The sequence below is a fragment of the Triticum aestivum genome, chromosome 3A (assembly GCF_018294505.1).
Source record: "Triticum aestivum cultivar Chinese Spring chromosome 3A, IWGSC CS RefSeq v2.1, whole genome shotgun sequence".
Taxonomy (NCBI): domain Eukaryota; kingdom Viridiplantae; phylum Streptophyta; class Magnoliopsida; order Poales; family Poaceae; genus Triticum; species Triticum aestivum.
In genome coordinates this window covers 363,370,589-363,442,677 of record NC_057800.1, presented here as the reverse complement: position 1 = coordinate 363,442,677, position 72,089 = coordinate 363,370,589, and positions in this window count along the sequence as shown.

The window sequence follows — 72,089 nt, the reverse complement described above, 5'->3', positions numbered from 1 at the left end:
TGATGATCCACTGCGAGGTGAGCTATCTCCAGCTAAAGAAGGCACCAACGGAAAGATAGGCGAGTCCACGATCGAACAAGGCAATTAGCTCGAAGTCTGCGTAATTCGCATCTCGTGTGGGCACTTGGCGGATTACAATCTTTTGCAGAACAAGGTGCATCCAATTGACTTCGTAATCTAGATGACTTGTACCGCGACCGTAAAACTCTATATAATCCAACGTAGGAAGGATAATCTCATGGGAGGTGTGGAAGTTCACAAGAACCAACTTTTTCTGGTCTTGTCTAACGGAACCCATCTAGTGGGAGCTCATGCCGACTCAGTACATACGTGCCAAGAAGTTTCGGGTGATGGTGATTGGATCGAAGTCGAGGGAAATGATGTATGGCGACCCACTACATACCTGCAAAGAAGTTTTGGCTAATGGAGGTTGGATTGAAGTTGAGGGGCATCATGTATGCCCCCGTATCATGGTGAGAAAATCTTCCAAGACCAGATAGTAACAAGCAGGGTGTCTTGAAAACCGTAGGCCTCACTTCAATGACAACCGTGTGCATGTCCCTCGAGCATGCAGCCAGCCGCAGGGCGCTCAACATATCCATACATGAACAACAGAGGTCGAGGATGTCAATGGGGAGATTGCTCCAATCGTGGCTCATATGGATGTTGCGCGGTTTGCGTTCGGCCATGGTGGAGTTTGGAAGGTGGGGTTTTTGGGGGCTTGATTTACTGGGGAGAAGGCTCTCGGTGCTGGAGCGGCTAGCGAGGGAATAGTAGCACTGGGGGGAGGTGAGCGAGGCAAGGGTACGTGGGGGCATAGTGAGATGATGAAGAGTGACCTCAGGATCTCCGGCGAGACAGAGATGGAGATGGAGTGGTGCTAGGGGAGAGGGAGACGAGGCGAGGCATGCTATACAGCGGAAGTAACAGTGACTGCACAGTGCACAAGGTGAGGCTGACATTGGTAACCCGGACACGCCGCCTGGACTGGTGTCACCTCGGGCGTAGGGTCTTGTCACTTCATTGTGAGGACCGGATGAATAATATTTTGACCATCAAGTGTACCACAGTTGTACTACTACTAGTATTAGGAGTAGTAGGAACATGAGTAGTACTCCCGTGATAGCATGCCTCTGGGTTCACTTCATCCTCCAGGTATCATCCATATTGCGAGCAGAACCAAATTCCCGTGCATGCAGAAGCACGAAGAAGGCTTGTTCTTTTTTGAGGATAACCACATACTTATTCCTTAACTAGAGAATGTTGTGTCCCCCACGCACGCGCCAATATCCATCTGAACCAGCTACGACACATTTTTTATCCATTTGCATAGGTCCCACCTGTCAGGAGGGGTGCAGAAATAAAAAGGAATCGTAAAATGTCTCGCCACGGTGATTCGAAAGAGTGACCTCAACTAGCCAGTGGCACATACACGGACAGGTACCACTCCCCATTCTACCCGCATAGCCTTTTTGTTTAGTCTACCTAGGCATCTAATCAACTGCCTGCAGGCCACTTCTCCCATTTACTTCTCCATCAGGAACAATTTTCCTCTGCTTCTTCACCTCTCCTTCATCTTCATATGCATCCAAACCAGACTGCATTCACATTGTTTTAACCTCTTCACATCTTCCTGGAGTAATTCTAAAGCCCGTTTAAATAACCATCTTCTTCAGTTAGACTAGCCATCTAATCCTAATTCTCTAAACCATAGCCCTCCGGTCCAGCGGTTCCAAATGGCGAAAGAGATCGAGATGCAGGTTTTTAGCGTCCAACATGTCCTCTTTGAAGGCTCGTTGAGCATAGTTGCCACAGTTACCGACCACCCAAGGGTTGTTCAGAAGTGGATCAACAATGTATCCAATTCCTTCCAAAAGGTGGAGATGAAGGTCATCGGTCTCGACGTAGAGTACACGGAACGTGCCACTGGGAAGATCCAACGCACTGTCGTCCTTCAGTTGTGCCTCGAAGATGATGTTTTGGTGTACCACATCATACATGCGCCCTCCATACCAGGTGAGATTCATGATTTCTTGTCTCAGGAGGACATATTCTTCTGTGGGGCAGCCATCGCAGGGGACAAACAGAAGTTGGAGCCGTACAACCTTGATTTGAAAAGCATCGCTGACGTACAAACCAAAATAAAAATTCCTGTAGAAGATTGTGATAAACCGACACCATCCCTATTCCACGTAGCAATTTTTTTGCTCGGAACAAATCTTTAGAAGGGTGACGAGACGCTGGCATTAAGGTCGTCTAGATGGGAGAATTATCCCTTGACGTACGAGCGGATAAAATATGTTGCCCTCGATGCCCGTGTGAGTTTTGAGATAGCCGCAAGGTCCAGAGAGTTTGTTGCGAAGTCGTCTCTCACAGAAAATGAGAACAAGAAGAAGAAGAAGAAGAAGAAGAAGAAGAAGAAGAAGAAGAAGAAGAAGAAGACAAAGAACAAGAAGAATAAGATGCACTAGCAGTAGGGCATTATGGATGGATGAACTATTTCCTCTCATGTAAAAAAAATTATTCCCTCTATGTGTATATTGATATAGATGGACTATTTTGATGGTCTGCATGTCTTTGGAACAAGTAGTAGCGTGGGTCCGCTTGACTATAAGGAACTATTTATCCACCTAGCTTTCTCTACTACTCCTTCTAGTGATCGGTATGAAATGCATGTGTCCGTAGACATAACAACTTGCCCATGGAAGTTCAACTACGATGACCATCATGTTTCATCCACTGTCACTCGCGATTCACACGATGCCGCTCCAACCCATGGCACCACATCCCCCGATGTGCGCCTCACCCCTCTCGGCCGCACCGCCCCTCTGCCTTTGTGTGCATGACATGTGGGCCACCTGAAATGCGGCGAGCATCAAGTTTCTACCACAACCACACGTGATTCCCACGACGCCACTTGAACCCATGACACCACACGTCCCCCGACCTATGGCTCACCCCTCTCGGCCCCACTGCCCCTCTTCCTTCGGGAGCATTACATGTGGAGTAGAGACATATCGATTCCACATGTTATTGACTCAAAGGCAGGTGTAGTAAGGCGCTAAAGCTCAGTCCCGAGGGCCCCGAGAGGGAAATGTAACTCCTGCGCCAGGCCTTGTGGTGCTACTGCTGCACGAACTCGTGCCAAACTCGAGAATTGTTTCTTTACTATACATGCACGCAACGATTTAATGGACATTATAATCTCAACATGTGATGGGGAGCTCTAAATTTGAATTTGAAACTTATAAACAAAAAAATTCAAAACAAATAAACTGGGAGAGAGGGACTATACCGTAGGATGTGTCCCATACGATACAAGTCCTCTGGTTTGTCACCGCGAAGATGCGGTTAGAAAGGAGCACGACGTCTTTGTACTCGTACAAGAACAAATCGGCCGCAGACACCTTTGACCGCAATGTGCAAGGTTCGAGCTATCTTCTTCAATCTCACCGTGGTTCCATCATCCCAATTTAGGCGGTGGCCCATTGCATGGCTTATCCCAATGTTGGACAAAGGTTCTATGGGAAAGGTGTCACCGTTGTAAATGTTGTGCAAATTGATGTTGGTATCCTCCCGTACATATGCAAGACAATATCCACTCGCACTGAGCCTAACTTGTGAAACAGTGGGCAGGGGGAGAATTAGGAAATGGACACGGAAGTAGTCTTTAGAATGCATTTACTACGTGATCAAACTCATTTTACCTGCTCATTGGACAAAATCCGAGTGCCCCTCAACGTCGGCATGTCAAGGGGCGTCAACTTGCAACTATGGCCATGCTACGTTGGAGAGACCCCCAAGGAAACATCCTCGTGCGTTGCACGGAACATCAAGATGCATTTGTATGAGAAGTTTATCTTGTGAGTGAAAAGGATGAACGAGGGAAGGCCTTATTTGCAAATGTGGAGAGGGGTGTAGGTATCTTTTTGCAAAATTGCCATCGTTTTCTTCCTATCCATCAGATATAAATCGGACGGCCTATATTGCAGGATGGAGGGCACACCATCATCACCAACTCTATTTTTTATAAGATATAAGAGACTACTAGACTAGCAAGATGCCCGTGCGTTGCATGGAACATCAAGATGCATTTGTATGAGTAGTTTATCTTGTGGGAGAAAAGAATGAATGACGGAAGGCCTTATATGCAAATGTGGAGAGGGGTGTGGGTATCTTTTTGCAAAATTGCCATAGTTTCCTTCCTATCCGTCAGATATAATTCGGACGGCCTATACTGCAGGATGGCAGGCACACCATCATCAACAACTTTGTTTTTTATAAGAGTAGAGTAGAGATAGAGATATAGAGACTAATACAACCAATGTGCTGGCCCTGCGTTGCAATGGATCCAAAGTAGTAGAATAATACTTGTTCATGGGCTTGAAATATAAACACTCTAGTTTTGATATACATATATCAGTAAAAATAAATCATGCTTCACTCAAAATATATTCCTTGGGCTGTTTTGATGAGGCGAGGGACGGGTGTGGTGTAACGCCCCAAGACCGGAGCTTTCAGATGCCTTCCATGTCAGGTGTTTCGTTTTGGTTCGTTGCATCCTGTGCATTGCATCATGTCATCATACCATCATATCTTTAATTTTTTTTCAACTCAACTAAGTAAACCGTATGGATCTTCGATCCGTTTAAATTGAGGGAACTCACATGGTGGTTTCTCTTTAAACATACCCTCCCGATATTTAGGAAGATATTATAAAATATTCCTTTATTTTGGAATTACCTTTAACACACTAGCATATAATCACATGTCTTTTCTGCATCAAGTTTGGCCCCAAACTTTGCCCATAATTTATTTCATCATTTTCCGGAGCTCTACCAAAATTCTCAACATTTTTGGAAACTCCTAGAACCTCGTCCTAGTTCAAACCCATTTGACTTAAATTCAAATGAGTTTGAATTCTTATCGTTCGATCTGGACTTTTCTAATTTTCTCGGACCAAATATATTTTTGTGAGTCCAAGAAAATTAACCACATGCCCAAATTCTTCCTCTAACCTTCTCTTCCTCTTTTTCCTTTCTCTTTTTCTCTATTAATGTAAAGAGAAGGATATAGGAGAGAGAAGAGCCTAGCTGGGCCTCCCAGCCCAGCTGCAACTTGCCCAAACAACCAGCTCGCTGCTTCTCTTGGGCCTTACAACATCTCGCGCCGGCCCATCTAAACCTAACCCTAGGCCCGAGCGACCTAGCACTCCCGCATCGCTCTCTCCCTCTCCATCGTCTCCACCCCGCCGCCAGAGAGACCCGCTCGATCCCCTCGCCCTCTCCCCATCGAACCCTTACTCTCGCTCGTCTCTTTCTTTCCCTGCGCCCGATCCCCCATCTCCCTTCTCTGCCTCCTTCCTCTTCCACCGCGCCAAGCGTCCCCTTCTCCTTCCCAAGACTGCCGCTGGCGCCCTAGCAGGCTGCTGCCGTCTGTCTCCTCCGCCTGGTGCCTGCGCAGCCGCGCGTCTAGAGGCCGCCGCCCGCTCCTCCCTCGATCCCACCGGAATCCAGCGCCGGCGTCGTCCCCTCCCTCAAGCACGTCGTCGCCTCCCTCCTTCCTCTCATGCAGCGCGTCCCCGACCACCTAGGCCGAAGCCCCCGCTGCTGCGCCTGGGACAGGAGGTCCCCCATGGAGGCCGCCCCTTGCTCGTCTCGCGCCGCTTCTCCATGCCCCGTCGGCCTCCTCTACATAGCGCCTCCCGACGCCACCCCACCTCCATCGCCTTGCTGCTGCTGCTGCTAGACCACCATGGGCCACCTTCCCATGTTTCTTCTTCGGCCTTCAGTGCATCGAACACCCCACTGGTGCCTCTGTGAACGTTGTCAAGTTTGGCCACCACCAAGACCCTCTAATCCTGTACCCGGAGCCCAAGTTTGAAGACTGCGTGGATGTGCATCTCACTTGTGCCACTTTGGATCATCAAGACCATTTTGGGATTCGCCAAGTACCGCTACGCCCAAAGACCACAGATCCGTGAAGTTTCACTACCGTCGCCGTGGATCCGACAAGTACCCCGGCAACGTGTACCACTACCGTCGACCTTCGAAGGACATGGTTTTGCCGAGTACCCCTTCGTGTTGTAAGGACCGTCAAGTCCTTCGACGACAAGTGCATGACCACACGGATTGTGCCAAGTACCCCTTCGAGCTATCAAGACCGCAAGCGCCAAATTACTCGACAACCCTCGAAGCCTTCAGATTCGACAAGTCCGATGACGCTCTTGTATAACTACGTTGCCGAGTCCGGGACCGGCAAGACCAACGACGCGGAAATGCTAAGTACCTCTACCGCCTTTTTTCGGAATCCCAAGAACGCCAAGTACCTCGACACCCGGTGCCTAGAACGACTATCGACGCCGAAGACCCATGAACAAAAACCGTCAAGTTCGTCTACCGTCGACGTGCACTTCGCCAAGTACCACACCGTTTTGGAAGACCAGTGAACATCAAGTTCTTTGCCATGAACGGTTACAATGTTGTGGGACCGGCAAGTACCCTCTCTGGATCGCCAAGTTTAGCTACCGATGACACATACCACTACCGTCGTCGTGTACCCCACTACTTCCACTACCAACGTCCCGAGAACGTCTACTTCCTCTACTTGGCACCGAACGAGAACCGTCCCGTTTGCACACCTCGAAGGTATAACCCGAGATGACGTCCGTGAAACGAATGCTTGCGATGTTTGAGATGCTCATGTTCGAATTGTGTCCGAGTTTTCATTGCACATTCTTCCTCGGTTGCCATGCCGTCGACCCATGGGAAAACCCGGTATCCGGGATCACCCCACCATCCTCGCATGATCTGTTCATCCACATTTTCTCTTGCACCGACATCTCAATGAGTTGTCGGATCACCCGGAATGTTGTCGTGGCACCATTTCCGTTGTAGTTGCCGTGGCACCCTTTTTGTTCCGCCATGACGACCAAATGCTTCTTAATGCTCTTGTCAAACTTTTAATAAAAAATTGCATAAACTTGCTCATGTCATTCGCATCATGATAACAACTTTTAAAATGGTTAAAATTGTTGTTTGCATTAAATTACTAATGCATATGGGGTCTTACCAAAATTGTTGCTTGTTGTTTCGGCCCCATTTAAACTTGCCTAAATGTTTAGTTTACTTATGCTTCACCTCTTGCCATGTTAATCAACATTTAATTTTGTTGGGTACTTAAAAGAGATCGAACTAAATAACTTGTTGTGGTGTTTCATCAATATGCAACTCGTTGCATATTGATCTCCACTTAATTCGTAGAATTGCTTGTGCACTTTGCCATGCCATGCCTCATTAAACCGGACATGCATCATACTTGATTGCGCATCGTGCCATGATCATGTGATGGTTGTTTTACTATGTTGTTTGCTTTCTTTCCGGTGTTGCTTCTTCGGGTTAGTTCCAATAACGTCGTGTTTGTGAGGATCCGTTTGACTACGCCCGTTTGTCTTCTTCATGGACTCGTTCTTCTTCCTTGCGGGATCTCAGGCAAAATGATCATACCCTCGAAATCACTTCTATCTTTGCTTGCTAGTTTCTCGATCTTTTGCTATGCCTATGCTACGATACCTACCACTTGCTTATCATGCCTCCCATGTTGTTAAACCAAGCCTCTAACCCACCTTGTCCTAGCAAACCGTTGTTTGGCTATGTTACCACTTTGCTCAGCCCCTCTTATAGCGTTGTTAGTAGCAGGTGAAGATTGAAGTTTGTTCCCTGTTGGAACATGGAGATGTTGTTCCTTGTTGGAACATGTTTACTTGTTGGGATATCACAATATATCTTATTTAATTAATGCATCTATATACTTGGTAAAGGGTGGAAGGCTCGGCCTTATGCCTGGTGTTTTGTTCCACTCTTGCCACCCTAGTTTCCGTCATATCGGTGTTATGTTCCCGGATTTTGCGTTCCTCATGCGGTTGGGTTATAATGGGAACCCCTTGACAGTTCGCCTTGAATAAAACTCCTCCAGCAATGCCCAACATTGGTTTTACCATTTGCGACCTAGCCTTTTTCCCTTGGGTTTCGCGGACCCAAGGGTCATCTTTATTTTAACCCCCCGGGCCAGTGCTTCTCTAAGTGTTGGTCCGAAACGGGCAGCCTGCGGGGACACCTCGGGGAAACTCGAGGGTTGGTTTTACTCGTAGCTTGACCTATCTGAGTGTGCCGTGAGAACGAGATATGTGCAACTCCTATCGGGATTTGTCAGCACATTCGGGCGGTGTTGCTGGACTTGTTTTACCATTGTCGAGGATGTCTTGTAACCGGGATTCCGAGCCTGATCGGGTCTTTCCGCTAGAAGGAATATCCTTCGTTGACCGTGAGAGCTTGTGATGGGCTAAGTTGGGACACCCCTACAGGGATTTGAACTTTCGAAAGCCGTGCCCGCGGTTATGGGCAGATGGGAATTTGTTAATGTCCGGTTGTAGAAAACCTGAATTTGACCTTAATTAAAATACATCAACCGCGTGTGTTACCATGATGGTCTCTTCTCGGCGGGGTCCGGGAAGTGAACACGGTGTTGGAGTTATGCTTGACGTAGGTTGTTCTAGGATCACTTCTTGATCATAGTTTCTCGATCGTGCTTTGTCTTCTCTGCTCGCTCTCATTTGCGTATGTTAGCCACCATATATGCCAGTCGCTTGCTGCAGCTCCACATCATACCTTTACCTTACCCATAAGCTTAAATAGTCTTGATCGCAAGGGTGTGAGATTGCTGAGTCCCCATGACTCATAGATACTTCCAAAACCAGCTTGCAGGTTTCGAGGTTACCGTGCAGATGACGCAACCAAGCTCAAGGAGGAGCTCTTTGAAGATCTTGTCCTTTGTGTTGTTTCGTTCTAGTTGATCAGTAGTGGAGCCCAGTTGGGGTTGATCGGGGACCTTGTCGCACTTGGGGTTCTTCTTCTATTTTGGTTTCGTAGTCGGACCTTGATTGCATTTGGATGATGTAATGCTTTATTCATGTATTGTGTGAAGTGGCGATTGTAAGCCAACTATGTATTCTTTTCTCTTATGTATTACATGGGTTGTGTGAAGATTGCCTCACTTGCGACATCGCTTTCAATGCGGTTATGCCTCTAAGTCGTGCTTCGACACGTTGGAGATATAGCCGCATCGAGGGCGTTACAAGTTGGTAATCAGAGCCTTCCCCGACCTTAGGAGCCCCCACTGCTTGATCGTTTTTAGCAGCCGTTGTTGAGTCTAGAAAAATGTTTTGAGTAATTCAGGAATTATATATCGGAGAGTTTATGAATTCTTTTTACTCCCCCGTCCCTTCATCGCTCTGGTAAGGTATCCTGGCGTAGAGTTTTGACTCTTCTCTTCTCAAATTTCACTAATTTTTTTTAGGATCACGCGGGTATCTTGGAATCATTCCGATCGATTTGTGACGAGAACATTGTTCTTGGTGCCTCCTGTCATTTAGGGGATGCGGAAGTGTCCCGGGGAGTTGAGCTCCGAGGTGTTGTCGTCACAATTTTATCGTTGCAGTTCTGGAATACCTGAGTTTAGTTTCGCCGACATCAAAAATCTTTTTTATGCAGTTGTTGGTGAGATAACCTCGACGCCACCCTGTACTGGGGCGGGAGTTCGGGAGTATTGCCATAACTCGTATAACGGATGCTTTTCGAAGGTTGAGGTAAATGATTTCCGAAGGTTTCTTGGTTATGTGTTGAAGGATGGATACAGCTGGATGTAGGATTTGCTAGATTTGGGTTAGATATTATGCTTCCCCTGTATCCCCAACACCTGATTGCATAACCGGAAAGTTTCGGGAGTTTATAAGTGGGAATTCAAGTAGCTCTTAGGATATCTTTCCGACAGATGTATGATATGAAATTGGGGTTCGACGTCTAGTGGTCCGCCTATTCACGGTTGGTTTTACAGTGGTCTCGTTGTGTCTTAAAGAGTCCTTGGCTATGCCGACTCGGGGACGCTTCGTATGTCATGTGCACTGCCTTGTACATGATGGTGCTGTACGATCGAGCCTGTGTAGGCCCCACCATGAAAACTTCAGACGAAATCTCAATCATATGTTTGTTCCGGCTTATTCTGCAAGCCAATCCTTTGTTTTTGTTTGGAGTTGTGCTATTCGAGTTGCTTCAATGTCAAGTGTTGATTCCATACCTTCCCCAAATGGTGTTCTCATACTCCGATGTGAATACTAATCCTTCTCGATAATCGAGATTGTTATGCCAATCTTGTTCTACCGGTGTGTCTCTCTTCAAGTGGATCCGATCACTTCAACATTCACAAGATCAATTATCAGTTCTTCTCAATGTTGTTTGTTTCATCCATCTCCAAGTTGCCTTTGTTTTTCCCGCCCTCCCTCCCTTGTTTTTCTTTAAGGACTCAGATTTCTTAATCGAGTATCCATCTTATTGATGTGAAGCCTCTCCATTCTTTTCCTTCAATGTTCTTATCCGGTGATTCTCATGAAGATTCTAACGGAGCTTCAAGTTCGTAATTCTTCATTCTTTTCATCTCCAGTGGTTTCAAGTCAAGCTTTGTTGATCATATCCTTTCCTCGTTTCAATGCTTTCTCATGCTGGTGCAATTCTTAATCATTCACCTCTCGCTATTCAATTATTCCGGAGTGCTAAAGATATCTTGAAGATTCGTGTTTCCACTCTGCATTCGTTCAAGCTCTTTCGAGATGAGTATCTCATTCAAGCCATTTTAATTCAACCGGTGCAATCTCTCTCTTAAATCGTTTAAATGGTGTTTCTCTTGAGTGGGCCCTAACCCACAGGTCATTTTCCCAGGATCTTAACTCACTCTTCTAATCTTTCTGGAGTTATTCTCAAATCTTCTAAAGTTTGACGTAAGTAACGCCCCAAGACCGGAGCTTTCAGATGCCTTCCATGTTTCCGAGTGTTGTCGGGTGTTTCGTTTTGGTTCGTTGCATCCTGTGCATTGCATCATGTCATCATGCCATCATATCTTTAATTTTTTTTCAACTCAACTAAGTAAACCGTATGGATCTTCGATCCGTTTAAATTGAGGGAACTCACATGGTGGTTTCTCTTTAAACATACCCTCCCGATATTTAGGGAGATATTATAAAATATTCCTTTATTTTGGAATTACCTTTAACACACTAGCATATAATCACATGTCTTTTGTGCGTCAAGTTTGGCCCCAAACTTTGCCCATAATTTATTTCATCATTTTCCGGAGCTCTACCAAAATTCTCAACATTTTTGGATACTCCTAGAACCTCGTCTAAGTTCAAACCCATTTGAATTAAATTCAAATGAATTTGAATTCTTATCGTTCGATCTGGACTTTTCTAATTTTCTCGGACCAAGCATATTTTTGTGAGTCCAAGAAAAGTAACCACATGCCCAAATTCTACATCTAACCTTCTATTCTCTCTTTTTCCTTTCTCTTTTTCTCTGTTAATGTAAAGAGAAGGATATAAGAGAGAGAAGAGCCTAGCTGGGCCTCCCAGCCCAGCTGCAACTTACCCAAACAACCAGCTCGCTGCTTCTCTTGGGCCTTACAACATCTCGCGCTGGCCCATCTAAACCTAACCCTAGGCCCGAGCGACCTAGCACTCCCGCATCGCTCTCTCCCTCTCCATCGTCTCCACCCCGCCGCCAGAGAGACCCGCTCGATCCCCTCGCCCTCTCCCCATAGAACCATTCCTCTCGCTCGTCTCTTTCTTTCCCTGCGCCCGATCCCCCATCTCCCTTCTCTGCCTCCTTCCTCCTCCACTGCGCCAAGCGTCCCCTTCTCCTTCCCAAGACTGCCGCTGGCGCCCCAGCAGGCTGCTGCCGTCCATCTCCTCCGCCTGGTGCCTGCGCAGCCGCGCGTCCAGAGGCCGCCGCCCGCTCCTCCCTCGATCCCACCGGAATCCAGCGCCGGCCTCGTCCCCTCCCTCAAGCACGTCGTCGCCTCCCTCCTTCCTCTCCTGCAGCGCGTCCCCGACCACCTAGGCTGAAGCCCCCGCTGCTGCGCTTGGGACAGGAGGTCCCCCATGGAGGCCGCCCCTTGCTCGTCTCGCGCCGCTTCTCCATGCCTCGTCGGCCTCCTCTGCATAGCGCCTCCCGACGCCACCCCACCTCCATCGCCCTTGCTGCTGCTGCTGCTATACCACCATGGCCACCTTCCCATGTTTCTTCTTCGGCCTTCAGTGCATTGAACACCCCACTGGTGCCTCTGTGAACGTTGTCAAGTTTGGCCACCACCAAGACCATCTAATCATGTACCCGGAGCCCAAGTTCGAAGACTGCATGGATGTGCATCTCACTTGTGCCACTTTGGATCATCAAGACCGTTTTGGGATTCGCCAAGTACCGCTACGCCCGAAGACCACGGATCCGTGAAGTTCCACTACCGTCGCCGTGGATCCGACAAGTACCCAGGCAACGTGTACCACTACCGTCGACCTTCGAAGGACATGGTTTTGCCAAGTACCCCTTCGAGTTGTAAAGACCGTCAAGTCCTTCGATGACAAGTGCATGACCACACGGATTGTGCCAAGTACCCCTTCGAGCTATCAAGACCGCAAGCGCCAAATTACTCGACAACCCTCGAAGCCTTCAGATTCGACAAGTCCGATGACGCTCTTGTATAACTACGTTGCCGAGTCCGGGACCGGCAAGACCAACGACGCGGAAATGCTAAGTACCTCTACCGCCTTTTTTCGGAATCCCAAGAACGCCAAGTACCTCGACACCCGGTGCCTAGAACGACTATCGACGCCGAAGACCCATGAACAAAAACCGTCAAGTTCGTCTACCGTCGACGTGCACTTCGCCAAGTACCACACCGTTTTGGAAGACCAGTGAACATCAAGTTCTTTGCCATGAACGGTTACAATGTTGTGGGACCGGCAAGTACCCTCTCTGGATCGCCAAGTTTAGCTACCGATGACACATACCACTACCGTCGTCGTGTACCCCACTACTTCCACTACCAACGTCCCGAGAACGTCTACTTCCTCTACTTGGCACCGAACGAGAACCGTCCCGTTTGCACACCTCGAAGGTATAACCCGAGATGACGTCCGTGAAACGAATGCTTGCGATGTTTGAGATGCTCATGTTCGAATTGTGTCCGAGTTTTCATTGCACATTCTTCCTCGGTTGCCATGCCGTCGACCCATGGGAAAACCCGGTATCCGGGATCACCCCACCATCCTCGCATGATCTGTTCATCCACATTTTCTCTTGCACCGACATCTCAATGAGTTGTCGGATCACCCGGAATGTTGTCGTGGCACCATTTCCGTTGTAGTTTCCGTGGCACCCTTTTTGTTCCGCCATGACGACCAAATGCTTCTTAATGCTCTTGTCAAACTTTTAATAAAAAATTGCATAAACTTGCTCATGTCATTCGCATCATGATAACAACTTTTAAAATGGTTAAAATTGTTGTTTGCATTAAATTACTAATGCATATGGGGTTCTACCGAAATTGTTGCTTGTTGTTTCGGCCCCATTTAAACTTGCCTAAATGTTTAGTTTACTTATGCTTCACCTCTTGCCATGTTAATCAACATTTAATTTTGTTGGGTACTTAAACGAGATCGAACTAAATAACTTGTTGTGGTGTTTCGTCAATATGCAACTCGTTGCATATTGATCTCCACTTAGTTTGTATAATTGCTTGTGCACTTTGCCATGCCATGCCTCATTAAACCGGACATGCATCATACTTGATTGCGCATCGTGCCATGATTATGTGATGGTTGTTTTACTATGTTGTTTGCTTTCTTTCCGGTGTTGCTTCTTCGGGTTAGTTCCGATAACGTCGTGTTTGTGAGGATCCGTTTGACTACGCCCGTTTGTCTTCTTCACGGACTTGTTCTTCTTCCTTGCTGGATCTCAGGCAAGATGATCATACCCTCGAAATCACTTCTATCTTTGCTTGCTAGTTGCTCGCTCTTTTGCTATGCCTATGCTATGATACCTACCACTTGCTTATCATGCCTCCCATGTTGTTAAACCAAGCCTCTAATCCACCTTGTCCTAGCAAACCGTTGTTTGGCTATGTTACCGCTTTGCTCATCCCCTCTTATAGCGTTGTTAGTTGGACGTGAAGATTGAAGTTTGTTCCCTGTTGGAACATGGAGATGTTGTTCCTTGTTGGAACATGTTTACTTGTTGGGATATCACAATATATCTTATTTAATTAATGCATCTATATACTTGGTAAAGGGTGGAAGGCTCGGCCTTATGCCTGGTGTTTTGTTCCACTCTTGCTGCCCTAATTTCCGTCATATCGGTGTTATGTTCCCGGATTTTGCGTTCGTCACGCGGTTGGGTTATAATGGGAACCCCTTGACAGTTCGCCTTGAATAAAACTCCTCCAGCAATGCCCAACATTGGTTTTACCATTCGCCACCTAGCCTTTTTCCCTTGGGTTTCGCGGACCCAAGGGTCATCTTTATTTTAACCCCCCCCGCCCCCAGGCCAGTGCTTCTCTAAGTGTTGGTCTGAAACGGGCAGCCTGCGGGGCCACCTCGGGGAAACTCGAGGGCTGGTTTTACTCGTAGCTTGACCTATCTAAGTGTGCCCTGAGAACGAGATATGTGCAGCTCCTATCGGGATTTGTCGGCACATTCGGGCGGTGTTGCTGGACTTGTTTTACCATTGTCGATGATGTCTTGTAACCGGGATTCCGAGCCTGATCGGGTCTTCCCGCTTGAAGGAATATCCTTCGTTGACCGTGAGAGCTTGTGATGGGCTAAGTTGGGACATCCCTACAGGGATTTGAACTTTCGAAAGCCGTGCCCGCGGTTATGGGCAGATGGGAATTTGTTAATGTCCGGTTGTAGAAAACCTGAAGTTCACCTTAATTAAAATACATCAACCGCGTGTGTTACCGTGATGGTCTCTTCTCGGCGGGGTCCGGGAAGTGAACACGGTGTTGGAGTTATGCTTGACGTAGGTTGTTCTAGGATCACTTCTTGATCATAGTTTCTCGATCGTGCTTTGCCTTCTCTTCTCGCTCTCATTTGCGTATGTTAGCCACCATATATGCTAGTCACTTGCTGCAGCTCCACATCATACCTTTACCTTACCCATAAGCTTAAATAGTCTTGATCGCGAGGGTGTGAGATTGCTAAGTCCCCGTGACTCACAGATACTTCCAAAACCAGCTTGCAGGTTTCGAGGTTACCGTGCAGATGACGCAACCAAGCTCAAGGAGGAGCTCTTTGAAGATCTTGTCCTTTGGGTTGGTTCGTTCTAGTTGATCAGTAGTGGAGCCCAGTTGGGGTTGATCGGGGACCTTGTCGCACTTGGGGTTCTTCTTCTATTTTGGTTTCGTAGTCGGACCTTGATTGCATTTGGATTATGTAATGCTTTATTCATGTATTGTGTGAAGTGGCGATTGTAAGCCAACTATGTATTCTTTTCTCTTATGTATTACATGGGTTGTGTGAAGATTACCTCACTTGCGACATTGCTTTCAATGCGGTTATGCCTCTAAGTCGTGCTTCGACACGTGGGAGATATAGCCGCATCGAGGGCGTTACATGTGGCTTGTTTGAAGATAACAGGTTTAAAAAAATTGGAGCTATTTTTTTTACATTTTGTATCGTGGCATGGCATCCGGTGCACCTAAGCGTCTGAAAAAAATTGAGTTTGGGTCGGTGGCACACCCTGCGGCAAGATGCCCGTGTGGGCTTCTTTTATAACTAGCAAGATGCCCGTGCATTGCAGGGAACATCAAGATGCATTTTTTTTTACAAAACACCTGTTGTGATTGACCCTTGCAGGAGTAATCCCATGTGTAAAAAACTAATGATATCTCGAGCATTTTATCGAAAAAATGGTATCTTTGGAACAAGTTTTCTCTACTACTGCTCCTTGCAGTGATGACAACTTGTCCATGGAAGTTGAACCACTGTGACCATCACATTTCTTGTTTCTACCACTGCCACACCGACACGCGATTCCCACGATGCCGATCCCACCCACGGCCCGAAGTCCCCCGACGTGTGCCTCATCCCTCTTGGCCCCACCGCTCCTCTGCCTTCATGCGCATGACATGCGGGCCAGCTGAACTGCGGCGACCATCAACTTTCTACCACAGCCACACCCGATTGGACGCGGTCTGCCTGCTCCGCTCATGTGCTCTGATCCGTAATACCGCACCACCGAATTTGCATCCAGAGGCTATGAAACATTTCGTCTTGGGCATCAATCCTCAGCTGGAGTACTCCTATACTACAGGTAGTACCCGCCGGTGTGGCCATCTACGCCTCGTAACGCCCCGACGCCTAGCTGTGGCACCCTCGCCACGGCCATGCCACCACCGGCCGATTCATCTCGAACGAGTGAGTCGCGAGCCACGCCACCACCATGAGAATGACATGTCGGCCAGCTGCATTTAAGGTCCACATGTCATTGACTCATAGGCCGGTGCACTAAGCCACTAAAGCTCGATCTTGTGGGCCCCGAGACGGAAATTTAACTCCCGCGAAAGGCCTTGTGGTGCTCCCGTAGTACGAGCTCATGCCAAACCCGGAATTTGCTTCTTACTACTACCAATGTGCCGGCCCGTGCGTTGCAATGGATCCAAAGTATATCTATTTAGTGGAGTGCACTCTGAACACATTATCTATTTATTTTTCTCTAACCTTTCATAGCCATGCAACCAAGCCACATAAGCTTCATGGGTGCCCCACATCATATTATTTATACTATGTTGACTGAAAAAAGATAAATCACCCAAAATAAGATCTTCCTGTTTTTTGTTCCTACGATGTTGTGCCGTGCACGTACCTAGTTGTATAGTGGTAGTACTAGTTTTAGTAGAAACTTCGTACTAGTAGGAGTAGTAGTACGGAATGCTCTTACTCTATCAACGAGCCCCATCTGACACCAAATTTCTTGGCTTTCGTGCTACAGCTAGATGTTCCCCTCGTTTTTGTTTTCCAACCCGACGGCGGGCGGGGTGGGGTTTGCCAATAGTCGGTTTGCTCAAAGGCGGTCCCACATGAATGTGAAAATGCTAGGCAACACGCCTTCCCTAGCTATGTGGCATGCTGGACGGGCCGTGGAGTACTCCCGATTCCCAGACGTGTGGGGGTGCGAAGTGAACGCGATAGGCCTTTTCCTTTTACTAGCAATGTGCCCGTGCATTGCGACGGATCCAAAGCAGTAGAATAGTAGTACTTGTTCACAAACTTGGAAGAAATCACTCTTGTTTTGATATACATATATACCACTAAAAATATATTACTTTTCACTCAAAATATATTTCTCAGGCTGTTTTGATGAGGTGAGGGAGGGTTGTGGTTGCTTTCAAGATAATAAGGGGTTTTCTGCAAATTGGAGCAAAGAAGTGGGCTATTGTTGCGAAAATGCCACAACTAACCTCAGAACCGTTAGATGCAGATCTAATGGTCACAAACGACGGATGGCAGACACACAACCATCACCAACTGAGTCTTTTATAGGAGTAGGAGTAGAGAAACATGTATAAATTGTGACATTTGGTTCTGCTCCTTGGCACGAACGATAGATAGAAATAACGATTGGAAACGCTAGGGCGGGGCTATTTCCGCCAGATAAGCAGGGTACATAGTAGCTAGGTTGGCGCATCGTTGGTTTGGTCACATGCAGTCCAACATATTCTAGTGTTTCTAAGAAGATGCCCGTGCATTGCACGAAGTTGATGGAAAAGGTAAGCACAACTTATAAATTGACGGATGGAGTACTAGTTACAATGATGCATATAATTAAGCAAAGGGATCGCACATGTCGGTATTGACTGGAACGAGAATGCAATAGCACAATAAGAATTAAGGCCACGATGATGCGATCGTAGTGGTGGTTACAGGAGGCAAGAAGAAAGATGCATCCATCAACGTACGACCTCCTCCTCCTCAACTTAGTGCACCAGGCCACCGACCAGCGGCTAAGGAGCGGCGACTTTTATGGCGAGGTCAAGGTGCTTCTCAGCAAAGGCATCCAAGGCTTCCAGCCGGTTGAGGAAGGCCAACGTCATAGCGTCCTCACTGGCCTGGTAGATACCTATGTACACGATTTGCTCGTACACGTGGATGTGTAGGTCGACTATTTTTTGCCGGGCGAGGCGCCTCGCGGTGAGCGCGACCTCCAGGTGGACATTCTTCGTGGCATCAGCGGACAGTCACAGGGGCACCAGTGCTTGAAAGAGGTCCCGGCCATGGAGGCCGATTAGGGTGGCAGGCAATGACGAGCCTGGGTGCGTGGGCTGGAGGAGTACGGTGATGTCGCCCACGAGCTTCTTGAGGACGCTGAACTTGTTGGTGGTGGCAACAATCATCTAGTCCAACTGAGAGTCATAGTTGGCGTCGATGGAGGCCATCCACTAGCTGGTCGCCAACACCGTCTGTAGAGGATCCTCGGTGCCATGCCGCAGGCCGGCATCGTGGACCATCTGGCACAGCCGCTGGCCGCTCGCGCGCATCGCTTAGTGTAGGTGCTTAGGCAAATGCTTAGGTGCGTATGATGTGGTAGATGCATTGGGATGGAGGTGAGTGCAAACTGCGTTGCATTCACACCGTGCAACCTCATTTCTCTGTCCTCCTCCCGTTACTTCCCTCATGCATTCACAGTGCTAATTGAAGGAGGATGCATCATTGGTCGCTCAACATTTCAGGAACCGCTGCCTCCTCCCTCGTCTGCATTAAAGCCATATCGGGAATTGCGCCGCCCGCTGCAAATCGAATAGTACTGCGCCACCCGCTGCACGCCTGGCTGAACATGCCTCCTCACCTCCATTAAACCCCTCCATTAAACTCTCATGCAAACCGAGAGACCTACTCCGGCCACTCGTCCGTTCATGAGCAGGCCAGAATTAAACGCAACGTTGGCCGAGCTCGTCCTGTCCGCCCTCAGTTTAAACAACGCCAGACGCCGGCCAAGCTCCTACCGTCCGCCCTCTATTTAAATGAGGCCAGACAGACAATAGGAAAGAATCGCAGTCCTCCGCAGCTCCCCCATCTCCGCCTTCATCATTTTCTCCACTCTTCCGATGGATTCCGAGGAGCCGTTCTCGCCGAGCCCTCCGGATACGGGCGAGGCCGCTCGGTGCTTCACCAACCTCGCTTGGCCTACCGGAGCCAGTTGCCGCCCCAAGCCGGTGCATGGTTCAGCAACTCGCCGCTCCAGTTCAGCTCGATGAGGAGTGGCGAGTTGCTCCACGTCAGCATGTCGGCGAGCACACGGTACGGGCATCATCGCTGCCGCATCGTACCGCGCCACCAGTGTCTGCGGTGGCCGCGCTTCCCATGTCTATGGGTGCGCCTCCCGTTCCTGCTGCAGCGCCATGCAGGACAGAGACAGAAGCCGGGTGCATGGAGAGCGATGAGTCGGTGGCCAGCTTCTCCTTGTCCGCCGCCATCATCAATATGTAGAACATGGGAGGCCGCCGCCACTTGGGTCCCCTGAAGGCCACCACCGAGGCGACGACTGCGCATTCAGGTGATTTCTTTGCTGCTTCGTCTCTTTCGAGGACCTACGTCGACCCTGCAAGTGTCTGCCAGACATGAGGAAGACAAAGGGTTCCGTGGGCGGCCATTTAGATTAGGTACTCCCTCTCCGGATGGCGGGAAATATTTCTTCTAAGAATGGATAAATTGGATGTATCTAACTAAACTAAGTATATGTACATCAATTTCTAGGACAAGTATTTTCGGACGGAGGGAGTATTAATTGTACCAAGAGAGCCAGATTAGCACTGCTTAGTTCATGTAAATGTAATGAAATCCATCATGTTTATATGAAGATCCGCCTTTTTTATACGAAATCCTTCATACTTATATGAAATCATTCCGTGTTTGCATCAATTTCATATGGTTGGTTAGAGTTGTGAAAATGTATGCCGCTGGCGTTTGATGTCGCCCTCCGCGTAAGTAAGCGAGAGGAAATTTGCCGGCTGCCGTTGGAGATGCTCTTATGCTGGAAATAATAGAGTCACATCCAATCCATATGAGTTTACGTGTATGATTCTCCCACTATAAAAAGTTAATTGCACGTACAGTGTACACGTGACTTGCAGGGTGGCTGCAACTTCGTACAAAAAGTTAAAAAGAAACAAGTCCGTCCTTAATCTTGTATTCTAAGTACTATGTGGGTTCCACTGTCAGTACAGTAGCGAAAGAAGTATATATTAAATAAGTAAAATATAATATAAAATTCTAAAGTTAAAGACATAATTCGAACTCAGGTCATTGCGTTGCAAGCATCCGGCGCTAACCAGTCCAGCACATTTTTGTTGTGGACCATGCTGGAGATATATCTCCATGTCTACTCTTATACTCCCCCCGTTCCTAAATATTTGTCTTTTTCAGATTTCAAATGGACTATCACATACATATGTGTATGTAGACATATTTTAGAGTGTAGATTCACTCATTTTGCTCCGTATGTAGTCACTTGTTGAAATATCTAAAAAGACAAATATTTAGGAACGAAGGGAGTAGAAAACGGAGTTGGCGATGATGGTGTGCATGCCATCCTAAAATATAGGTTGTCAGATTTATATATAACGGATAGGAAGGAAATTATGGCCATTTTGCAAAAATATACCCACACCCCTCTCCATGTTTGCAAATAAGGCCTTCCCTCATTCATCCTTTTCTCTTACAAGATAAACTACTCATACAAATGCATCTTGATGTTTCGTGCAATGCACGGGCATCTAGCTAGTTTCTTTTAAAATAGTTATTGTGATAATTGGGTTGAAGTCATATATTTTATGCTTGCCCCGAATGATTTCAGATTCACTAGTAGTAACAAAGAAAAGGTTGCCTTGTTAATTAACATAAAAAGGGGTGAAAATTATCACATGAGGCCGGTTAAAACAAGGCACACTGGGTTCAGCATCATCGTCAGTATAGCTGTGCACGCACGAGAAGTCTACATATCGAGGGGGCTACGGAGAGAAAGACGTATTGAGTGTGTCTGAGCGAGGCACAGAGACACAATGTTTGAGAGAGAAACCAATTGAAAGATTAAGATCAGATCGAGTTGTCACCCTTCCGTTGTCATTGTTGGGGTGGGGTGGGGAGGGGGGAGGGAGAGAAAGACATATCGAGAGTGTGCACGGTAGGCACAGAGGCACAACTAGCGAGTGCGCGTGTTTGAGAGAGAAACAGTAGATAGATTACTATCAAGATCGAGGTGCCACCCTACTCCTTCGGTGTCGGGTAGTGTGTGTGTGTGTGTTTGAGAGAGAAGCCAGTCGATAGATTAGTATCAAGATCAAGGTGTCACCCTACTCCTTCGGTGTCGGGAAGTGTGTGTGTAGCGCCCAAGATGCGATTCTATCCCAATCATGTGATGAACTCATGATTGGGTCACAACCGCATTTCGAGCGCATAACAAGGTGGATATCATTACAACATACCATGTACTGAATAGGTGAGAATACAAGATAAAGGCTTAGACTCGCCACAAGCTACAACATGAATACATCACTACATCTATACAGAGCAATCATCATACAGAAAGAGCAGGATCCGACTTTCGATGAAATCAAACAAAAAATAAGAATGACATCCACCCTGCTAATCCCAGGCTCCCCAACCCGGAACCTATTCCCTTGATCAAAGAATAAGAAGAACTCCAAAAGCAATCAAGCATCGCTCTCACGTGAGACCATCGCATTACCTGTACCTGCAACTGTTGTTGTAGTAATCTATGAGCCACGAGGACTCAGCAATCCCATTACCATGGGTATCAAGACTAGCAAATCTTAATTGGTACGGAAAGGATAAGTGGTGAGGCTGGAGCAAACGACTAAGCATTGTATGGTGGCTACTTACGAGTACTAGAATAAGATGAGAAACTACGCAACGGTCGCAAACTAGTAATGATAAATAAGTGATCCTGAACTACTTACATTCAAACATAACCCCACCGTGTTATCTTCCCGTACCTTGTCGAAAAGAGACAGCCATGGTTACACACACGGTTGGTGTATTATAATTAGAATCTAGTGTCAAGTTCTCTACAAGCAGATATTAAAAACTCGCATCTGCCACCACTACAAAAAAATACACTTCCGTGATGTTACGTGTTTGTCCAGTAGGTCGCGTTTTTTGTCATGCATGTACATCCATGACAAATTTATGACAAAATCAAGATAGTCATACCTGTGCTGTCGTAGAAGTGTTCTATGGCATTACAAAATTATCATCACGGAAGTGTCCACTTCCATGATGATAAATCGCGTGTCACAGAAGTGCTTTCGTCAAGGGTGACCGACACGTGGCATCCACCGTAACGGAATGCCGTTAAGCTATTGGGTCGGGTTTTGGATCCGATAACCCGTTAACAGCCCTGACCAATGGGAAATTTCCACGTGTAAAATTCTTATTGGCCGGATGAAACACGTGTCAGCTTGTTAGTGGGTCAGATAGGCGCCTATGATACGTCGACATGTGGCACGGCCAAACAGAGGACCATTCCTGTGAAAAGGCCGGCCCGTTTGACTGGTCAAAAGGTGGCGAGCCGGCCCATGTAAAGCCTTTTAACGACATGTTCGCATATAGCCCATTTACATCCCGCTAACCCAAGGCCCGTTACGCCCTATCCGAATTAGGCCTAGTAGCGTCATATGGGCCACCCAATATGATTCCAGCCCGTTTTCACTTCTGGCCCATGTATGGCCCATGACGTCTTTTGGCCCATATGAGGCCCGATGTAACTCTTGGCCTATTAACGGCCCGTGGTGAAACTGGCCCGTAATGAACAGTGTATCACTTTACACCCATTAACGACCCGTGGTGAAACTGGCCCGTAATGAACAGTGTATCACTTTATACCCATTAACGGCACATTATTCTGTTGGGCCATTTCCAGCCCATGTTATATTTCGGCCTTCTCAGAGCCCATTTATTCTGGGGCTCATTTCCAGCATTCGTTTACTTACGGCCTGTTACTGTCATTTTCTGCTTGTGGGCCAAATTCAGCCCGTGGTTACAGTCGGCCCGTTTGTGGTCCGTTAATATGTTGGGCCGTTTTCATAGCGTCATCAAATACGGCCTATTAACGATGGCCCGTTATGGTCGGCCCATGAATGGACGATTCCAACTCTAGCCTATTTACGGCCATAATGCGGCCTGTTATTGGCCCATGTTTGGCCATCGATCATACTGCCCGTATAAGGCCCATTGATGATACGGCCCGTAGAAGGCCCATTGTTTCTATGGCCCATAGAAGACCCATTGTTTCTACGGCCCGTAGAAGGCCCATTATTTCTACGGCCCGTAGAAGGCCCACTATTTCTACGGCCCATAGGAGGCCCAGTGTCACTGTAGTAAATATTAGCCCATGGTTATTGTGGCCTAGTTTTAAAAATAGGTTATTGCAGCCACTAGCAAACCGCGGAAAAAGAACTGCAATGACTAGAAGCAAACAAATAAACAAGACAACAAGGAAATAAATAAGCAAGCAACTTAGGCTAGGCTATCACGGCTATCACACATAGTACATCCACTGGGCATCAAAGTTCGCCACCAGTGCAAATAAACACGCTGACAAAAGAATATACAAAACCAAGAGCACTTCAGAAGGCACTAGGACTGGCCAGGTCGGGCCCCCACAAACAGCTGAAGAAGCTGAGTAGACCTCAGTTGTGTCAATGATAGATGCATCAACACTAGATTTAAGGCATGATGGTGCGCACGGCAGTCCTCTGACATCTTCATTGCATCTTTGACTTCAAGTCGGAGCTGAGCTGAAGCAAGCCTTTCTGCTTTAAGTTGAGACTGAAGAAGTCAAACTGATTGAGGTAGCGACTGCAGAGAGGTTGTCTCACACCTGCTGGTGAGTAGGTTCAACTCACTGTCTTCATCAAGACAGGACCTTGGGGTCATCTCGCTGTCCTCAAGATAGTTTGGCTCACTATCTTCCCTAAAGTTCTGCCTGGTGTAAGAGATACGAGTCTGAAAGAGAAACAAGGAGACATGTAACAGGTTTCACAATTATATAAGAAAATAAATGGATCTGCTCTACATAAGGAACATGTTTTTACAACTATAATTTGAAACTGGTAGTTGTTGCAAACATCCAATCAGATGTAAACAGCAAAGCAAACAACAGTGGAGGAAATGATGCCTATCCAAATCTATGCTAGAACAAAGTTTGAAGGCTTGAGGAGGATGAACTTACATTACATGTTAACACGGGCTGGACAAAGCCCTTCTCCATGTTGATGGAAGGATAATTCAATAAATTCCCCAAAGAAAATTCTTTATAAGCGTTGCCATTATTCTACATTTTTCAAAGAGTAAATATAGATCAAATAATATTGGAAGAAACAGAGGATAATGAAGCTCAGGTGCCGACTGATGATACATAATCAAATAGCAATTAATTAAGTACAATGTTACAAGGCAAAAGGGAGAGACGTGTTGACAAGAGCAATGCAGAGCCCATTATTGTTTTGAGATCGTATGATCCTTTGAGCAAGAAGATTCATCTGAAATTAGTTTTCATACAAGAGAGAAGGTAAGGCACAAGAAGAAATTTAGGAGTTCAAATTTTGAATTGATATCATAGACAATACCTGACGCTGGGCTCCTAGCAGTTCTAGTAGGGGTTTGGCCACTGGAGTAGGGGTAAAATGTGGTACAGTTAGGCCTGGGTTTTCTGTGGCTGCTGATCTATCTGATTTAACAAGTATCACTATCTTTTCCAAATACCTAGATGGTACTCCTTGACGACCTGCACTCACCCTCTTCCTTTTGGACACCTATTACGAAAGAACAACATTTGACTGGAAAAACATAGTGTGACGACACATGGAATAGGTACAAAAAATGGATAGGTATGTCATATACTCATATATGATGCTTAAACTAAGCAGATGGTGTAACAAAGTAGAAGTAATGCAAGAGGTCAGAAGAAAAATATGTGCGACCAATACAACTTTGCAAAGTTAGAGCAAGCACCTTGATGGGTGAATAAGATAGGCCATCCTCCACCATGCCAAGTTTGTTAGGCAGTGGATCATTCCGCAATATTCCTCTTGTGCGCCCATTCTCATATTCATTTTGATAATGTTCAATATCTTACATGCATGAAAACACAAAAACAAGTGAGATTTTGTTTGTAATGCAGAAGTGATTCTAATCCAATACTGCCTCCCTGTAAACCCCTTTGTGCTATCTCTGCAATTCTTTTAAAAGATGCCATGCATGCGGTAATTTATTGTGTGCATTAATATAATGTGGCCTACTACTCAAAATATGAGAGCTCCAGAAGTGATGACACTTCGCAGATGATAGCTTCAACATATAGTAAAGAAGAACAATTCGACCTGACCTGACAGATTCAAAATATACTAAGGGAGAACAACTCGACCTGACCAGTCGACCGCAAGAGAAGAGTATCATCTTAAAGAAGAGCAGAAGAGCAATCAGATATTACAAGTCTTTTAATACAATGTCGGTTGGCCACCCATGATGAACCAGAGCGCACAGAGAAATACTATTCTTTCCGGTCTCTCCATATGTGGCTCACATGCATTTCAAAACTAAAGTAGGAACATTTAGCTAACCAGTTAAACATCTCTCAGTTTTACTAATATCAGCAATAATATCAGATATGAATTTGTACAACTAAGCTTGTTTAGCTCGATGGGTGGAGCAGTGCTATTACGACACGAACCACGTAGGCTGATTGTGGTCATCATAAATTGGGGAAAACATAAGCATGATGAGTACAGTGTTGACCGTGGCAGTGGGATGGCAGATCTAAAGCTGCAAACCGCGCAAAGGGTAGTTAGAAACCGATGTTTGCTTTGAAATAACAACTAAGATTTGGTATGGACAAGAAAGTACGGTCAACAAGTGACAAAGAAATGCAATTATGCTGTCTCTCTATATGTCGCGTCATGCATTTGGAAACTCAAGTGGGACCTTTAGCTAACCAATAAATGTGTCGGTTAACTAATATCAGTATCATATCACAATCATATTTGAACAAGTAAGCTTTCAAATTCTGAGTGTTGTGTTGTTTAGCTTGAAGGGTGGAGTAATGCTAGTATGACAGAAAGCACCTACACAGATCATAGTAGAGTAGATAAAAGGGGAAAACCCTAAGCATCAAGAGAAAAATCAGGAAAGTGGAACTAGCGGGACCAGTGGGTGGCGCACATGCTTTTCGAAACGAATATAGGAACATTAGGTGACCAATTAAACGTTCTCTGTTTTAGTGATATGAGCATCATATCAGATTCATATTTCAACACGTAAGCTTTGGGTTGAGGTCTCGAGGAGCAGTGCTAGCATGACACGAAGCACCTACGATGATGGTAGTGAATATAAAGGGGGGAAACCATAAGCTTTACGAGTATAGTGCCCGTGCCATGGCGGATCTGAAGGTGCAAACTGGACAAAGCTACTTCGCAACCAATGTTTGCTTTCAACTAGCCACTACGATTTGGTATGGACAAGAAAAGTACAGTAAACAAATTACGATCTATTTTCCGGTGAGATCAATAACTTAAGCACATATGGAAGAGTACCACCTCTCTTGCGACGCCGTGTAGGCCTATGTTGAGGGTGCTGCAGGTGCGATGGCTGTCGGCGGCGGGGAAGAAGACTTTAGACGGCAGACGGCTGGGTCGGGGGATATATCCTGTTGCCGTGGACGATGCGATCATAGGAGCGGCAACGACAAGGTGGACGACGACGCTGATGAAGCGAGAGGAGGCGATGAAAGGATGCTGGTCCAGCTCCGTGGATGAGAGACGTCCATTTCTTGGAGTGGACGACGGGGTAGGGGTAGCGGCTCCGGCAAGGTGGAGGATGGGGTGGCGGACGGAGGAGGCTGGCCGTAGTGCGGAGGTTGTCGTGCCACCGACGGTGTATGAATGGGGAAATGGAGGGGAGGGTGGGGGATCTCAAACTTTGGGACGCGCTTCTCTGAAATGGGGGAAAGTTATGAACTTATCCCCCATTTAAAATTTCGGACATCGCGTCGGTTGGGGATAGGACGGTAATCTCACATCTCCCAAATATTTTCCGGTAACTATTTCGGGCGAGGAGAGGGTGTTTTTCCACCCACGGTTGGCGCCCACGGTGTATGAACGGGGCTGACACGTAGGGCGGTTGTGTCACGTCTGATGGAAGTTACACATCTGCCCCTATTTAAAATATTAGCCTACATCGATTTCGGGCGAGGAGAGGGTGTTTTGCCGCCCACGGTTGGCGCCCATGGTGTATGAACGGGGCTGACAGGTAGGGTGGTTGTGTCACGTCTGATGTAAGTTACACATCTGCCCCTATTTAAAATATAAGCCTACATCAATTTCGGACGAGGAGAGTTTGTTTTGCCGCCCACCGTGTATGAATGGGGAAATGAAGGAAGATACACATGTCTTTCGGACGAGCTTGAATCAAATGTGTTTTGCCGCCCACGTTTGGCGCCCACCATGTCTGAATGGGCTCAGAGGCCGTCGTGTCATGTCTGATTGAAGTTACTAGTCTACCCCTATTGACAGCAGTTTAAATCTTGTCGATATGGATGTCAAGTGTCAGGGGTAGACGGTAATTTCCATCTCGCAAACACTTGCTTCGAGCATCCCACAAATTATAGTGGGTGTTTAGCCGCTTCGTTCAAAACTTGGGGGAATTAACATTCACATTTGCCCTGGGACCTAGCAAGCTAAATTCAAATCCAATTTGTATTCGATTACGAATATCCACAAATAATTATATGTTTTGTTATTTATTTCTTCAAAACCACAACAAAGATTTATTCCACCTTTATATATGATTATGATTTAGAAATGTCGTGATCTTCGAATTCAGTAGGTTGTAGGTTGGATACACTCTGAGTCAAACAGTTATTCCATCCAATACAATATGCTCACACGATAAACAATTCACCTTATGTCAATCATACAAGTTCTGAGGATTACCTCGCCTAAAAAATTCGGATAATTACAACACATGGACAACATAGGGGGTCTTGCAACATAATCCATTCAGAGACATGACACAACATGCAAGTACAATAATCTAATGAAAATTTCAACTGGTATCTAAAGAAGAACCGGGATTATCTTGGGCTTCAGATAGCAGAAACAGCAGGACCTCCTCCGTCTTCAAATGCAACATTCTTACTTCCTCCAGTTCTTGGGTTGCTTGCATGATGTGTGCCGCTAATTCCGTAATTTCCAGCCTCAAGATAAATATTACCTCATTCATGGCAGCCACACCATCTCTTTCTGCCTCTAGTAGAGCCTCAAGCACTATAATATCTGTGCTTAGACTGCTCTCCGACGGTGTTGCCTCTGAACTGCTACCATCTGGTAACATGGATGGCGCACTGCTTCCACAAATAGATTCTGGAGTTGTACATTGTGTCCTAGTGTGAGCGACATCCTGAAAGGTTTCCGCTGGACATCAGTAAGAGATAGTTATCGTATGATCCAGGTAGTAAGCTTACATGGTGAACAACGGACGAATTATTGCCGAGCATGGAAAACTATATTTAAATGGTTCGAAGCAGCATCAGCCGAAAAGAAATTAAAATGGTAAGATGAAACTAGGGATGTAAGTGGCAAATAAACGAAATCCGCCAGTCCCATCTAGTTAGTTTTTGCTACCTCCCTAGTTCATTTTCCTCAAAAAAAAACTCTTCTGAACTATCATACACCTAGTGGACTTTAATCGGGATTAAACCGGACCCAGTTGTCATCCCTAGTTGAAAGGGAGTGTACAACCGCTATATTTAAGTTGCCAAGGCATCTAAGCAGTTGAAATAATCTAAGAAAGCACTTAACAGTGTGGCCTCATATAAACTACAAAGACAGTCTTGTGATGAAGTTGAGAGGAAAAGTTAAGGACTCATATGAAATAGGCATGCATTTCTTTACGATAGTACATCAGGCAGTGCTGACATATTGGCCAATTCAGGTATAGCGTAACAACAAATAAGCATGCGAATCAAGCAATACAGCAAAGCAGACAACTGAACTATTTGTAATTCAGTAGGATTTCAGGTTGAGGGCACAAGCCAAGAAAGCAGCCCACTCACATTACATTTCACATGTACTAAAACACACTAGCTTACCATATGTTGCTGTGAAGCCTAGCTGCTGTTGCAATGTTCTTTGAAGATATCGTCAGCATCCCGTGGTTGCAAATCTAGTTGTTGTAGTTTATTCTGCACCATCTATTTAGGTAAAATTAATTTTAATCGCATGCACTGGTCCGAATTGATCATCAATGGTTCATCTAAACTAATGAAAGAAGGGTGTGTGCATACATGACAATACTCCCTCCGATTCTTTTTACTTTGTGTATAACTTTTTCTCAGTTTTCTCGTATTAGTCTCCGCATTGCCCTCCTTGGTATGCGGGTCAAGAGTTATGCGCAGAGTAAATAGAATCAGAGGGAGTATATCTGCTTCCCTCTATTTTTATGCTTGTTCGAGGTGCCAGCCCCAAAAGAACAAATATTTTGCTTGATGGGGTTGGCAGCTCCATAATTAATAGAAGCATCAAATTACTCATGCAACTTGGGAAGGTCAAGAACACACACACAAGTAATGAACAGAGGCTCGGAGCAATGATGTAATATCTAGCATCAGAAAATGTAGGGTAAAACGAACAAAAAGCAGTGGAACCACATGCTAGTTTGCTGATGTGTAATTAAGCATAGAGAACATTAAGCAGTCTGATGGAACCAACAGGTGGCATCAGAACAAAACTGAAGCATATTAACTATATGTGCACTGGTATGTAATTTAGCACATGTAACATGTTCACTGCCAGAAGTATGGCCCTACAGGTGCAAGTAGAATAACGCGTCTCATGAAAAACTGAATGATGCCCTGAAGAAATTCAATGGTGCAGTGCTTATGCTAGGAAAGTGAACGTAGGCGCCGGCCGTTGGATAATAGTACCTGATTCTTGGCGGTGTATGGGTATCGTTGTCATACTTGATAGCTAAGGATCGTCGATGGTGCTCGTGTTGCGGTTGAGTTTGGGCCGGCTGTCGGTGTCGCTGAAGCGGCTCCGGTGCTACGGTTGCGGCGCCTGTCGACATACAAGAAAGGTCATCTGTGGTAAGTGAACAGTTGCACGATAAAGAGAAAAACTGAAGGAGTACCAATCGAAATAACCTGATGAGGCTGCAGCGTCGGTAAAGCAGGGCCGGTGGAGTTGAATATGGCGTCCGTGGAGCGGGTCCGGTGTAGTGGACGAAGGCTTCGGCGGGCGCGTTGTATAGTGCTTTCGGTGAGGCGGATCTGTTGCGGTGGACGAGGGCTTGTATGAAGGGCCAGCGAAGGGGCGGACGAGGGAGTCAGTGAAGGGCCTACGCTGTGGTGGACGAGGGCGCCGGTTAAGCAGATCTGGTGCGGTGGACCATGATGGCGGTCAAGGAGATCTGGAGCGGTCGACAAGCTAGTCGCTGAAGCGGCTCCAGTGAAGTGGTGAGTTGGCAGTTGGGGGTTCCAAGGTGCGGAAGGTAGATCCGGCGGGGTGTGAGGTCCACCGCCGCGGCGGAGGACTAGATTCGGCGGCTTGCCGTGGTTTGGGGGTGGGTCGGGGACGGGAAGGGGAGGGGCTCTGGGGAAGAATGTTGGGGGCAAAGAGGGGAAAACAATGGAGTTACCAAAGCAGCCCTTTTCCTTTCATGTGGCAGGGGTAAAACAGGAATATCGCAGGGCTAAACTTTCGGGCGCGTGATATTTCGATGTGAGCGGGAAGTTTGAAATCTTTTGGCGCCTAAAATTATAAGTATTCTGCTCTCGTACGGCCGACTATGATATCATGGCCGACAATTTGTCTGTTTTGCACGCAAAAAATGTGCAAGTTTTGAAAATCAATGTCTCCAACTCGAAACTTAGATTGTCCATTCAATTCAAATATGGATCATTGAGCTACTACAAGCAAATACCATCATACGGTCCAATTCAAATGAAATTCCAAATGTGTTTATCCTAAATATGATGACAAAAGCAAAAATGTGTATGTGTATGAATAAAGTGGATGATTATAAAGTTTGAACATGCCCGTATGTGTATATCTCTAGGTTTGATATATGAATTTGAAATCACGAAATCCCGGCTTAAAAAATGTACATCCGTTTAAATGAATTACAAAAGCTAATGCTGGAGTTGAATTCCAAAATTCCAATCTTAGGTTTGTAATTGTGGTACATCAAGGTATATCACGCATGTTCAAAAGTATCGTTATCTCATAGTACAAACTGTGAAACAAATTGATCAACCATGAGTGCACAATATCTCAATTACGCTAAAGTCCCTCAAATATAGACACCTCACTCTTTATCTGAAGTCAACCCCCCAACCACACACACACACACACACACACACACACACACACAGAAGTCATTCTCTCCCCCAAACACCAACACACGAGCACATTAACACCCCTCTCTCTTGTAAAGTCTGGACCCCAACATAGGTCTCTATCACTTTGTCTCTCGGGCATGCACACATCTCTTCCCTCACTCTCTAGGTCTCCGCTATCTCTCTTACCCAAGCACACGCACTATGTAGAGTGTATATTTCCCATACACACAAAATGTCGCCCCCAAACATCTATCTCCCTAGTTATGTGGTTCTCGTGCACTCACCTCACACGCCACCCCCACTTCAAACAAGCACACTTTGTCTCCTTGTGCACCGCTCTCCTCTTTCTATCTCTCCCACATGTGGAACCGCCCCAGCTCCTTCCCTGTATACATATATGTCGTGACTCTTTGCATAGCTCCCTAATGTATAATCGTTCTCGATTTCGCACATTGTTCTCTACACCATCTATTCTAGCTTTCTCATGAAGTCCCTATCACACACACGATGACTAGCTTCCCTTGCGTCTCCATTCATAGGCCAATTTCGGACTACATAAACATTGTCTCCCTATCTATACGCCATTTATGGACACAAACGACCCCTCTCGCCCCCTCTCTTCCTCTCTCTCTCTCTCCATCGCTAGCTCTCTCTTTCTCTCGCTCTCACACCCCTCTCCCACACACACACTCGATGTCTCTTCCAAATAGTCTGCTCCCCCCGCCCGCACCCGTGCTATCTCGCTACTACACATGTCACACAATTCCCTCTTCCCTTATACTAGGTTTACATCATCAGTGGTCTCTCAACTCCACATACACTCTCTCCCTCTCACACACAAACGCGTGCACAAACACACATAGACACGCACAAACACCCATTTACCTGGATCCTCATCTCTCCTCATGTCTGCATGTGTATCTCACACACTCACTCTCTAATTATGTATGTGTGTCTCCACGTTACACAACACAAAGCCCCATGTACATGTCTATTTCTATCCTCCACACACATAGACACAAAGAATATGTTATCATTGCCTCAGTCTCTAACATATCACACACGCACACTCTCTCTCCCTCTCTCTCGCAAACATGCTCAACAAGGGTTTCCCCATGAATAACTTACCGTCTATTCATGAACAGTCGTGGCAGTATGGCGAACACCAGACGTGAAAAAGAATAAATCTACACGTGCTTAGACCACCTAGTATGACTACTAGGACTAGAGCAAGCCAAAAAGTGCGCCGCCGTCACCCCCTCCTTGTCGGCAACGGGAAAATCTTCGTTTTACACAGTCGAGAAGTCATTGTGCTAACGCCCCACATGCTGAGGCGTTGAATAGAATGTAGATGCTAGTTTACGGAAGAAAGTATCGATAATACGTTTGTATCTCCGTACTTATATTTCTTCTCTTATAAAAAACTGAGTTGGTGATGATGGTACGTGTGCCATCTTGCAATATAGACCGCCCGATCTATATCTAATAGATGGAAATTAAACTAAAAGATACCCGCACCCCTCTCCACATTTGCAGACAAGGCCTTCCCTCGTTCATCCTTATCTCCAACAAACCTCATTGTTGAGCAATTAAGAAAGGAAGCCTCTGGAAAAAACTGGCCTGGTGGCCGCTGCCGGCGTCGTCAATCCCCATGCCTCCACTCAGTTCGACCACCAACCACCACCACACCCCACTCCTCTTCACCTTATCTCATATTTCTCGAGATGTCATTAGTTTTTACACATGGGATTACTCCCGCAAGGGTCAATCACAACAAGTGTTTTATAAAAAAATGCATCTTGATGTTCCGTGCAATGCACGGATCTTGCTAGTACTCCTACACAAGACTAAGTTGGTGATGCTGGTGTGTCTGCCATCAGTCGTTTCTAACCATTAGATCTACATCCAACGATTGTGAGGTAAGTTGTTGCCTTTTCTCACCAACATCCCACTTATCTACCAATTTGCAGAAAAACCCATAATTAGTATCTTAAAACCAACCACATCCCTCCCTGACCTCACCAAAACAGCCCAAGGAATATATTCTAATTGAAACATAATATATCTCTAGTGACATATGTATATCAAAATTAGAGTGTTTTGAACCAAGTTTGTGAATAAGTATTATTCTAATTATGATTCATTGCAAGGGACATGAACATTGCTAGTATTTCCAACCATGCATTTCTTTTCCTAGTATTCCATAGTTTCGAGTTTTCCATCAAGATATTAGTCACTCATGGTTGATATTTACTTTCAATCATGTACACATATGCACTATGTAACTAGCCTTGCTTATTGGCTTCCAAAGCTTAACTTTCACTCCTACTTACAATATGTAGAGTATTTAACAAAAAACTACCACTTTCAACCAGCCCTAGGAGGAATCTATTGTACAAAAAATAGCAAAAACATACCCAAAATTTCTTAATCCACGTCAAAAACTACCTAGTACTCCTACCGATTAGGTTCGTTTAAACCTATTTATGATAGGGTTGGCCCACATGTCCGTGCTGACGAGGCAGCTTAAACCAACATATTTTGTTTGACTGTTGACATGAGGGACCCACATCTGACCTTCTATCCTGTTATTCCCCCTCAAATCATTATTTTTCCTGAACATTACTTCAAACAGTACTGATGCGTGTTCGTCGGTGGAGCCGGTGATGAGCGAGTTGGCTGCCGCTCCGCCGGACGGGCCGGACGCCGCGCTGGCCTCCGCACGGGTTGGCAGGCTGGCCTGAGCGTGACTAACGAGCGAGCAAGCCAGTGCGCTGGCCTTTGCTCGAGCCAGATGGTTGGCCTTAGCGTGGCGTGCGCTAGCAAGCCGCCGCGCTGCCTTGTCAATCTAGCCAGCAAACCTTGCAGACAAGCAGCTGGACGGAGTTATCTTGGCTAGCTAGCGGCCACAAGCGCCGGACGGAGCTGGCATCCGGGCTGCCGCAACATGGGCTCTGCACCGCCGGCGGTTTTGACCTCGCCTTCTGCCGGCGGCGGTAGCTGCGTCCCATGGCCGAGGATGACTAGGTGGATGGGCCGGAGGTAGGAGGTCACTCGAGGATTTTTGTTAGTAAGAGCATGTACAATGGTTGATAAGGTAGTCTTATCTTAAGTCTGCCACGTATGCAAGTGGTAGTAGTTTCTTGGCATTTTAGTCGTTTCTTGCATTATTAGAGCAAGTACAATAGAGCTGAGTTAGTGGGCTATAAGAAATAAACTACTACTACATGTTGGCTATAAGATGGGCTGTAGATGACATGGAACTGGCTTATAGCCAGCAGCTGGCTATACTATTAACCATGCTCTTAGGGGTTTCTTGTAAGGAACAATGTACGTACTACTAGCGACAAAAGGCGATTGTAGGTCGCGTTGTACTCCAACGAGTACTACTAGTGGTCGCGGGAGTGTATACCTCGTTTTGTGGGTTCGATCCCGGCCGAACGCACGGCGGCCTTTTTTTTAAATAGTACAACTACACTTTGCTGTGAGCCAATATTTTACACGGGTAGTTTGAGTTTTGATGTCAAACGGACGTGCGGCCCCATAATCTAGGTGCACTGGACAGCCTAGCCACGTGAACGGGTTTTCCTTCCCAGCATCCCGTGGCTCGCGTTCTCGCCCTAGCCGCACCTTGCTTGCAGCTTCCAGCTAGTAGCATATTTAAACTAGCGCCTCCCAGTTAAGCCCGAGGAGCCGGAAAAGCCTGGCGGGGCATTGGGAACTGTTCAATATGGCTCTGTACGTAAAGTGCTCTACTACTACTCTGTAGCTTGTGGCGTTGCACGCATGGACTTCACTCCATTATCGGCTCTACTATAAAAGAAATTCCTCTTGCCATGTTTTTTTGAAACGGAGGCAAAAGCTTTGCTTCATCTCATTCATAAAGAAGGAACTACTAACAAAGTTCGACGAGATCCATTACACCTCCACAAATGGAAGCGAAAAGCCTAGTCTCGCTATATCAAATAACTCAAATGTTCTGCCCCCGCAGTAACTGTCACTGATAAACAGGCTGCTAGTGTGTGCGTGAGAGGAGCGGCTGAGTAGGCCAGCTACGTGAGAGGAGCGGCTGAATAGAGCACCGAGAGTACCCACTAGGCCACTATGCAGGTGTACTTCCCCTGCATTGATAGTACAGCGATGGTTCTAGAGAACAGTAGTACCCTCCACTTCCAACTGTAGCTCCTTGGCCCTGAGATTCAAGAGTTCAAAACTGGTGCACTATACTATACTAGACTAGAAGTACAGTACATCGCACTACTAGTTGAGAAAAGTAGTACTAGTACTGCTATAGTACGAGTACGTACTCCTCCGTCACATAATGTAAGACGTTTTTTAACACTAGTTGGCATGTACAAAAAATGGCAAAAACATACCCAAAATTTCTTAATCCACGCCAAAAACTACTACCTAGTGCCAAAAATTTCTTACTAGTGCTATTATTTACAGTATAATGCAATCCCATAACGTTCCATAATCCCTTTCTTTCAAAAAAATCTCTTCTAGAGAGAAGATTGCTATCTCCACGCGACCTTCTCATAGGCCAGTGCCACCGCATGCAGTCATGTGAGAGAGAGGGAGACATCCATGCAGCATGCAGAGAGAGGAGAACGTGGGAGGACAGCCAACAGGCTGCATGGGGCATTTATAGCGGCTAACTCCTCCCATCCATGCGCCAGGGGTATTTCTGTCCAGAAAGCACGCAGCGAGCCCCTGCCTTGGTATTCGGGTGTGCTCTTATGCACAGAGTAAAAAGAATCGGAGGGAGTACTAGTAGTAAATAATAGCGTCACCCCTTCGCCGAGGAACGATCCACAGTTGGAAGGGACGAGGCCCTGCGGTTACTACGCTCTTATCTCCTCCTCGCCAGTTCCCCTCCCCCCGAAGAGAAGGCATTTCATCGCTGCTCCCATGGATTCGCCAGGCGGTTCTCCTCCTCGTCAGGGCTCGGAGACCTTGGACGACGATCCTGTGGGAGAAATCGCACGCCGCTCCGACGTCCTCACCGCCGCAAGACTCGGTGCTTCCTGCACCAACTTTTTCAAGACGCTGCTTAAACAGGCCATGCTTATTGGTCTTCCATGGATCCTCGAGGAGAAGGTTCTTCTATGGGACAATCCTTCGAACAGTCCACCACTCCCTGGCCATGGTTGCACGTTGACTCCGCTAGAGTTGCCGACGTTGAGAGGTAGTCGGATTTTGTCCGATGAGCAGGTCAGTAATGGAGTTTGATCATGTAGTACTTAGTTATTCCATTTTCATCCCGTAATTTCTCCGCTGCCCACCGTCTTATATATAGGTCTGGGTCGGTGCCAATGAAGATTGGCTTGCATACCTCCGGCCAGATACCACCATCATTTTGCACAACATCCACAGCAGTGCGGCCGTTCCGGTAGACCCCTTCTCCACCATTGGGATCGGCCTTCCGGACTGGCTGGGCAAGAATACGTATGAAGATGCCTACATGAGGTTGAAGAAGATAGCAATTGCGGACCCGCCGACAAAGCGACGCGGCTACGACGATTACTATCTCATCGCGGTGTTCGACATAAGGATTTCCATCAATGCAGGAGGTAGTAACGGCAGAGGCTGGCGCATGTTGGCAGCGGCAGATTTGTACCCCTACACGTTCGAAGACGCCGTGCGCCATCTAGGCCGCATCTTCGCGGTGACAAGCCAGGGGACTTGTTTCATCTGGTTGACATCCTACGGCACAGGAGATTACAAACGGAATGCACAAACCATCATTTGCATCCCTAACGGTACTCCATTATTTTGCAGGGACCAGTCATCCCCCGATCAAAATAAGATCGCCGATCCTGGATGTGCATTTGCATCCACGATTCGGTCTAACCTGGAACCTTGTAGCTGACTTTGGCATATTGGGATCAACTATATTAGCAGTCGTTACCCATGGTACCACTGATGTGCAATATGGTCACATAATCTACCACGATCGGACCGTCACCATCTACCCAGGTATTCCATTTTTTAACCCTCTCGCCTTCTCTTTCATTGTTGTACTAGTAGTATACTTTGTAGTACTAGTAGGAGTACTTTTTACCTTGGAGGACGCGTATAGCTAGCTAGGCCCTTGAAGACTTGAACCCACTAGCTGCCACCATTTTTGTTTTTCCATGTCTTACTATCTCATCCATGTAGCCAAGAGTGGCTATATATAATAAGCCGATTATTTTACTTCCTGTATACCGGAGTAGTACTATTTGCTGCGCAGTATTACTGACCGCCACATTTGAGCACAACATTATTATGCATGGATCTTGGCTATGTATGTCACCATGTGTCCAGATCTGGGATGTCGCGTGTACCAGATGAACGGTGCCGAGTTCGACCCCCGTGATGCTACGTAGGTGCCGAGGAACACTCTTGGAGAGTACTCGCTCTTCATCGGGGACATCTACCCCATTGTGAAGCGGATGCCACCTTCCGTGCACGACACGAAGGCCTGTCATTCATGAAGCATGCATGGTTGTGTCTTCAGTGCGCACCGCCGGATGAACAACATGCTGGGACACGCTATCCCTGATTTATGCCGCTTCAGCTTGGATGAGTCTCCATCGCGTGGAACCGGACTAGAAAGCTACGACAATGATTCCTGTTGCCCACCGCTATGGATCGTGCCATCCATGAAGAACACCTGGGACTAGAACCTGGAGGAGGACATGTAGCCCATCTATAACGTGTAAGTGGAGTACAGTAATTGTGAATGGTAGCGCTGTGAATATATGTGGACTAGTCGTGCACAAATTTATCACATGAGTTGGAGATGAACTTGTGTGGCATACTGGCATTTGTCCTTTAGAATTTATTACTAGTAAATGTGTTGTGTGTACGTGCAACTTGTGTGGTTGTTACACGGGCTCCAACACACTCTTTGAGAAAAAAAAGGTGGCACAGTGTTGGATATACGTGACGTGGCGGCATCATACAGTAGCATCATTCGCTATAGTTGTACTAGTACACTCCTACTAGGACGACAACTCCTATAAAACCTTGCGATTAGCTCTTTGCCTCTTCGGGAGGTTCAACAGTTCGTACTCGTGTGAACCTTGCACTTGGCTCTTCGCCTCTTCGGAAGGTCCAACAATGATGATACTACAGTACAATATGCTTCTGGCAATCTGACACCGATTGAACCGCTGCACGTCCACCGCGAGGGCGAGGGCGAGGAAGAGGGAGAGGGCGATGTAGTCAAAACCCTCTCCTCGTCCCGCGAACCACCGTGCGCGTGGGCGAGGGAGAGGCATAGTAAGCAAGCTTCTCCTCGTTCGGTGAGTTGACGGGACACATCAAAGCAGTACTAGTACTAGTAGTAGTAGTCCATACTACGTCCTTTCCGATTAATATGGCCTAATTTGAAACGAGAAAAATACACTAGCGATCAACGTATGTAACCGTACGCTCTTTACGGTCACTATATATAGTTTTGTGGCGATTATGCGATCACTAGCTCATCGTAGAGCACCGTATTGCACCCTACTGACCGGCCACATAGTCGACGTGGCACTTTGTTGCCTGGTTAAATTGTCACCTGGTTTCTAGGTCCCACCTATCAGTTGGCATAGCAAAGAAATTAGGTAAACAAAACTTCACGCAGGCGCGACACGAGTCCAACCCTTGCGCGCGAACCGCCCTGGCTGTGTATGTGAGTGCATGCACGTGTCCTCCCTCGGTCTTCCAACAAAGAGTGTACTACATGATGTACATCTACACTTCCAATGTGTTTAGCCTTTAATATAAATCGATATTGATTGACTAATGCACCAACTTGTGCTGTAGGTATAGGCTACATGTCTATCCTTAATTACAGCATGCAACGGCCTTCATTTAATCTTCTTATCTCAATGGTCGCATGCACACATAAGTCTGCTACTTTTGGGCATTAATTATGCCCTGGTCAATGTGTAAATCTCTAAATGTACAGTCTTTCACGGACGTAGGGAGTAGGTTGAGCACTTGAGCGTGAGCGTGTGTGTTGTGTCGTGTGCTGTGTGCCACATGGGTGCGTGAGTGTTGCATGCGTCTATGTGTATGTGTGAGTGTTGCATGTTGCATGCATGGGGCTTACTCCCTCCCATTGATGTGTTCATATTTCAAGCTTCCTCTGTTCCCTCCATATGGTGATACTCCCTTTGTTCCCAAATAGTACGGAGTAAAAGCCTCCCTCTGTTCCCAAATACGGAGTATTTGTCTTTCTACAGATTTCAACAAGTGACTAGGTACGGAGAAAAATGAGTGAAGTGAGAGTAGAGGCATGGGGATACTGTAGAAAGGAAGTCCTCGCGATCCATTTATTCCCCATGTCAGTCAGAGAGAACTATTCAACTAGTCTCTTCTTCTTCCTCCTATCTTCCTCATCATCGGCCGCACACCATTTACCCCCGCTCACTGCTCGCCCGCCCACACCATCTTCCTTGGTAGCTCGCGCGTACCATATCCCCCCACTCACTGCTCGGCCACACGAGGAGAAGCTTCTTCGCTCGCCCGCCCGAATCCACTTCCCCGCTGGCTCGCAGGCACCGAAAACCCCAATGGCAGAACCGACTGACGCGCAGAGCCGCGATTGGAATTCCCTCCCCGATGTTCTCTTGGAGCAGATATGTAGTCGTATGGACCTACTCAGCACCGTCCGTCTGGCCGCATGCTCGGTGTCTTTGTACCGTCTACTCATCTGCAACCGGCCGGCTCTTTTCAAGACACCCTGCTTGCTGATGCCCGATCCTCGTAGGTGGCCCAGACACCGGCTTGACGATCCTATGGAGGCTGCCGTGGTGCTCCTCGACATGCTACCACTACCCGTCCACCTATCCTTCATGCGTGGACACTACTGGGCAGGCATGAAGGCCAACTGAATCGTCCTCATCCACCACACCGGTAGTCCATGGCATCTCGTGGATATCTACACCCAGCGAGAGATCACCCTTCCATCATTGGATACTGCCGCCATCAAGCCTCGCGGCCCGCCAGACACTCCTGCCCGACGCGTGAAGCTTTTGGCTTGACCTCTGTTTGCAGAAAGTTGTAATATGCGAAGTGCCCACACCATCAGAAGACTACATGGATTAGAAGCTCATTGCCTTGTTCAACAAGGGATTAGTCTATCTGGAATCCGGTCGCCATACATGGTTATGGCTCATCATCAATCCTGTTGAGGAAACATTTCTGTCTGATTCTATAGTGCACGATGGCATTGTTTACGCGGTCGACGCATAGATTGGCTACCTATATGTGTGGAATCTATCGTCGTGTAATTGTTCTATCTCATCTCATCTTTACCTTATGAATACGACTGCATGTTCATTTGTTACAAATTTAGAATGCATAGCATGTCTATAACCACATCATTGCTATATGTTCCTCTCATTTCCTAGATTTTTATGACCACACATGTTATTGTTAGAGTTGATATGAGAACAATTGGCATCTAATGATTGTTAGAATACATATTATGAGCATAACATCATGATTGCTATATGTTACTCTCGTTTACAAGAATTTTATAACAACGCATGTTATTGCATAGAGTTGATATGAGAACAGTAGTAGTAAGTGCTATGGTAGAATATGAGTAGGCGCTGTCATAGCTATTTTCCTCTCATTGTTACATGATGTTTGAACCATGACATATTGCTAGAATATGAAAGCCATTGGCTTATTCTTTTAACTTGGGGTATGATTATGACCACGACATTGCAATTCTCTGTCTATGATATGTGTCGGTGTTATAATAATCTTAAATCCACACATACTCTGAACATGATTGTTTATTTTTGTCCTTTTGGTCTCCAATTTGAATTGTTGCAGCAGATGCAAATGCGTTGGCCTTCATGTTTCCAGGACCTAGAATCATACCAGCCGATGGGTGGTGGTTTATCGCTCGTTCAGCTGACGGCGGTCATTTGATGCTCATTCGCATGTACCAAATTGACCAAACCATTACATCAAACCACATGCAGTACAATGTGTGGGGCGTTTGTGACATTGATGGCTATGGCTGCTTCGTGTTCAAGAAAGATCCCAGCTCCATTGGGCTAGGAGTATTCAACTGGAGGCGGGTTTACAGCCTCGACAACCACTCCTTGTTCCTCAGGATCAATTATCCGATCATCCAACCAATCATCGATCATATCACCGGCGATGATTACTGTGCTATGCAACTTCCATTCATGAGGGGGGGATGTGTTTACACATCATACCATGGGTTTCATGAATCACCATATCAAGAGATTCGTCGACACAGCTTGTTGCCAGATAATCTTCAATGTGTGAAAGGCATGAAGCTTCCATGTGATGGATGGCTTTTGCAAACCCGACATGCGGCGATGTGGTTCATGCCAACATCAAATATGCACAACTTGATTTGTGCTGATATCTAGACTGAGCCATGTATTCTGCTGCTGTAGCACGACCCTCTTTTGTTGGATATTATGTACTGTTGTTAGTTTGAAGCACTCCTTTGGTTTGAAGGATAGATACCTTCCTAGGATCAAGTGCATCCTAACTCACCTGCGTAGGATGTACTGATAATGATGATGGAGATGCTATGCAGAAGCCATATATATATATATATATCAGTTAGGCTTCAAGTGCGTACTTGTTAGTTAAACCTATGTATAAATTGTGACACTAAATACGACTAGTAAGTAGTACAGTAGCAGTACAAGTATACGTCGGTCAAATTATTCATCATGTCCACACATTGAATTAACGTGACAACACACTGCGCGTGAGGTGACACAAGAATCCCGGCGGCGTGTTCGGGTATTCTGGACTTCAGATTTGGAGTACCACTTATCTGTCGAAATCTTTCATCATTCACTTAAAACAGTCGATTGATCATACATTGAGTACCATATAACTGGAATTACCGATGCAAGTCGAAGAAGGATTGGCCCGTGCTTCCGGCTGGCGTCAAGTTCGATCCCATGGATCAGGAGCTGATCGGGCACCTTGAGGCCAAAGTGAGTGCTGACAGCGCGAGATTTCAGTCTCTCATCGATTTGTTCATACCAACCATCGATAGAGAGCACGGCATATGTTACACCCAACCTGAGAAACTTCAAGGTAAGACATCGATCGGCCATCTACTTGCACAAACATATTCCTTTGTTTATAGCTCTATTTTTCTTTTTAGACGCAGACCTGGTGAATCAATTACAATTTGACAGTTAATAAAAAGTGAAACAAGTGAATGCAACATGCCAAAGATGTTATGAAAATGCCAACTAGGTACACTAAAACCTGTATTCCACAATACTGCAGGTATCACACCGAGTGGCCTAAGGAAGCATTTCTTCTAGTGCAATTCCAGGGCATTCAAAAGGGGCACGTGGACGTGTCGCAAGATACAGTCGGAGTGCGGCATGCACGGGATGTGGCACAAGACCGGCAATACCTTGCCGGTGATGGTCAATGCCCGGCAGACGGGCAACAAAAAAGGTTCTGGTGCTGCACACCAACAAGAACTTCGACCAGCAGAGGACCAACTGGGTGATGCACCAGTACCACCTCGGGGACCTGGAGCAAGAAAAGGATCGGGAGCTGGTCCTCTGCAAGATTTTCTACTAGACGAACACTAGGGCCAGGAGTAAAAAGATTATAAGTTAGTTTGGTATTGGTAGCTATACTACCTTGTCATCCGCAAGTTGGTATTGTTGTTAACGATCTTTTGGTATGAACTTGCATTTGCTTCCAACCATCATGCCGAGGGTCGACGTGGATATAAAGCTGAATCATTTGTTTCGAAACAAATTTTCAGTCACCTAATATTTATTTGATGGGTAGCATAAGCACCCGCCGTTCGAATTCGCAGTTCTCCAATTTTTTCAAAACAAGTGCATGCACTTATTATCTTGATAAAAAAACAATATCCGTGCTGCATCCCAGTTATCAGTCTGTACTTGCAGAATTCTCTCGTTTATTGAGCATGTATATTGTTTTTTCAGGTCGAGCAAGTTTCAGCTGGGCTGTAGATTGCCCTGGGTTGTTTTGCTTTTAAGAGGCCTAGCCCATGACGACAACGGGGCACAAAGATCCAGCAGGGATCTACTGGCCTCTGGCCCGCCAGCGTTAGTTATATTTTGTCTTACAACATCCGCAGGCAGTTTTTTTACTGAATCAAACACACAGCCCAGTTCTATTTTCCTCTTGAAACGCATGTCCTACATCGGTTTCTAATCTCTACCTATAGTTTTACTAGTTCATATACACGTATCATTATATTGAAAACACATAAAATTCCCTTTTCATATTTACATCCTTATTTTTGTTGTTTTTTCCCACCGAGCGCTGATTTTTTTACCACTGGTTTTCCCTTAAACCAACTAAATTGTCCCACGTCTTATTTGCTTACAAAAACAAAATGATTTTTTTGGCAAATCAATAAGTTCTTAAAAATGTTTATCATTTCGGGATTACAACAGTTTGGACTCCACCGAAATATGCAAAATAAGGTTCGACTTTTTGACCGTGGTCCTGGGCAGAAAATGGGCTGTAATAAATTACTTAAGAATTAGCAAATGGGCTGCAAATTATAAAAAATAGCAAATGGGCTTTATGTTGTCTGCCACAGATTTGGAGGATGACTTGTGGGCCTACTAAGCTCATGCTTACACAAGGTTTCTCAAAAAAGAAACTTAGTCAACAATCGACTCTACCAGCGTCAGACCGTTAGATGTCAATCTAACGGCAATCGTGCTTCCTCAGTCTCTGATCTTCCTGGCCCAGCCGCCCAAACCAGCGCAGTTGGAACTGCCTGCTCCCGCCTCCCGTGGCCGGCAGTGCTGCCGGGAAGGCCTCACGGCCCCATCATACTCGCATCCCTAGCCTGTCTATCCCTCTACTCACCCACACCTCCTGTTATTTTCCGGCGACGGCAGCCGAACCAGTCAACCCTCATACTCTCCATCGCGTGGGCAGCCACTGCCGTGTCTTCCCCGGTTCCGTGTCGTTCCTTTCGTAGGCCTCGCCATCGTTCGCCGCCCTGGTGCTCTCGGCGTGGCGTGGTCAATGATGTCCATCCAACGGCCGTAGTGCTTCTTCAACCTCTGGTCTTCTTGCCCCAGCCGCCCAAAGCAGCGCCGGTCGTGCCGCATGCTCCTGCCTCCCGTGGTCGGCTGTGCTACCGTGGAGGCCTCACTGTCCCCATACTACTCCCGCCGCTGGCCAGGCCATCCCTCCACTCACCCACTCCCCCTGTTATGCTGCGGCGACGGCAGACTCACACCGCAGCCGAACCAGTGAACCCTCGTACTCCTCTCCGCGTGGTTATCCACTGCCGCGTCTTCCCCAGCTCCACGTTGTCCCCTTCCTAGGCCTCGCCGTCGTCCACCGCCATGGTGCTCTCGGCGTGGCGTGGTCAATGTGGTCAACGACCGACTTCCATCGGAAGAGTACTGTACGTGGAGAGGCTGACAGCTGGGTCCACGGCCGCAACAAGGAAGTGCCTTCTTATTACGTGCAAAATAATTATTCCTCCACCTGACAGCGGGGACCCACCGAACGGGCCACCATATTTCGCCCCCCTAACTACTGGGACCCACCAGCTACATCTTCACACGCAAGGAAGTGCCTGACAGTCGGAACCCACCTGGTCGAAGCGTACGTAGCGTTGTCATTCTGGTCGCAAACGTGTACATACATATATACTGGTCGATGTAGAGGCACGCATGTGTCATAGTAGAGGCGCGCACGTAGCATGTACACGTACGTACAGCGGCCAGGGTGCAACAAAGAAAATACGGCCACATATGTGTACATACGGGCGGGGTCTCGAATGCCTACTCGCGCATACATACGGCTAGGGCTCGTGTACATGGCTAGGTCGGAACGGAGAAACAACGTCGTCATCGTGTTCATGGGGTATGCAACGGAATGCATCGTGTTCATGGGGAGGCAACGGAATGCGTCGTGTTCATGGGGAGGCAAACAAAATGCGTCGTGTTCATCAGGAGGGCTTGGACGGAACAGGCAATGGAAACGAGGTCTGGCGTACCGCAGAACGGAGGAAACGGCCTTGCGTTCGACCGACCAAGTTCGAAACGGGAGCCTGTTCATCGGGAGGGGTCTGGCGTACCGCAAAACGGAGGAAACCGACCTCCTACGGTCGAAACGGGGGTCCTGTTGATCGGGAGGGGTATGGCGTATCGCAAAATGGATGAAACGGACTTGTGCTGGAGCGCTACGATCGAAACAGGGGTCCCGTTCATCGGGAGGGGTGTGGCGTACCGCAAAACGGGACTCCATGAGGTACTGTTCATATCCACTATCGACCTCCTCCAGCCTCCATGGGCTCCTGTTCATCCAGCCTCCACAGGCTCGTGTTCATCCAGCCTACACCGTGCGCTACTCCACAGGCTACTGTTCAACCACCCCTCCACGGTCTACTGTTCATCCAGCCCTCCACACCACGGAGTCCTGTTCAACCACCCCTACACGGGCACCCCTCCACCGTCTACTGTTCATCCAGCTGTCCACACCACGGGGTCCTGTTTAACCACCCCTCCACGGGCACCCCTCCACCATCTACTGTTGATCCAGCCCTCCACACCACGGGGTCCTGTTCATCCACCCTCCACGGGCACCCCTCCACCATTTACTGTTCATCCAGCCCTCCACCACAACACGGGGTCCTGTTCATCCAGAGGCAACGCCATCGCTCACTGTCCATCCAAACCCCCCCGCAACGCTCACTGTTCATCCAATCGATCGGCTTCAGTTAGCAGCAGTAGTGAAGGAATCGCTCGATCGGGTTCAATTAACAGCCATTGATCGATCGCTCGGGTTCAGTAACGCGTAGCCTGCAGTGCAATCGCTCGGGTTCAGTTAGAGCCCATTGCCTCGCTCGGGTTCAGTTAGAGCCAACGCCTCGCACACACGCGCGTACGTGTATGAGAGAAGCGCGCATCGCTCGGCCCCGACCTCCCACCTAACCGGGAACTCCCCGAAATTTTCCTCCCCCTTGCTTCTACCATGGTTTTTTCCGTCATGGACGGCCCAAAGAATGTCATGCAACTGCGTCTCCGGCCCGCCCAGGATGAAAAGCCATTTTCTGTCATGATTTTTTGTCATAGAAGTAGGAGCCCACCACATCTATGATGATACCTGGTTTTGTCACAATTATCATCATAGAAGTGTCATATGTATGACAGAAAAAAAACCATTTGGCCCAAAATGTCACGGATGTGTCTTTTTTTTGTAGTGCACATAACCGCAGGCATGGCTCTTGAAAGTTTAAACCATGCAGGGGTGTCCCAACTTAGCCCATGACAAGCTCACGATCCGCGGAGACAATCCTCCATCGCGGGACATCCGATCAGACTCGGGATCCCGGTGCACAAGACATTTCGACAATGGTAATACAAGTCCGGCAAGACCTCCCGGCGTGCCGACACCCTGATAGTAGCCGCACGTATCTCATCTCAGGCCACGACCGGATGAGCGAAGCGTATAGTAACTGACGTCCTGAGTTGCCCCACGTAGCCCGCATGGTGCTCTAGTTTGGACCAACGCCATCAGCACTGGCCCCCTGTATTAAGTTGAATAACGAACCTCGGGTAGCGCTAACTCCCTATGCATCAAATTTATTGTCATGTTTATTTATTATGTTGAGCAAATGGTAAAACCAATGTTGTGCCTTGCTGGAAGAGTTTTATTCGAAGCGAACTGTCAAGAGGGGCCCATAAACCCTCATCGTGTTAGGGACGCAAAATCAAGGAACATAACACCGATATGACGGAAAATAAGGCGGAAAGAGTGGAGCAAAACACCAGGCAAAAGGCCATGCCTTCCACCCTTTACCAAGTATATAGATTCATTACTTAAATAAGAGATATTGTGATATCCCATGATATCCATGTCCCAACATGGAACAACCTGCAACTACACCTGCAACTAGCAACGCTATAAGAGAGGCTGAGTGAAGCGGTAACATAGCCAAACAACGGTTTGCTAGGATGGTGGAAAAGGTTAGAGGATGTTTCATGGCAGATTGGGAGGCTTGATAAACAAGTGGTAGGTAGCACGACGTAGCGATAGCATCGAGACAACTAGCAAAGCAAAGATAGTAGTGGTATCTAGAGTAACAGTCATCTTGCCTGAAATCCTGCTAAGAAGAAGACCGGATCCACGAAGTAGACGAACCAACATGGTCGAATGGATCCTCACAATCGCAACGTATCCAGAACTATCAATGAGAAGCGCAACCGGAAAGAAGCAAATGACATAGTAAACCAACAACCAGAACCATGGCATGATGCACAATAAAGTATGATGGATGTCCATTTTAATAAGGCATGGCATTTCAAAGTGCAACAAACAATACTAAAAATTAAGTGGAGCTCAATATGCAACGAGTTGCATATTGATGAAACTCCACATGCAATTATTTAGTTCACTCCCGTTTATGCTACACATCAATATTAAATGTTGGTTAACATGGCAAGAGGTGACACATAATAAAACTACCTATCTAGGCAAGTTTAAATGAGGTCGGAACAACAAACAACAATTCTAGAAAATCCCCATATGCAATATTCGAATATGGTATTGTTCTTCGCTAAACCATATTTTAAAGTGTTAAACAGCAAAGGTAAGTGCACCATGTTAATCTATGCATTTTTCTACCCCATTTACATATAAAGTTTATTTAAAATGGAGCTACAGTTAATTAGTTATGAATTAAACCATTTTAGCATGGCATTTAAGAAAACTAATGCAAACAGCAAGTTAAACATTTTAAACATGGATGAAAGTGGCATATTGTGAAACTAGATGAAATTCTAAGCATTTTACATGTTTAAATCATTTTAATCCGATGCACGGTTTGTAAGATATTAAATCCATGAACTATGAGGGTTTTTCTGCAAAACAGATGTTCTCTGGTAAATTAGCAAATCGTCCAGAACTGGAAAAAAACATACCGCGCCGAATTTTCTAGCCCAACAGAAGAGAAAGGAGGCACTGCGGGTTTCTCACCATGGGCCAAGCCCAGGCTGATGGAGAGGCCAAGGACGCTTGCTCGCTCGCTGGATCGGGTCGAGGCAGACCCGGGCGCGGTCAATGCGAGCGGGCGAGCGGGCGTGGGATGAGCGAGCTCCTGGTCGTTGTAGAGGAAGCAGAGGCCGCGGCAGGCGATGGCGAGGCAGGGGACGGCGATGCGGACCACAAGGACAGTAGGAGCAAGAGGCTATAGAGGTCGGATTAGGGGCCGAGGCCGGAGGAACTTGATCCCGGCGACGACGGAGCTTCCACGGGCGGCCATGGCGTCTCCCACTTTTTCCCTATGAAGAGACAGAGAGGGTGAGGCGAGAGAGATGAGAGATTTTGAGAGAGAGAGAGAGAGCGTTGCAGGGGAGAAAGAAGCAACATAGGGGAGTATGGAGAGGAAGGGCACGGTAGGGAGGCAGAGCTCCAGTGGGTCAACGACGACGAGCTACTAGCGGCGCTCGTCGGTGTGGGCGAGCCTGGCGGCAAGGGATGTCACCGAGGAGCATGGGAGGAGCTCGGGGATTGGAGGACCCAAGAGGAAGGGATGGAGGGCGTCAGGCAGAGGAGGAGCTCCTCCCCCATGGGCTTGAGCGAGGCAAGTAGGGGGATTTAGCTTGCTGTGGTTAGCCGGCGGCGGAAAACAAGTGTTAGCGTCCTGGGACCGGGGGTCCCTAGACTTGCCTGCTTGCGGCCCGGGGCGTGGCTGAGCCAACAGGCCGTACGGCCCATCTTCACCAACAAAGCATCCAAGACCCTCGCGAGGGTCCAAGCCTTGCGAGGCGGACGACGAAAGACCTCCTCTGGAGTAGCCTAGCCAGGCAGGCTCACGAGGAGCGGAGATATCAAGGCAGGGCAAACCTCACGAGGCCATCGTGACGTGAGCCATGACGCACGGCACCAGGCGGGCGCCAGCGCGCGCAGCGTCCTTGTTTCCTCTTTGGTGCTAAGGAGGCCAGCGCAGGCGAAGAGTACCGAGGCATCAGGCAAAGGTTGCTATATTGGTGCAACGAGACCAAGACCAGGAGGACGGTAAGGCGGAGGTCATCGTGTTCCCAAGACAGCGTCACCACCAGAGCCTTTGGTAGGCGAAGACCACTTTTGTGAGGATAGCTTGTACTAGCTGTCCCCCTTCGAATTAGCCTGCCATTGTTGGCACCCTTCCTGCTCGATATTTGGGAAGAGGACCAGGGCCAATATAAATAGGACTAGCCACCACCTTAAGAAGGAGGGATCAGACGGATCACGAAGGCACGGATCATTGAGGGACGGATCATTCAGACCACACACACACACACACACACACACAAGCTCACCGAGCTCAAGAACACCTCAACCTCAGGAGGTTGTTCTCCCCTTGTACTGTTCATCATCAACCCTAGAGGCAATCCACCACCACCACACTGGAGTAGGGTATTACACCACAATGGTGGCCCGAACCAGTATAAATCTTGTGTCTTCCTGTGTTGCGAGTTCGTCGAGTTCGTCCGCGAGATCTTAGTGAGCTAGGGCGTAGATTGGTAGGAAGAAAAGACTTCGCACGCACCCCAGTGTTTGAACCTTAAGGATTTGCCAGAACCCCACATCCGACATTTGGCGCGCCAGGTAGGGGTGCGCTGTAGCGTCCCTTCCATCAGTTCGTCGCTACGTCGTCTCCATGGCGGATGCTCGCCATGCTTGAGCTGAACATCAGGCTGCCCTGACCGCCCGCGTTGCTCAGACGGCTCCCATCGGTGGGCCACATCACCATTCTCCGTCCCCCGCCACCAACTGCCACCGGCCCGGCGGGGAACGACCAGCTGGCATCTTCGTTGCATCCTTCGGTGCGGCAGGACGGCCGCACCACCACTCCATCACTGACCCCTGCCAATTATTTGTCTCGCGTGCACCGCGCTCCCATGGAGGCACGAGCCGCGCTCCTCGCAGCGAACGAGCTTCTGCGCTACCGCCCCATCGACGAGCTCTACGAGGAGTGGCTCGAACGCGTCGCCGAGCTCATCCGCGCCACGGGGGGCTCTCCGGCGCCGTCCCACTCTCTGCCTCCCCCTCAACCAGCCGCGGGCGACGGGGCTCATGGTGCACCTCCACCACCTCAGCCCCAAGACGTCGCCTTAGCACCAAGGCGCGCGGCTCCGCGACGTGATCCGCCGCGCCCGGCACCTGCGCATGAATCGAGAAGCTGCCAAGAAATTCCGCGGCCGCGAGAAGCTGCATCTGTGCTCCCGGCGCCACCCCGTCAAGACCGCGTACCACCCACAGCGGCGCAGCGCACACCTTGTCAAGACCAAGATCCACCTCCGAGGCGGGCCCCGGCAACCACGGCTGGCTGCCGCGCCTTCACTCCCGAGCTGCGTAGCATCGCATGGCCGACAAGTTCAAGCCGGATCTGCCTCCTCGCTACGATGGTACCGCCGACCCCGCGGAGTTCCTGCAGCTCTATGAGCTGAGCGTCGAAGCAGCCAACAGCGACGAAAAGGTCATGGCGAACTGGTTTCCCACGGCTCTCAAGGATGGAGCTTGCTCCTGGCTCCTGAACCTGCAGCCCGGCTCGATCTCCTCCTGGGATGAGATGCGCGACCGCTTCATCGCCAACTTCCAGGGCACTCGCGACCGTCCACCGGCCGCGGGTGACCTGCGCCACATCAGGCAGCAGCCAAGAGAGACCCTCCAGAAGTGCTTCAAGTGCTTCAACAACACCCGCCTCAAGATCCCCAAGGTCATGGACGAGGCCATCATCTCCGCGTTCTCCGACGACGTTTGTGACGTCAAGATGAAGGAAGAGTTCGCCATCCATGAGGAGCTCTTCACATCTCAGTTGCTGTTCAACCTGGCGAACAGGTGCGCAAGAGCTGACGAGGGGCGCCTCTCTCTCCTTGAGCCGCCAGCCATGGGTGCGGAGGAGAAGAAGGCCAAGGCCAAGGACGTGAAGCGCAAGGAGGTAGCTGTGCTCGCAGCGGAGCCCGAGATCAAGCGAGGCAGAGATCAGCCGAGTCATCCAAGAACGGCCGACCGTTCTGCGCCATCCACAACCTGAACACTCACAATACCAGTGACTGTCAAGAGCTCAGAGCCATACGCGAGGGACGCTATGGTTGACGCCCCGAACGCAACGATCGGGGCTACGGCCGTGGAGGAGGACGTGGAGGCGGACGCTGGGACGACCGTGGCCCGCGCCAGGAGTGGCACGACCGACCTCATGAGGACCGTTGGCAGGACCAACCTCGTGAGGGCGCCTGGAGGGACCCACCTCGTGAGGATCGCCCCCAGGGCAACGCCGGTCTTCCCCCACTGCCGCCACTAAGAAGGAACAATGACCACCACCAGGACGAGGGGGCTGGGGGCTTCTAGGAGCCACGTGCGATCGCCTGCATGTTGGGCGGCGCCCAGGCCCCAGTCTCTTAGTGCGTCTTCAAGCAGTTTGCTCGCGAGGTGAATGCAGCGCTCCCCAAGCTCGAGGCCACTCAGGTGGTCCCAACGCGCCATCACTTTCAGCTCGGCGGATCAGCTCAAGTGCGCAGCCACTACCGGCACCCTCCCTATGCTGTGTTCCCCAGTCATCAGCAATGCGCAGGTCACCAAGACCCTCATCGACGGCGGCGCAGGGCTCAACATCCTGTCCGTCGACACCTTCGACAACCCCCAAGTGCCATATGAGCAGCTCTAGCCCACCAAGCCTTTCTCAGGTGTGACCGATGGCTCCACCATGCCGATAGGGCAGGTCCGCCTACCTATCACCTTTGGGGAGCGCAAGAACTACCGCACCGAGCTCATCGACTTCAATGTCGCGCACACCTGCCTGCCGTACAATGCCATCCTCGGGTATCCAGCCTTGGCCAAGTTCATGGAAGTCACTCGTCAAGGCTACAACGTTCTCAAGATGCCAGGGAGTGGAGGAATCATCACGGTCCTGTGTGAAGAGAGAGATGCGGTGTGCTCCCTTTCGTGTGCCTTTCAATCCGTTGCAATCGACGACCCCGACAGCAGAAACGAGGGTCCTCTAGAGACCATCCCCAAGAAGAAGCAGTCGCACCGTGCAGGACCTCAGGAGGACGACGTCGCCGCAGAAGCCACGTCACGACTAGCGCCCGCTCCAGGGGCGCCTCCCTCCATCGCATAGGAAGGCGTGCCCAGCGCCCTCCTCAGGCAGGGCTTGGGGGCTCTCTTCTGGAGGGCCTCAGACCTTGCCAACCTCATGAGGGAGGTGCTTGGGCACCACTTGGAAGCGTGCTTCACGACATGTGACCCTTAGGAGAGCACGGGGCAAGGAGTTCCCACCACTCAGGAGTTCATCACAAAGACCATCCAGGAACTGCAAGAAGCAAGAGCCATGCGCGGCGACGGCCGCCCACAAGGCGCAGCTCCGCATCCTGGCGAGGATGTTGGGATGTGCGTCTGCATCGACGTCACAGGGCTCAACAGGGCCGCGTCTCAGGAGCATTTCTGGCCTTCGCGTGTGGGCCGCTGCAAGGGCCCGCCGCACAGTTACGTTCGTATGCCTTTTGGCTTGCCGAGCGTGGCGTCGGCCTATCAGCGGAACATGCGATGTGTCCTGGAGGCTCAGGAAGCCAGGTACCACGTCGTTTTGGAGGAGATGGAGACGGTCTTCAGGGAACCTCCCGAACCCTCGGAGCCTCCTGAGGCTCAGGGTTCTGGCGGCTCATGAGGAGTCATTTCTCCAGCGCACGCCTTCAGCTGCACCAACTCTGCTTCGTCTACAGAACCAGGTGACATTTTCCAAGCTCGTTTAGCTGGGAGCGCCCCTCGGGCTGCATTATTCCCACGCCGCATGGGTCCGTCCATGCGGCATGTATCCCTTTTGCTTATGTCTTCAGCTTACCTTGTTGGGGGCGCCCCTCGGGCTGCATCATCCCCAAGTCGCTCGGGCCGGACCCGGTGGCATGTACCTTCCTGCATTTATCCAAGTTGACCTGCTCTCCATGCTTAACCTGCCAACTGCTGTCACCTGCTCGATTGCTACCCACCACGGGTCTGTTCATCCTATGCAATCCGCTTTCACATTAAAAGGGGGGCTCCTGAGCATCGCGACTCAGTAGCTCTTACTGGCTCTCCAGCCCTCACCCCCTGGCCTTGACCACGGCATCGCGACCTGGCATACCAGCGACGGCTGAGCTCGCTCGAGGGCCGGGACCTGAGGACGTAGAGTGCTTGCATCTAACCGCCTTGCAGGGACATACAGTCACCAAGACTCAAGACCAGGCGCAATCCGCCTTGAGGTAGGGCCTCGTGAGTCCCGCGCTGGCTAACGAGTACCCAGATACACCTCGTAGCCCTGTCATGAAAGCCACGTGTCACGGCGGGGCTGTACACGCCCCGGGGCACCTCCCGGAGGGGGCCCCCATCCCACGCCCAAGTGGAAGCACCATGCTCCGCGCTGGCTGATGACACTGCCGAGGAGCGGCTATGCATGTGCACAAGCAGAAGCACTATGCTCTGCGCTGGTGATAAACAACTGAGGGCAGCCCCACGGTCGTACCAACCTTAGGGAGCCCAGAGCTCAGCACCCAGCCTCGCCACAACGCCTCCCCTCGGAAGAGCCGCACGAGGGGGCTGGGCACGGGGTTTGCACTCGGGTGACGCCGAAGCGCACGCCACCCAACCAGGTCCCCCGGACCTGGGCGTCGCGCGCCCCTCCCGAGGCCTCGGCAAGGACAGGTATGGAAATTGTTTGCACGTCAAGGGGGACTCCTGAGCACCGCGACTCAGGAGCCTAACTGGTCACGTGGCCGCTCACTCCTTGGTCCGTCCTGGTCTCCGGTCGGCCCAATGGCGGTTGAGGTATGCGCGGGGCCGGGCTCTGCCGACGTAGAACATTAATCTTTCCTCACGAACTCTCCCTATATGCTGTTTGCGTGACAAGGGGGATTCTTGAGCATCGCGACTCAAGAGCCTAACTAGTCACGTAGCCCCTCACTCCTTGGTCCATCTTGGTCTCTGGTCGGCGCAATGGCGGTTGAGGTATGCGCGGGGCAGGGCTCTGCCAACGCAGAACGCAAAGAAAATAGGAAGGAGATCACCAAATCTTGAAGCAAATATTACAAGCATATTGTTCTCACAACACCAAATGAAAAGTCTAAACGCCTCCACGAGGCCTGATACATGTCACAGGAACGGAATGGGAAGCGTAGCCGCAGGTCACTCCTGGATATCGCCATCGCCCGTGGAAGGTGCTCCCCCATGGGCGACGATGTTCTCACATTCAGCCGCAAGATCCGCGGCATCGCCATACAGAGGATCGGAGACAAAGCTGCGGAACTTCCCCAGCAAAGCCTCCACTTGACCTTCAACAGCTGCAGCGGCGGCTTCACAGTGATCTTCAGCCACATGCTCCAGCAGCTCGTCAAGGCGGGCGTTAGGGTCGCAGAGGTACAGATGGCTGAGGACGCGAGTCGGTGCGGCTGAAGACAGGACGCGAGCTTCTGCTTCCGCCATGGGACCGAGCCTTAACGGGACATGCGTTCACCAAATTCTCATAACAAGGAAGATAAGCACAAAGGAAATTACGAACCCTTAGATGCCCCCACGGGGTAATTCATGATTCATTGTAGGAAACAAAAGCCGATGCTAAGGGGAGTCCTATCTACATCCTCCCGTGGTGGACGCCATCATCAACAGTGGGCCACGAGAGGCCGATGCCAACCCCATCCAGATCAGCGGCGGCGATGGCCGGACGCCGCAGCTCTGCTCCGAGCGTGGCGAGAGCTCGGGGGCACGTAGCCGTCATCGCTCGTCTCTGGAGTCTTATAGAGCTCAGGAGAGCTGCTGGACTCCCAAGGACTGCTGCTGCTGGAGTGGTCACGAGCGGGGCGTGCATCAGCCTCGCTCTCCTCTCTGAAGCAGCACTCCAGGCGACGGCCCTCGGCATCGAAGACCTTGAAGAAGAGTGTGGAGGCGCCCAAACTCAAAGTGGATCGCGAGGGCGCCCCTCACACGGCAGACCCGCGCGATCTTGCCCTAGCCGCGCGTCATGAAGATCTTGCCGGTGGGGACCGCTTCGATCTCCGCTCCGGTCGCCGGAGCGCTGCAGTCGGCATGCTGCAGCCAGAGCTCGAGAGGCCCCCTAGGCGGCATCACGTCGGAGAAGAACCGAGGGAAGCAGATCCAGGAGCTCGGAGGCATCGGCGCCCACAACACCAACTCGCACGAGGAGTCCGCGTCGTGAACCCCAGGGGCGACGGCACGCATCGCCGTAGCGCAGCGGCCCTAGATGTGGCGTGGACGGCGCTGCTCGTCACTCCGTCCTCCCAAGCCTTCGGCTTGGGCGTACAAGGACAACAGGTACCCCAGAGGAGGCCGCTCGCACCAAGGCCTCGACACCACGTGCATCGCCGCTTCATCACGATGGATCGACCTCTTCTTCGGTGGAAGAGGCCCCGGATCATCGCGGGGAGCCTTTCCTTTCTCTTCAGTAGAAAACATTCTGATGGGCGCCATTGTTGTTGGCAGTGGAGCAAGGAGGAAGAAGCAAGAAAGCGAGGAAGAGATGGGCAACAGGGGCTCCGCCCCCTCCCCATCTATAGCCAGGGAAGGCCAACCGGCGTCTTCCACAATCGCAGGTAATGATGGTTTTCCTTGCATGTCGCAGGGACTTGTCAATTCATGCAGTTGCCAAGGCAGCATGGGGAAGCGGGGGTGCCCACGTCCAATCAACCGCCATGCGTCAATCGAGGCCGCATGCTTTTGGGGCCCGCGGTGCTCCGAACTTGGCCCTTGGCTTCGCCGCGAAGCCAAGTCCGAGTGCACCTTGGGCCGGGGGGTGATACGTCCATTTTGCATCATGCTTTTATATCGTTATTTATTGCATTATGGGCTGTTATTTCACATTATGTCACAATACTTATGGCTATTCTCTCTTATTTTATAAGGTTTACATAAGGAGGGAGAATGCCGGCAGCTGGAATTCTAGGCTGGAAAAGGAGCAAATATTAGAGACCTATTATGCACAACTCCAAAAGTCCTGAAACTCCACGGAATACCTTATAATAAATAATGAAAAATCCTCGCCAAAGATGAAGACCAGGGGGCCCACACCCTGTCCACGAGGGTGGGGGAAGCCCCTCCCCTAGGGCGCGCCCCCTACCTCGTGGGCCCCCTGGTGGCTCTCCGATGACCATCTTCTGCTATATGAAGTCTTTCGTCGAGAAAAAAACCAGAAGCAACCTTTCGGGATGAAACTCCGCCGCCACGAGGCGGAACCTTGGCGGAACCAATCCAGGGCTCTCGCAGAGCTGTTCTGCCGAGGAAACTTCTCTCCCGGAGGGGGAAATCATCGCCATCGTCATCACCAACGCTCCTCATATAGGGAGAGGGAAATCTCCATCAACATCTTCATCATCACCATCTCATCTCAAAACCCTAGTTCATCTCTTGTATCCAATTCTTGTCTCCAAGTCCAGCATTGGTGCTAGTAGGTGGCTAGTAGTGTTAATTACTCCTTGTAGTTGATGCTAGTTGGTTTAATTGGTGGAAGATCATATGTTCAGATCCTTTATGCATATTATTACCCCTCTGATTATGAACATGAATATGCTTTGTGAGTAGTTACGTTTGTTCCTGAGGACAAGGGAGAAGTCTTGCTATTAGTAGTCATGTGAATTTGGTATTCGTTCGATATTTTGATGAGATGTATGTTGTCTAGCCTCTAGTGGTGTTATGTGAACGTCGACTACATAACACTTCACCATTATTTGGGCCTAGAGGAAGGCATTGGGAAGTAATAAGTAGATGATGGGTTGCTAGAGTGACAGAAGCTTAAACCCTAGTTTATGCGTTGCTTCGTAAGGGGCTGATTTGGATCCATATGTTTCATGCTATGGTTAGGTTTACCTTAATACTTTTGTTGTAGTTGCGGATGCTTGCAATAGAGGTTAATCATAAGTGGGATGCTTGTTCAAGTAAGAACAGCACCCAAGCACCGGTCCACCCACATGTCAAATTATCAAAGTACCGAACGCGAATCATATGAACGTGATGAAAACTAGCTTGACGATATTCCCATGTGTCCTCGGGAGCGCTTTTCCTTATATAAGAGTTTGTCCAGGCTTGTCCTTTGCTACAAAAAGGATTGGGCCACCTTGCTGCACTTTATTTACTTTTGTTACTTGTTGCTCGTTACAAATTATCTTATCACAAAACTATCTGTTACCACTTATTTCAGTACTTGCAGAGAATACCTTGCTGAAAACCGCTTATCATTTCCTTCTGCTCCTCGTTGGGTTCGACACTCTTACTTATCAAAGGACTACGATAGATCCCCTATACTTGTGGGTCATCAAGACTCTTTTCTGGCGCCGTTGCCGGGGAGTGAAGCGCCTTTGGTAGGTGGAATTTGGTAAGGAAAAATTTATATAGTGTGCTGAAATTTACTGCCACTTGTTACTATGGAAAGTAATCCTCTGAGGGGCTTGTTCGGGGTATCTTCACCCCGACCAGTAGAGCAAAGAGTTGCTCCTCAACCTACTGAACCTATTGAAAATGAAATTCCTTATGAGTATCCTTCGGGTATGATAGAAAAACTGCTAGCTAATCCTTTTACAGGAGATGGAACAAAGCATCCTGATGAACACGTAATATATGTGGATGAAGTTTGCGGATTATTTAAGCTTGCAGGTATACCCGATGATGTTGCTAAGAAGAAGTTCTTCCCTTTATCTTTGAAGGGAGACGCATTGACATGGTATAGGCTATGTGATGATACGAGATGATGGAACTATAGAAGATTGAAATTGGAATTTCATCAAAAGTATTACCCTATGCATCTTGTTCATCATGACCACAATTATATATATATTTTTTGGCCTCGCAAAGGAGAAAGTATCGCTCAAGCTTGGGGGAGGCTTAAATCAATGTTATATTCATGCCCCAATCATGAGCTCCCAAGAGAAACAATTCTTCAAAAAAAATTTGCTCGGCTTTCTGAAAATAATCGCACCATGCTCGATACTTCTTGTGCTGGCTCTTTTATGATGAAGACTATTGGATTTAGATGGGATTTATTGGATAGAATTAAACACAACTCTGAAGATCGGGATCTCGATGAAGGTAAGGAGTCAGGTATGACACCTAAGTTTGATTGTGTTAAATCTTTTATGGATACTGATATTTTCCGTAAGTTTAGCACTAAATATGGACTTGATTATGAGATAGTAGCTTCTTTCTGTGAATCTTTTGCTACTTATGTTGATCTCCCTAAGGAGAAGTGGTTTAAATATCATCCTCCCATAGAAGTAAAAGTAGCTGCACCTATTAAAGTTGAAGAAAAGACTGTCACTTATAATGATCCTATTGTTCCTACTTGTTATGTTGAGAAACCACCTTTCCCTGTTAGGATAAAGGATCATGCTAAAGCTTCAACTGTGGTTCGTAAAAGCAATATTAAAACATATACACCTCCTGAGCAAGTTAAAGTTGAACCTAATATTGCTATTGTTAAAGATCTCTTGTCTGATAATATAGATGGGCATGTTATTTACTTCTGTAATGAAACTGCTAGAATTGCTAAACCCCGTGATACAGATAAACCTAGACCTGTGGTAGGCATGCCTGTTATTTCTGTTAAAATAGGAGATCATTGTTATCATGGCTTATGTGATATGGGTGCTAGTGCTAGTGCAATACCTATTGACTTATACAAAGAAATTATGCATGACATTGCACCTGTTGAGTTAGAAGAAATTGATGTCACTATTAAACTTGCTAATAGAGATACTATTTCACCAATGGGAATTGTTAGAGATGTTGAAGTCTTGTGTGGGAAAACTAAATATCCTGCTGATTTTCTTGTTCTTGGTTCCCCACAAGATAGCTTTTGTCCCATTATATTTGGTAGACCCTTCTTAAATACTGTTAATGCTACCATAGATTGCACAAGGGATGTTGTTACTGTCGGTTTAGATGATATGACTCATGAATTTAATTTCTCTAAATTTAGTAAACAACACCGTGAAGAAGAATTGTCTAGTAAGGATGAAATTATTGGTCTTGCTTCTATTGCCGTACCTCCTAGTGATCCTTTAGAACAATATTTGCTAGACCATGAGAATGATATGTTTATGAATGAAAGAAGGGAAATAGATGAAGTATTCTTTAAACAGGAACCTATTCTGAAACACAATTTGCCTGTTGAAATCCTAGGGGATCCCCCTCCACCTAAGGGTGATCCCGTGTTTGAGCTTAAACCGTTGCCTGATAATCTTAAATATGCTTATCTTGATGAAAAGAAGATATATCCTGTTATTATTAGTGCTAAGCTTTCAGATCATGAAGAAGAAAGATTATTGAAAACTCTGAAGAAGCACCGTGCTGCTATTGGATATACTCTTGATGATCTTAAGGGCATTAGTCCCACTCTATGTCAACATAAAATAAATTTGGAAGCAGATGCCAAACCAGTTTGTGATCCTCAACGACGTCTGAATCCTAAAATGAAAGAAGTGGTAAGAAAAGAAATACTAAAGCTTCTGGAGGCAGGTATAATTTATCCCGTTGCTGATAGTCAGTGGGTAAGTCCTGTTCATTGTGTCCCTAAGAAGGGAGGTATTACTGTTGTTCCTAATGATAAAGATGAATTGATTCCACAAAGAATTATTACAGGTTATAGGATGGTAATTGATTTCCGCAAATTAAATAAGGCTACTAAGAAAGATCATTACCCCTTACCTTTTATCGATCAAATGCTAGAAAGATTATGCAAACATACACACTACTGCTTTCTAGATGGTTATTCTGGTTTCTCTCAAATACCTGTGTCGGCTAAAGATCAATCAAAGACTACTTTTACATGCCCTTTTGGTACTTTTGCTTATAGACGTATGCCTTTTGGTTTATGTAATGCACCTGCTACCTTTCAAAGATGCATGATGGCTATATTCTCTAACTTTTGTGAAAAGATTTGTGAGGTTTTCATGACGACTTTTTCCGTCTATGGTTCTCTTTTGATGATTGCTTGAGCAATCTTGATCGAGTTTTGCAGAGATGTGAAGAAACTAATCTTGTCTTGAATTGGGAAAAGTGCCACTTTATGGTTAATGAAGGTATTGTCTTGGGGCATAAAGTTTCTGAAAGAGGTATTGAAGTTGATAAAGCCAAGGTTGATGCTATTGAAAAGATGCCATGTCCCAAGGACATCAAAGGTATAAGAAGTTTCCTTGGTCACGCCGGATTTTATAGGAGGTTCATTAAGGACTTCTCAAAAATTTCTCGGCCTCTGACTAATTTATTACAAAAAGATATACCATTTGTCTTTGATGATGATTGTGTAGAAGCATTTGAAATACTTAAGAAAGCATTAGTCTCTGCACCTGTTGTTCAGCCACCTGATTGGAATTTACCCTTTGAAATTATGTGTGATGCTAGTGATTATGCTGTAGGTGCTGTTCGAGGGCAAAGAGTTGATAAGAAATTAAATGTTATTCAATTATGCTAGTAAGACTCTAGACAATGCTCAAAGAAATTATGCTACTACTGAAAAAAGAGCTTTTAGCAATTGTATTTGCTCGTGATAAGTTCAGACCTTATATTGTTGATTCTAAAGTAACTATCCACACTGATCATGCTGCTATTAAATATCTTATGGAGAAGAAAGATGCTAAACCTAGACTTATTAGATGGGTTTTCTTGCTACAAGAATTTGATTTGCATATTGTTGATAGAAGAGGAGCTAAGAACCCCGTTGCAGACAACTTATCTAGGTTAGAGAATGTTCTTGATGACCCACTACCTATTGATGATAGCTTTCCTGATGAACAATTAAATGTCATAAGTACTTCTCATAGTACTCCTTGGTATGCCGATTATGCTAATTAAATTGTTGCTAAATTCATACCACCTAGCTTCACATACCAACAAAAGAAAAAGTTCTTCTATGATTTGAGACATTACTTTTGGGATGACCCACGTCTTTATAAAGAAGGTGTAGATGGTGTTATTAGACATTGTGTACCTGAGCATGAACAAGAACAGATCCTACGCAAGTGCCACTCCGAAACTTATGGAGGACACCACGCGGGAGATAGAACTGCACATAGGTATTGCAATCCAGTTTTTATTGGCCTACTCTATTCAAGGATGCCCGTAAGTTTGTCCTATCTTGTGATGAATGTCAAAGAATTGGTAATATTAGTAGACGTCAAGAAATGCCTATGAATTATTCACTTGTTATTGAACCGTTTGATGTTTGGGCCTTTGATTATATGGGACCTTTTCCTGCCTCTAATGGATATACACATATTTTAGTTGTTGTTGATTACGTTACTAAGTGGGTAGAAGCTATTCCAACTAGTAGTGTTGATCATAACACTTCTATTAAAATGCTTAAAGAAGTTATTTTTCCGAGGTTTGGAGTCCCTACATATTTAATGACTGATGGTGGTTCACATTTTATTCATGGTGCTTTCCGTAAAATGCTTGCTAAATATGACGTCAATCATAGAATTGCATCTCCGTATCACCCACAGTCTAGTGGTCAGGTAGAATTGAGTAATACAGAACTCAAATTAATTTTGCAAAAGACTGTCAATAGGTCTAGAAAGAATTGTCCCAAGAAACTTGATGATGCATTATGGGCCTATAGAACTGCATATAAAAATCCTATGGGTATGTCTCCGTATAAAATGGTATATGGAAAAGCATGTCACTTACCTCTCGAACTAGAACATAAGGCATATTGGGCTATTAAAGAGGTCAACTATGATTTCAAACTTGCCGACGAAAAGAGGTTATTTGATATTAGCTCACTTGATGAATGGAGAACCCAAGCTTATGAAAATGACAAGTTGTTTAAAGAAAAGGATAAAAGATGGCATGACAAAAGGATACAAAAGCGTGAGTTTAATGTAGGTGATTATGTATTGCTATACAACTCTCGTTTAAGATTTTCTGCAGGAAATCTTCTCTCTAAATGGGAAGGCCCCTATGTTATCGAGGAGGTCTATCGTTCCGGTGCCATAAAAATCAACAACTTCGAAGGCACAAATCCAAAGGTGGTAGACGGTCAAAGAATAAAACATTATATCTCAGGTAATCCCATAAATGTTGAAACCAATATTATTGAAACCGTAACCCCGGAGGAATACATAAGGGACACTTTCCAGAATGTTTCAGACTCCGAAAAGGAATAGGTATGTGGTACAGTAAGTAAACCGATTCCAAAACAGTTTTTAAGGCAATATTTCTCCATTTTGGGACATTTAGAAAAACAAAAAATTAAGTAGCCGTCCGGGAAGGACACGAGGGCCCCATGAGGGTGGAGGGCGCGCCCAACTCGTGAGCACCTCGTGTGCCTTCCAGACTCCATTTTCTTGCACGATACGTATTTTGGTCGGTAAAAATTCACTATATATTCTCCCGAAGGTTTTGACTCCCGTATCACGCAAATATCCTCTGTTCTTGTTTTGGGCTGTTCTCTGTCAGGGTTGTCAAGGCTAGGCATCGTGTCGTCCCCCACCTCCAACAATGGTGACAAAGATGCCTGGCTAATGAAGATAGAGCTGAATAGGGAAGAACCCGTGGAGACCAACAAGGATGAAGGGATCAAGAAGGCCACGGAGAACCAAGCTCCGGCAACAGAAGACATCCTTCAACTTTATCACAACCTTCTTACCCCAACTGAGATCGAAGCTTTCCAGATGATTGAGTTAACTCGTATTCAAAACAAGTATCTCACAAGTGAAAATATTTTGTTGAAGGAGCATATCTTTGCACTCAAGGGCATTATTCGCAAGCTAGAGGACCTCTTACGCTCGATGTGCGACTATCCATCACCTCCATCTTCACCAACCAAGGAGATATAATATCATGGGTATGGGAACTCCCCTTGGCAACAACCAAGATTGGGGGAGGTGACCCGGTATCGTATCACAATCACAACTCCTATCTTTACCGTTTTCCTTAGTTCGATCCTATTAGTAGTATTATGATCTAGTTTCAAGTTTTGCCTTATGATCTCTCTATGTAATCGAGTCCGTGAGCTATATAATAAAGATTAGTGTTGAGTCAAGGGCTTGATTTTCTTTCTATGATCTTGGGTGAATAAAAGAAAAGAGAAAAGAATAAGAAGAAACAAAGACATCATATTGATCTTATTGATAGTAATGACTTCACATAGAAAGAGTGTGACGATTAAAAGTTGTTGGGAGTTGGTAGACATAGCTTTGGTCATCGTTGCAATTAATAGGAAGTAATAAGGAGAGAGAGGTTTGACATATAAATATACTATTATTGACATCTTTTATGATTGGGAGCACTCATCAAAATATGACATGCTAAAGAGTTGATGTTGGACAAGGAAGACAACGTAATGGGTTATGTTTTCTTATATCTAAGATAAAGTATGTTGTCATGGATCATCCAACATGTTGAGCTTGCCTTTCCCCCTCGTGCTAGCCAAATTCTCAGCACCAAGTAGAGATACTACTTGTGCTTCCAAATACCCTTAAACCATTTTTGCCATGAGAGTCCACCATATCTACCTATGGATTGAGTAAGTTGTCATCGGTGCAAAGCAATAAAAATTGCTCTAAATATGTATGATTAGTGTGGGAGAAATAAACATTATATGATCTTGTGATGTGGAAGTAATAAAAGCGACGGACTGCATAATAAAGGTTCATATCACAAGGGGCAATATAAAGTGACATTCTTTCGCATTAATATTTTGTGCATCCAACCATAAAAGCGCATGGCAACCTCTGCTTCCCGGCCTCTGTGAAGGGCCTATATTTTATTATTATCTTCTACCTTATGCAAGTGTCATGGTGATGTTCACCTGTCCTTTTTCATTTTATCCTTTGGCAAGCCCAGCATATTGGAAAGAACCTGATATATATATCTAATTGGATGTAGGGGGGCATGAGTTATTATTGTTGACTTTACCCTCGAGGTAAAAGGTTGTGGGGCGAAACTATAAGCCCCTATCTTTCTCTGTGTCCGATTAAAACTCCATAACCACAAGTATTGCATGAGTGTTAGCAATTATGAAGGACTAGATGATAGTTGAGTATGTGGACTTGCTTTTTAGCTCTGACATAGATTCTTTCTGATGTTATGATAAATTGCAATTGCTTCAATGACTGAGGTTATAGTTTGTTGGTTCTCAATAAGGTTTCTGATTCATACTTTTGCATTGTGAATAGATAATCACTTGAACATAAGTAATCATATGACAATATCTATATATGTTGCTGTTATGAGAATAATCATGATGCCTTCATGTCCGTATTTTATTTTTATCGACGCCTCTAACTCTAAACATGGGGACATATTTATTGTGATCGGCTTTCGCTGGAGGACAAGTGAGGTCTATGCTTGGGGGAGTTGATACGTCCATTTTGCATCATGCTTTTATATCGATATTTATTGCATTATGGGATGTTATTTCACATTATGTCACAATACTTATGGCTATTCTCTCTTATTTTATAAGGTTTACATAAGGAGGGAGAATGCCGGCAGCTGGAATTCTGGGCTGGAAAAGGAGCAAATATTAGAGACCTATTATGCACTACTCCAAAAGTCCTGAAACTCCACGGAATACCTTATAATAAATAATGAAAAATCCTCGCCAAATACGAAGACCAGGGGGCCCACACCCCGTCCACGAGGGTGGGGGCTCCTAGGGCGCGCCCCCTACCTCGTGGGCCCCCTGGTGGCTCTCCGATGACCATCTTCTTCTATATGAAGTCTTTCGTCGAGAAAAAACCCCAGAAGCAACCTTTCGGGATGAAACTCCGCCGCCACGAGGTGGAACCTTGGTGGAACCAATCTAGGGCTCCGGCAGAGCTGTTCTGCCGGGGAAACTTCTCTCCTGGAGGGGGAAATCATCGCCATCGTCATCACCAACGCTCCTCTCATCGGGAGAGGGCAATCTCCATCAACATCTTTATCAGCACCATCTCATCTCAAAACCCTAGTTCATCTCTTGTATCCAATTCTTGTCTCCAAGTCCGGGATTGGTGCTAGTAGGTTGCTAGTAGTGTTAATTACTCCTTGTAGTTGATGCTAGTTGGTTTAATTAGTGGAAGATCATATGTTCAGATCCTTTACGCATATTATTACCCCTTTGATTATGAACATGAATAGGCTTTGTGAGTAGTTACGTTTGTTCCTGAGGACAAGGGAGAAGTCTTGCTATTAATAGTCATGTGAATTTGGTATTCGTTCGATATTTTGATGAGATGTATGTTGTCTAGCCTCTAGTGGTGTTATGTGAACGTCGACTACATAACACTTCACCATTATTTGGGCCTAGAGGAGGGCATTGGGAAGTAATAAGTAGATGATGGGTTGCTAGAGTGACAGAAGCTTAAACCCTAGTTTATGCGTTGCTTCGTAAGGGGCTGATTTGGATCCATATGTTTCATGACATGGTTAGGTTTACCTTAATACTTTTTTTGTAGTTGCGGATGCTTGCAATAGAGGTTAATCATAAGTGGGATGCTTGTTCAAGTAAGAACAGCACCCAAGCACCGGTCCACCCACATCTCAAATTATCAAAGTACCGAACGTGAATCATATGAATGTGATGAAAACTAGCTTGACGATATTCCCATGTGTCCTTGGGAGCGCTTTTCCTTATATAAGAGTTTCTCCAGGCTTGTCCTTTGCTACAAAAAGGATTGGGCCACCTTTCTGCACTTTATTTACTTTTGTTACTTGTTGCTCGTTACAAATTATCTTATCACAAAACTATCTGTTACCACTTATTTCAGTACTTGCAGAGAATACCTTCCTGAAAACCGCTTATCATTTCCTTCTGCTCCTCATTGGGTTCGACACTCTTACTTATCGAAAGGACTATGATAGATCCCCATATACTTGTGGGTCATCAGGGGGATACTGTCGGCGTCCTGGGAATAGGGGTCCCTAGACTTGCCTGCCTGCGACCCGCGGCGTGGCTGAGCTAGCAGGTCGTACGGCCCATCTTCGCCAACAAAGCATCCAAGACCCTCGCGAGGGTCCAAGACTCGCGAGGCGGACGATGCAAGACCTCCTCTAGAGTAGCCTAGCCAAGCAGGCTCACGAGGAGCGGAGATATCAAGGCCGGGCTAACCTCACGAGGCCCTCGTGACGTGAGCCATGACACACGGCACCAGGCGGGCGCCAGGCTAGCACCAGCACACGTAGAGTCCTTGTTTCCTCTTTGGTGCTAAGGAGGCCAGTGTAGGCGAAGAGTACCTAGGCATCGGGCAAAGGTTGCTATATTGGTGCAACGAGACCAAGACCAGGAGGACGGTAAGGCAGAGGTCATCGTGGAGCCCAAGACAATGTCACCACCAGAGCCTTTGGCAAGCAAAGACCACTTTTGTCAGGATAGCTTGTACTAGCTGTCCCCCTTCGAATTAGCCCGCCATTGTTGGCTCCCTTCACGCTTGATATTTGGGAAGAGGACCAAGGCCAATATAAATAGGACTATCCACCACCTTAGGAAGGAGGGATCAGACGGATCACGAAAGCACGGATCATTGAGGGACGGATCATTTAGACCACCCACACACACACAAGCTCACCGAGCTCAAGAACACCTCAACCTTAGGAGGCTATTCTCCCCTTGTACTGTTCATCATCAGCCCTAGAGGCAATCCACCACTACCACACCGGAGTAGGGTATTACACCACAACGGTGGCCCGAACCAGTATAAATCTTGTGTCTTCCTGTGTTGCGAGTTCGTCGAGTTCATCTGCGAGATCTTAGTGAGCAAGGGCGTAGATTGGTAGGAAGGAAAGACTTCGTGCACACCCAGTGTTCGAACCTTAAGGGTTTGCCGGAACCCCACATCCGACAATGAGGAATGTGGTCGGAGAGGATCTGGATCGAGGAGAAGGTGGCTGGTTCGATGGATCTGGGAGGATCCCTAGGAAGGAGGGAGTTGGTCGGCTGGTGGCGGAGACGGGATGGATGGATTGGACTAGGGTTTGATCTGGTATATATATAGCAGGTGAACTAGGCTTAGGGGCTAATCGGTCTCTCCGATCGTAATCGGACGGCTCGGAATAAATAGCTTAGGAAGTCCAAACAATGAACCGATTATATTTTAGGGATGTTTGGGGATGATCCGGACCCAACGGTCACGACTGCCCGGTTTGGGTTTGGGGTAGTTTCGTACGAGCAAGCGAGGGGTATGAGCACCATGCAGAGAGGGTCAAAGGGTCAGACAACAAAGAACGGTTGGTCTGAAAAAGGTCAACAAGGGTAAGGAAGAAGCGGCAACTATAAACGACTATGAGTTTTATGAAAACATGCAGATGCAATGCACATGATGCCATGATGAAATGCAACAAACAAAATAAAATGCACGGCGACAACGAGAAAAGCAGGAAGGCTTCTGGAGCGTCGGTCTCGGGTCGTTACAGTGTGTGCGTGTGGGGGGAGTGACACTTACATATCTCTACTCTTATAAAAAACAGAGTTCGTGATGATGGTGTGCCTGCCGTCCTGCAATATAGGCCATCCGATTTATATCTGACGGATAGGAAGGAAACTATGGCAATTTTGCAAAATGATTCCCACACCCCTCTACACATTTGCAAATAAGGCCTTCCCTTATTCATCCTTTTCTCCCACAAGATAAACTACTCATACAAATGCATCTTGATGGTCCATGCAACGCATGGGCATCTTGCTAGTAGGGAGAAGGAGTTTGTGTGACACATATCTATATTAAGGGATAGGTAGATAACATGTGTGAGAGGCATACTTAAAGCATCACAGAGATAAACAAACGGTGTGCATGCAAGTGCCGGAAAAAATGAAACGAGAAAGAATGTCTACGCACGCGCACTATGTGTGTGTGTGTGTGAGAGAGAGAGAGAGAGTGAAATATCAAAAAAGGTGCTCTGCTGGAATCCCATTGTATGTATTCATATGGTTTCGGAACTCGAGTTAACCTTAGGCATATGTGTGAGAGACATAATTATACTTTGAGACATTAGTGGCTGTGGGTGGGCGGAATTAAAGGGGTGGGCGTGTTCAACAGAGAGAGCGTTTGTGTTTCTGTGTCGGAGACTTATAGGACGCGGTAGAAAGATGAATTCGAACCTTGACGGAGGGAGAGAAATACATGAAGTGCACGTGTGTGATTCCGATGCCCACGGGGAAATGAGATATGTATGTGTGTGAGAGAGATTGCACAATTCATTCACGTATCACTATCTAGCGATCATGGACATGGATCGCTTGAACATAAATCAATATCTACTTCGTATCGTGGCCAAAGGTACAATATCGATTCACCGCTATAAAGATTGGACACTCACATATCACATTTTTTCTATCTAAATAAACCTTTTCAATTGTGCATGCCAAAGTTACAGTAATGTTTCTTCAAACAACCAATGTAGCTATCATGTACATACACCATTGTTAGTCTTGCATTCAAATTCATTAGTCTTGGATGATTTAAGGTTCTATTATGAAGTAATATATGTAATATTCATATATGAATTCAATGGGTACGCAATTTATGAAATGGAGGCTATGTAATCATATGAGCTAAGACTTTTAATAGCGGACTACAATATCCATTTCTTTTGTGGGACTACAATATCCATTTCTTTTTGTGCGCCTCTACACTAACACATCAATGCATTACGTTTAAAGTAAATAACCAATGGCACTAAATTATCTATTTACACGAGAAATACATAGGCTAAGAGTTTGATCCCTTTTTCATGTGAACGTCAAGTTATCGGTGCATCATCCCGAGTTATTGTCTTTTTTCTGGTGTGGACTTCACACTAGTTATTAACTGCTGACGCGTGCCCCATGTACAAAGTCTCGCATGACCTTCCCGCCAGCATGGTCCAAAATTAGTTGAAACTGGATAACAACGATCCCACGGGCGTCAAAATATCCCACCTCCTTCTAAAATTTCCGGCACCTAGTCTTTAGCATGCGAAATTACCCTTTTGTCCTTGGTGCACGGAAAACGGAAGTTACAATACCGCCCTCATCTACATAATAGGTTGGGGCTGCTTTGATAACTTCCGCTTGCCCCCACCACACGACACCCCATTTCCTCTCCCCTCCCACAAAAATGACTAACTCCATAGCACCAGAGCATCTTACATCACGCCTTCCGTACTTCATCGGCCTTTCTACCCCTCCCCTCTCGAAACCCTAGACTGCTCATCCACCGGCGTACCAGAGCCCATTCACTGCCAGCGGCGTCCACCATGCCGGATCTTCTTCTGCCACTGCATTTACCCCTCCCAGCTGTCGGCATTCTGGGAACGGGGTTCCCCAGACTTGCCTGCCTGCGGCCAACGGCGTGGCTGGGCTAGCAGGTCTGTACGGCCCATCTTCATCAACAAGGTATTCAAGAACCTTGCGAGGGGCCAATCCTCGTGAGGCGGACGACACAAGACCTCCTCAGGAGCGGCCTCGCAAGGCAGGCTCGCAAGGGGTGGGGAGATGAAGGCAAGGTAAACCTCGCGAGATCCCCCTGACGTGAGCCATGACGATCGAGACTAGGCGGGCGCCAGTGCGCTCAGTGTCCTTGCTTCCTATTTGGTGCCAAGGGGGCAAGCGCAGGCGCGGAGTACCGAGGCATCGATGAAAGGTTTCCATATTGCTGCAACGAGACCAAGACCAGCAGGACGGCAAGACGGAGGTCACCATGGAGCCCAAGACGGCTTCCTCACCAGAACCTTTGGCAGGCGAAGACCACCTTTTGTTGGGATAGCTTGTACTAGTTGTCCCCTTTCAAATTGGCCGTTGTTGGCTCCCTTCTCGCTCAATATTTGGGGAGAGGACTAGGGCCTATATAAGTAGAACTAGCCACCATAGTAGAAGAAACGAACTGATTTAGAGAGAGAACTCATTGAGAGGCATATCACCCACACAAGTTCACCAAGCACAAGAACACCTCACCCTCAGGTGGCTGTTCTTCCGTTTGTACTGTTCATCATCAGCCCAAGAGGCAATCCACCACCACCACACTGGAGTAGGGTATTACACCACAACGGTTGCCCAAACTAGTAGAAATATTGTGTCTTTCTGTGTTGCGAGTTCGTCGAGTTCGTCTGCAAGATCTTAGAGAGCTAGGGCGTGGATCGGTAGGGAGGAAACCTTCGCGTGCACCCCATTGTTCGAACCTCGAGGGTTTGGAGGAACCCGCGATCTAACATTTGGCGCGCTAGGTAGGGGTGTGCTGAAGCTTCCTTCCGTCGCCCCACACCCCGTTGCTCTATCATCTCCATGGCGCACGCGCGCCGCGCTCCTGCTGAGCGTCGGGCTGCCTTCGCCGCCCACGTCGCTCAGATGGCTCCCGTCGGCGGGCCGCCTTGCCGTTCCCTATCGCCTGCCGCAAACGCCGCCACTGGCCCGACGGGGAATGAGCAGCAAGCATCCTCGCTGCACCGCCACTCCATCGCTGACCTCGGCCGGTTCTTCGTCCCATGCGCGTTGCCCTCTGGTGGACGCCCGAGCCGCGCTTCTCATGGCACACAAGCTCCTGCGCTACCGACCGGTCGAGGACCTCTACGAGGACTGGCTCGACCGCATCGTCGAGCTTGTCTGCGCTGCAAGGGGCTCCCCTGCGCCATCCCTCTCTCCGCCTCTCCCTCCACCAGCTACGGGCGACGTAGCTCACGGAGCACCTCCACCACCTCTGCCCCAAGACGGTGCCCTGGCGCCAAGGCCCGCGGCTCCGTGACGCGACCCACCCCATCCCGCACCCGCATGTGAAGAAAGAAGCTGTCAAGAAGTCCCTCGACCGCAAGAAGACGCTCTGCCGATCCTCGCACCACCGCACCGGTACCGGCTGCTGCGGCAAGACCGCACGCCACCTGTAGCGGTAGGGCGCGGACCCCATCAAGACCAAGCTCCACCCCGAGGCGGTTCCCGGTGACCATAGCTGGCTGCCGCGCTTTCACCCCGGAGCTGCGTAGCGTCGCCTGGCCAGGAAAGTTCAAGCCGGATCTGCCTCCTCGCTACGACGGAAGCCCCGACCCCACAAAGTTCTTGCAGCTCTACGAGCTGAGCAACGAAGGGGCCAACGACGACGAGAAAGTTATTACGAACTGGTTTCCCATGGCTCTCAAGGATGACACCCACTCCAGGCTCCTGAACCTGCGTCCAGGCTCAATTTCCTCCTGGGATGAAATGCGCAACCGCTTCATCGCCAACTTCCAGGGCACTCGCAACCGCCCCCCGGTCGCGGGCGACCTGTGCCGCATCAAGCAACAACCAGGAGAGACCCTGCAGAAGTACATTCAACGCTTCAACAGTGCACGGATCAAGATCCCCAAGGTGATCGACGAGGCCATCATCTCAGCATTCTCCGACGGTGTCCGCGACGTCAAGATGAAGGAGGAGCTCGCCATCCATGAAGAGCTGTGCATGAACCTAGAGCTGTTCAACATTGCGACCAAGTGTGCTAGAGCTGAGGAGGGGCGCCTCTCCCTCCTCGAGCTCCCTGCTGCGGACCCAGAGGAGAAGAAGACCAAGGCCAAGGATGTGAAGCGCAAGGGAGCAGCCGCGCTCGCGGTGGAGCCAGACACCAAGCGTGGCAGAGACCAACCGGAGTCATCCAAGAGCAGCCGTCCGTTCTACGCCTTCCACAACCTGAACACCCACAACACCAGCGACTGTCAAGAGCTCAGAGCCATCCGCGAAGGATGTTTTGGTCGATGCCCCGAGCACGGAGACCAGGGCTACGACCGAGGAGAAGGACGTGGTGGTGGACGCTGGGACGACCGTGGCCCGCGCCAGGAGTGGCGCGACCGGCCTTGCGAGGACCGCTGGTAGCATCAGCCTCGCGAGGGCGCCCGGAGGGATCA